At 38.2% G+C, this 71,696-nt stretch overlaps 7 protein-coding genes across 7 annotated transcripts in view; 5 read left to right on the forward strand and 2 right to left on the reverse strand.

The window, feature by feature from the left end:
- Nucleotides 1-1,404, forward strand: part of LOC143877688 (3-ketoacyl-CoA synthase 6-like) — a 2,199-nt gene extending 795 nt beyond the window's left edge. Inside the window, exons 1-2 of the mRNA XM_077379879.1 lie at nt 1-92; nt 473-1,404. The exon at nt 1-92 is cut by the window's left edge and continues 795 nt beyond it. Of these exons, the coding sequence (XP_077235994.1) occupies nt 1-92; nt 473-1,190 (810 nt within the window). The 3' untranslated portion in view covers nt 1,191-1,404. The remainder of the gene's footprint in view (nt 93-472) is intronic.
- An 11,324-nt stretch (nt 1,405-12,728) lies between these two features.
- LOC143877689 (receptor protein kinase TMK1-like) lies at nt 12,729-21,044 on the forward strand. The gene is made up of 2 exons (XM_077379882.1): nt 12,729-15,160; nt 20,314-21,044. Exons 1-2 carry the CDS (start codon nt 12,847-12,849, stop codon nt 20,829-20,831), a joined length of 2,832 nt encoding a protein of 943 aa, XP_077235997.1. The 5' UTR covers nt 12,729-12,846; the 3' UTR covers nt 20,832-21,044.
- Nucleotides 21,045-26,027: 4,983 nt separating this feature from the next.
- Nucleotides 26,028-27,855, forward strand: LOC143876704 (ARM repeat superfamily protein). Its single transcript, XM_077378394.1, has one exon. The coding sequence runs from the start codon at nt 26,218-26,220 to the stop codon at nt 27,541-27,543; it is 1,326 nt and encodes a 441-aa protein (XP_077234509.1). The 5' UTR covers nt 26,028-26,217; the 3' UTR covers nt 27,544-27,855.
- A 7,624-nt stretch (nt 27,856-35,479) lies between these two features.
- Nucleotides 35,480-42,701, reverse strand: LOC143877690 (uncharacterized). Its single transcript, XM_077379883.1, has 4 exons — nt 42,396-42,701; nt 42,208-42,290; nt 35,995-36,050; nt 35,480-35,902 (listed from the first exon to the last, which is right to left on the reverse strand). Exons 1-4 carry the CDS (start codon nt 42,565-42,567, stop codon nt 35,824-35,826), a joined length of 390 nt encoding a protein of 129 aa, XP_077235998.1. The 5' UTR covers nt 42,568-42,701; the 3' UTR covers nt 35,480-35,823.
- Nucleotides 42,702-44,876: 2,175 nt separating this feature from the next.
- Nucleotides 44,877-47,609, forward strand: LOC143876705 (G-type lectin S-receptor-like serine/threonine-protein kinase At5g24080). Its single transcript, XM_077378395.1, has one exon. It carries the CDS (start codon nt 44,914-44,916, stop codon nt 47,293-47,295), a length of 2,382 nt encoding a protein of 793 aa, XP_077234510.1. The 5' UTR covers nt 44,877-44,913; the 3' UTR covers nt 47,296-47,609.
- A 685-nt stretch (nt 47,610-48,294) lies between these two features.
- Nucleotides 48,295-50,124, reverse strand: LOC143876706 (putative clathrin assembly protein At4g32285). Its single transcript, XM_077378396.1, has one exon. The coding sequence runs from the start codon at nt 49,975-49,977 to the stop codon at nt 48,655-48,657; it is 1,323 nt and encodes a 440-aa protein (XP_077234511.1). The 5' UTR covers nt 49,978-50,124; the 3' UTR covers nt 48,295-48,654.
- A 6,663-nt stretch (nt 50,125-56,787) lies between these two features.
- Nucleotides 56,788-71,340, forward strand: LOC143877691 (protein POLLEN DEFECTIVE IN GUIDANCE 1-like). The gene is made up of 11 exons (XM_077379884.1): nt 56,788-57,630; nt 60,587-60,738; nt 63,539-63,642; nt 68,020-68,108; nt 68,255-68,328; nt 68,427-68,577; nt 68,671-68,838; nt 69,345-69,442; nt 69,558-69,680; nt 70,518-70,586; nt 70,729-71,340. The coding sequence occupies exons 1-11, from the start codon at nt 57,015-57,017 to the stop codon at nt 70,933-70,935; spliced, it is 1,851 nt and encodes a 616-aa protein (XP_077235999.1). The 5' UTR covers nt 56,788-57,014; the 3' UTR covers nt 70,936-71,340.
- Nucleotides 71,341-71,696: the final 356 nt, after the last annotated feature.

Consider the following 71,696-nt stretch of genomic DNA (forward strand, 5'->3'; position numbering starts at 1 on the left):
CTTTTATCCATTGACCTGGCCCGGGATCTCCTCCAAGCTCACCCCAATTCGTTCGCTTTGGTGATCAGCACCGAGATCCTCACGCCCAACTGGTACTGTAAAACAACCAATTACTTAGCTTAGAGGGGGTGTTATTTAATCTTTTATACTTTAACACTCTCTTTCACATTTAATTTATAGGGCACGTTTGGCTACCATTAATTTTTTTTCCCATGATCAACTACTGTCTCCAAGTAGTGAGAGAGGAGTAAGATGGGTTAAGTGGCTAAAAATCAGCAAACAAAAATCAAGACGCTAGTGTCTTAAGTAGAGTGTTTTTGTATATTGATTTGTAGCCACTTCTTACCTTAATATTAAGGAGTTATTGGGTTTTGAACCTGTACACATGGCAATAGCTTTGTAGCATGTGAAACAACCAAGTAGTCCAAAAGCTTAAGCTGTTAGAGATGGTTAATTATTTATATTTTAATAGGTACGGAGGAAATCAACGGTCGATGTTGCTTCCCAACTGCCTTTTCCGTATGGGTGCGGCCGCGATCCTCTTATCGAATCGCCGGAAAGATCGTCGGCGGGCAAAATACCGTCTCATGCACCTGGTTCGAACCCACAAAGGCGACAACGACAAGGCCTACCGATGTGTCTACGAGGAGGAAGACGCGCAGGGGCATTCCGGCATATCTCTATCGAAAGATCTCATGGCGATAGCCGGCGAGGCATTGAAATCCAACATCACGACGATCGGACCGTTGATTCTCCCGGCATCAGAGCAGCTCCTCTTCCTCTTCACACTCATCGGACGGAAGATCTTCAACCCCAAGTGGAAACCTTACATTCCCGACTTTAAGATGGCAGTCGAACACTTCTGTATCCACGCCGGGGGTCGAGCTGTGATCGACGAGCTCGAGAAGAACCTCCAACTGTCAGCGGAACACGTAGAGGCGTCTAGGATGACACTCCACCGTTTTGGAAACACATCCTCGTCCTCGTTGTGGTACGAATTAAACTACATAGAGAGCAAGGGAAGGATGAGGAAGGGTGATCGAGTGTGGCAGATCGCGTTCGGGAGCGGGTTTAAATGTAACAGTGCTATATGGAAGTGTAACCGGACCCTCAAGACACCCGTCGACGGGCCATGGGCGGACTGTATCTATAAATACCCAGTCCATATTCCAGACGTTGTCAAGCTCTAGATTGTTACTTCCTTCTTTAATTTCTTCTCTATCCCCCATCGGTTCGGGTTCGGATCCGGTCCTATTCGAATTTATTTCTCTCGTAAAATCATACACCTGCAATTGTAATTTCACCAAATTAAAGAATGGGTTTTATGTATCGTACCTATCAATGTAGAGACAGAGCATGGCAGTAACTCAGTAAGTACGCACCACAGCAGAAGCTTCTTTAATCTTTCTTACTTGTGTCACCTGAATCAAGACTGAGATAGAACGATAGCTAGTTTTGATTGCTTTGTTTTTCTCGTACGATAGCTTGCTTTGATTGCTGCTTTTTTTTTAATAGGTCTCGTGTTAACTGCGTGGAATTAATTTCTTTGGTTGTTGGGTCTTTTCCTGTATAGAAATGTAACGTCTCTATCATTTTAGTTCTCACTGTTGTAATTTCTTCTTTTCTTCTTACAGAAATACACTTCTGTTGGCCGTCCCTTCAGAAAGTTATGAGGGCCGATTTATTCAACTACAAATCTTAACGGAGTGTAGTGGAAGATACCACCATGTTTGGCTTATTATGGTCAAGGGATAGTGATGGTCGTATTAATTTATTACGGCAGTATTAGGGTTGATTGTGTAAGTGGCTTGCGATTTATGATATGGACCATCTATGTGATGGGCCCTACTATGAATGATTCATGCTACAAAAATCATACTAGTCGAGTGATCTTACTGATCAGTGAAATTTTTTTTTTAAAGTGGTTAGATAGAAAAACGATAAATGTGTTTAGCCTTTTATGGTCAAGGACTCAAGAAGCCAATAATAGGTTGATTGCATATGGGTGGCTCTACGATCAGAAGATCAAGGCTTCGATCCCATATGAAGTGTCTCCCTAAGGGTGGACCATGATACAAAAGTAAGTTCTAGGCATAGAGTCACCATGGGGATCAATTGCCAAATAAGTGGGTATTATATTATCTTTAAGTAACATTTTTGGATTAATATTATAATTAGAGGAACCACTAGGCATAGAGTCACGATTTTTTTTTGATGAGTGCTCATTTGTTCAGATCTGATGAATCTAAGATATAGTCATCAGGCATAATCTTGCGGGACATCATCGGGCACCGTCCCACTTGGTATTCTTCCTTTCCAAACAGACATCCCATGTGTAAGATAAAATTCTACAAAAATCAATGGTTTACTCATCCATGGTGGAAATCATAAATGAGGCTTGATGGATTAAGGGCCTAGGATATTCCAATCAAGGTCTTCCGAATATTTTGTTGGAACCCTAAATGCGGGACCAAAACGTTGTTTTTCTTTGATTATTTTGATTTAACTAAAATTAAGTTGATGGAGACCTAGGTCAAATGGTTAGGATTTTGTGTTTAAATGCATTGCCAATGGAGTGAAAGAGGGTAAGGGATGTAATAAGTGTTCAATTGGGGGTATTCCTATCATTTCCATGATGCGAGGAAAGTATAAATTTTTTTTTTTTTTTTGATAGGTTAGCTGGATATGAGCCTATGACCCTCAAGGTTGAGGTACAAAGCTTCAACCACTTGAAGTAGTACACCTCCAACCCCTTAATTTATAAATTATAACAGGGACCAGAGCACACATGAAATATGACCTCCACTTTTATTCTTACAAGTTAAATGTTTTTTCGATACTGTATATAAAGTGAAGCCCCCTCTTACTTTTTAGAGACCTATCTAGAATCGATTTCCCAAGTTTGGGGCTCCCACCTGGCCCTTAATAAAATCCAAAAAATCTCTCCTTTTGTTCAAATTGAAACCAAGTCACATGCTCCATTCTCAATGTTAGGGTTTGAGGGGGAACCCAGGGGCCTTTTATAAGAGAAAATGTATATCGCGCCAGAATTTAGGGGGCGTTTGGATGCCTGGAAAATGACTACCAAACCCTACATTTTTCAGTTTTCAAGGAAAATTGCCAACCTAGACCTTGGAATGTCTTTTTAAGTGTGATGTTAATTTTCATAGAAAAAATCCATAAAATTTCCCCTAGATCGGAGTTTCTCTCCTCTTTTTAAAAAGAGGGCTATGAAATGGCTTTTTTACGAAATTGCCGAAACACTCACCGGTTTTTTTTTTTTTTTTAAAAGGCCTACAGAACTGGTATCAAGCATTAGTAATTGCACTGCGGGAATGATGATGACCCAATTCTTTTCTCATTAGCTTGGATGTCAAGTGAAAAGATATGTTGAAAGCCATATGTAACCAAAAATTAATTCGTATAACAAATTAAATTCTTTAATTAATATGTGCAGACATCACAAGAACAGTTGGCTAGTCAGGCAATTGAGGCTGAGTTGAAGTTGTGAAACTACCAATTACTCCAAAAGCTTAAGCCGTTGAAGTATAAAGGCACGTGTGGCCCCCTTTAACCGAACTAACCGAATGATCAAAATGTCCATTCAATTTCAGTTTTTTCGGTTTTTAGAAATTTCGGTTTCGATTTCGGTTGCTTAATGTAGGTAACCGAAATTGGAACGGTTATTTCGGTTCGGTCGGCTCGTTTATAACCGAATGAACACCTGTACCATGCACAAGGAATTGTTGGGTTTTGAACCCAAGACCTCCCACGAGGAAATGGCTCCGATACCATGTAACAACCAATTACTCCAAAAGCTTAAGCTGGTAGAGTTGGTGTTATTTAATAATTTATACTTCAACAAGAGTACAGTTTTGAGAGAGAACATGGTCAGTCATTGGCGATAGTCATGCTGGGGGAATTATTTTACAGCTAGATGTTAATTGAGCCTTAAAAAACCCTGTTCCTCTTATAGACTCTATGAACCAATATTACTTTAAAAAACAATGGAGATACTGCTATAATATTCTAAAGAGAATACACTTTGAAAGTGATCAGGAACTTTAAATTTCACTCTCTTAATCAAAGAAATGATGTATGAAATACCCATAATGAATTCGTTGTGGGAGTGGTATTCCAGTCCCACAAATTTTAATTTTTGGGGGTTTCCTAGTTAAGATATTATATTAGGGCTCTCCAATACTTACTAATCTTGGACCGGATCTCGGTTTAGGGGGTGACAATGTAAGAATATGACAAAGATATCTAGTCAGATTTGTCATTGTTATGACCCGGGTAGAACTCACCCTTAAAAAGCTAGCCGCTAAGAGGAGGGTGTTCAAGTCCTTATAAGCCCTTCCACATCTGTTACATTTTCAGACATGGTGTCTTTGCTTTTGCATGGAACCCCAACAGCGGTAAGACTAGTTTTCTTGGAAGATTTTGAATATCTTATAAGTTTCTACATATGTTGTGCCCATTTCAAATGGGCACAACTTTTTGCGAGACCAGGAGAAATGTGACTGTTATCGGTGTGATACCAACGAACACAAGTCTTTATTTTGAATTTATTGGGTCGAATGGCCATTCATCATCTTCCCGGCTATTCATCATCTTTCCATAGCTAATCCTATACTAGGATGTTCATTGTGGCTTTCACAAAAAAATAAATCTCATGAATGGATCATATCAATAATGTCCCAACCATTGATCTTCCATCACTCACGAGCGGGGCTAGTCACATATCTGGCTCGTTGCAATCTTATTTCACCATGCCCATGTCTCTGAGTCCCTTCTTTTTAAAATATTTAGGTTACTGATATTGGCACTACCATGTTTTAATAATTGCACAAACTCAGTTTGTCTTTTATTTTAATTGGCTCCCGTGAGCTTTTTTGGAACCATAATAAGCCTCCTTTTTTTTTTGTGAACAGCTGAAAACTAACCTTTGATAGCTGTTTAAATAATAAAAGACAAGATGAGTCAGAGAAGTTGTCAAAACATGGTAGTGCAAACATTTGTAGCCTATATTTATCATACATCTCTATAGTTATTCCCATTGTTAAGGGATCTACAACCATTTCGATCAAAGACAAGTATTCTATACTGGCCCTAATCTTTTTTTTAGACTACAGTAACAAAATAGTGAAGACGAAGATGAGGTCATTTTGGTCTTTTCATTGTACAACGCCACTCCTCAATGCAAACCATATACACTACCAGCCCAATACTAGCCCTAATCTAGATTATATATATATATATATATATATATGTATATATATATAATTTTTTTTTTGGATGAAATAGGGTATCCCCACTCCATTTTAGGGCAGGACAAAAAATATAATTTTAATGAACATGTTCATTGAATGTATCTAAAATTTTCTGATCATAATCTATACATAATGGTCTGCTCTCACTGCTATAAATGTATACACAATAGTTTGCTCCCAACTTTTAGGCATTTTATCAACACTTATTCTCTGTGTTCGATTTCTCAAATATGTGTATTTTGCTCAGCTTTTCCTCTCTAATATGTCCTAGAGATATATCATCTCTAATTTCTAAGCTTAGATAACTCAATTAGTGATGAATTGAGGTGCTACCAAATAGAGATAAGGGAAAAAAGACCAATAATTTGTGTTTTATTTCTGAAATCGCAGTCGAATGGCGACATAACTTGATTTCATGTCAGATTGGCGTCATACGAGAGATGACAAAAATGCCCTTTGAGGCAATTTTACCTCCTTTCTCATTTCTCACATTTTCGAAGAGTTGGTGAAATGTGGGGTTGTGTCGACCCCCCAGTTTTCCTGACTCGACCCCACTTTACCTAACACGACCTAACATTTACACAACATGACCACACTCTTTTCGACACGACCTGACATTTTACTAACAAGACCCAAAATTTCACCATTTTTACACGACCTCAATTTTTCTGATCCAAGCTGATATTTTCCAACTTTTGCCGACTCGACCTGAACTTTTCCTTCTTTTTTCTTCATATTTTCTTATGCCTTCCATTTTTTTTCTTCTTTCTCTTGTTTTCCATTTTTCATGTGTCTTCCATTTTTGCCGGTATCAATTCTTCTTTTTCCTTTTCTATTCTCCTCTTTTCTTCCTCGTCCTCTTATTTTCCATTTTTTCTATTGTAGATTATTTTTTCCTTCTTCTATCTCCTCTTTTCTTCCTCTTCCTCTCCATCTTCTACTTCCTCTTCCTCTTCCTCCTCTTCTGAGTTATAGAGATGGTCATCAGCGGTGATGGAGGTCATTTTGGTTTTTCAGCGTACAACGCCACTCCTCAATGCAAACCATATACACTACGAGCCCATCGATATTTCATAAATATAATGCAATTTCTACGTAAATTTCCCTAGGGATAATAACTAGAAATGGTCATATTAACAAAGCATTAAGAAGCAAGAATTATATAAATAGTAGTTTGACCGGCTGCAAGTGTGTAAAAGTTACACAATAATTTCCAAAAATCATAATCCTTATACTATATATAAAGCGTGAATAAGGGGTTAAAGTCATCCTCACTTTCTCGTTATTTCCGTTCATGTCCCACAGCTTTTGCATTGACATTTAATAAGGGGTTAAAGTCATCCTCACTTTTTCATTATTTCCATTCATGTCCCACAACCTAGCACACATTTCTGATTTTCTTTAGGGGTATTCTCGGCATTTATGTTGGGCAATAAATACGCAAACGTCCAAAAATAATGCCATTAACTTTTTCTTTTACCATTTACTTGCTGATATCTAACATCTACATATATGAGAAATTATTTGAAGGTAAAAACGTAATCTACATACAAAAAGTACCGACACATGGTACCTGTCTATGACAATTAAGGCAAAAACTACCAAGAAGAAGTAAAGTCATATGATAATGACGAAAGAACTACTTTTTATTACTCATGAAGGACACTTGCAAAATATTGACGGATTCCGGGCACCTAAAGAGGAACAACAATTGTGGAAACCTCTATCGATTGGAGGGCTAAGATCAGCCTCGATTGGAGGGCTACGATCAACAAATGGAAATGATTTTACGGGCACAACCAATTGATGTTGTGTTCCATCCATGGTTCAAAATTTTGGTATCGGTAACCGTTTCGGACCTCACCGAAAACCGAAATTTCGGCGAAATCTGAAATTCAGTCCGAAATTTCGACGAAATCCGAAATTTGGTAATTTGGTTAGAAATTTCGGACCGACTTTTCGAAATTTCAAACCAAACCGAAATTCTGAAATTTCGGCCGAAATTTTATAATACTTTTTTTTAATAAATAATGGCATTTAATCGAAATTTCGGACCGAAATTTCAGAACTAAATTTAAAAACATGGTTCCATCACATGGACCATTTGGATCAACCTATAACCCTCTATAGATCGGAGGGTTCGGATCAACCTATGAAAATTATTTTTGGGGCACAACCTATGTAGGCAGTGGCCCATTTAATGGACGGTTTGGATCATCCTATGGTACGGGCCATACCGTACATTTGTCTCCCCCTGCTAAATTTTGCAGGGGTATATTTGTCATCCCGGTCACTTACTTTGCCCCTAGAAAACATCCAAAAGTTATCGCTTTCGTTCCCAACTTTTGCTTAAATTCCTTTTACATCAGGAAAAGTTCCCTGTGTATCCAATTTCTGATGGTTATTTTTGTCAATTCCAATGCCAATGACCCTTACACGTCCGTCCAAAGACTCCAAACGAAACCCTATTAACTGCCCGTTTGGCATTCGCTGGATTCCCTTCCTGAAAACTCCACTGCTCTCAACCGCCTCCTTCTCACCGCCTCTCCTCTCAAAGTCTCGTCACATGCTTTTATTTTTGCTTCTCTTCTATGTCCTGCTCTGGGTATCGTTTTCTCTTTGAACATAAATATATTTTATTTTTATTTTTCATTCATTAATGAAGGAGACTGGTAAGAACTATATATGGATTCCGAACCGGGCTATTCTCCCTCCGGCAAACGAACCAAAAATGAGTTTTCTTGCTTCTTTTTGTTTTCCATTTTTTCCCTTTAAATGGATGGATTTTAATTAGGGATCCTGAGTTTTGTTTTGGTTTTTAGAATGACCAAATTTTAGGGGATATCTTTAAACATGGATTATTAATTCTTTTTTTGTATGAGGATTTTGATTGTGCGTTTTTCTCTTCTAAAAGAGGATTTTGATTTTTCGGTTCTTTTTTGCTTTTTCCTATCACAAATTTTGGTTCTGGATGTTCTTTTCTTCAGTTTCTCCGAACGGGGTCTTTTATTTAAATAGATCTCTAGAGTCTTTCATCAATTTCTTCGTTATGCCCTTCCAGTTGTCACCAAGCAAAACCTAAAAAAACATACTGCAACCCTTCATCTCCTTCCCAAACCCATTTCAAGGTAATGTGAGTTAATGTTTTATAAAATCCCTCATCGGATGCCTGTCAGTGTTTTATGTGAGTTAGTGTTTTAAACACTTGGACAACGATGATTTCAGGTTATACACCGAATCCACAGGTTGATTTTCACGAAAGCTCATTGTTGGGGCTTTTGGATTATTGGAAATTTTTTGAAAATGAAAAATATTTATAAAAGTTAAGACTTCTTTGTATGTATAGAAAGATAACTCGAACCGATCCTGATTTTTAATTAGAAAGAGTTTCAATGTATGATGATTTCCTCTAGATCAACTATAAGCATATCATTTTCCTAAAAATTGTGGGAAGAAAAAGGTTCTTAAAAAAAAAAAAATCTCATCGACAATGTCTTTCTTGTAATCCAAACAGGGCCAAAATTCTCTAAGATTGACCAACCGCTAAACATTATGCATGCGTGCTGATATGCTTGGCCCCCATTGTTTGGGTGATCCAAGCCATCCATTTTAAAATACAGTGGGGGCCCACATTGTTTGGTTGATCCAAGCCATCCATTTTAAAGGCCCTCACATAGATAGGGTGTCTACAAAAAATCAGATCCATAGGATCATCCCAACCCTACGATTTGTGGAGGTAAAATGGATGTCTTTAAACCTTCACAAATTAGTCCATTTTTTGCCTCCACAGTTCGAATGGTTAGGATGATCCTATGGATCTGATTTTTTGTGGACACCCTATCTATGTGAGGGCCTTAAATATGAATGGTTTGGATCACCCAAATAATGTGGCCCCCAATGTATTTTAAGCTAGTGTGTAGATAACTTATCTACACATATGTGTAGGAACCGTTTTCTCATATTCTATTACTATAGTCATTTTCTTTATTCATTCATCCAAAAGTTTTTGTCCGTGGCTAATGAATATATTTGCACGGGCCCAACAAATGAACGGTTTGGATCTTTGAACAAGGTGTGTGTATTTTTTTTTTTAAATAGAGTGGGGCCCACCTTGTTAAAAGATCTAAATTATTCAATTGTTAGGCCCAAAGTAAATAAGTCGTACCCAAAACTCATCTCCATATGATAATCCTAACCTGCCTATCCTCGTAGATTTCTAATGATATCCTAACTTCCTAACTTCCTGATCTTCGAACAAAGTGGGCCCTAGTGTTTTTTTTTTAATATGTTCACAGGCTCCATATAGTGAGTATTTATTAGGAAATCCATTGCCTTGTTCAAAGATCCAAGCCGTTCCTTTGTTGGGCCCAATGTAAATAGCCTTTCTCCTAAAAAAATCATTTCCACGAGACGAACTTAACTCTTCAATTTGTTGATTTGTTATATGGTGTCTTCCGCGTATACATTAAAGGGTTAGGATGCTCTTATGGAGATGATTTTATGGGCAAGGCCTATTTACAATGGGGTCCAACAAATAAATGGGTTGATCTTCGAATAAGGTGGGCTAAGAGTTTTTTTTTTTTTTTTTTTTCTAATACGTGATAATCCCCCAAGGAGTTTTAAGGATATGTACGGGTTCTGAGAATGAAAATTGTGATGGTGTGTACAGTCAGAGAGAGAGAAAGAGTGAGAGAGAGAGGTATGGGCTTCACAACCGGTTAAATGGGAACAGGGGGTGAATTTATCCAAGACCCAAAAAAAGGGTTTTCCATAAGGCTCTATTCACTTGCGTTCCCGGGAAAGCAAATCCCTGGAAAACAGCCTCTTTTTTCCTGGACAAGACAGAATTCTGGTGTTCACTTGCTTTCCTGATAAAGTAATAACCCTAGGTGGAAAATGTCAAATAATGACACGGAAATTGCCAAAATTGATGTGGAAATATCTCTTTTCTCACAAGTGTGGGAAACCAAATCCCACTATTTTAGTCGGATTTGCTTTCTAAGGAAAACTAGTGAAATAAGGTGGACAAGCAGTTTCTTGAGAAACCTTTTCCTGCACAATTCCTGCGCACGTGAACAAGAGCGGGAAACCTTTTCCTACACAGTTTCCCTGGATTTCTTTTCCTAATGCCACGTCAGATTCCCGGGAAACCTTTTCTTGTCCTTTCCCGGAAAAACAAGTGAACAAAGCCTAAATGGGTGATCAAACATTGAATCACTGTGAGTATCTTGGTGGTCCTGACTTTTGGTGGTGTTTCTTGACTCCTCTTCCTGCTCTATTGATCAGAAGGGTAAATTTATTACGGCCCAGCAAAAAATTCCAAATAGAATCCATAGGTGGAAAGTACCAAAACGTGTGGGTGGCAATACCAATCGGCTTTCTTGCAGTATTCCAATTATACTGGCAATACCAAATTCGCAACACAACTGGCGGGAGTGATGATAAGCCAACCCACTTGGCTTGTTATGGGTCCCATTGATTAAACCAACCGAAACTGTGGGCTAGAATTCCCTGTGACTTCATGTGAAAGGGTGCACATACTAAAACAGGCCTAGAATTTGAAGCTTCAACCCGAAGAAAGAAAACTATACTCTACTAAGACATAAATGTAATGTATGAGCTGTGCTTCTTTTGATTCTTGGATGCAAAGGAAAAGATTCTACATGTAATGAACACATAAGCTAGCTGAATGCGGCCCAATAGCAACCCTACTCTGTTTCTGTCAGTTATATTTCAGCTAAAATAAAGAGAAACAGGCTTCCATTACCAAAATTCCAGGGTGGGGAAAATGGTGTTCTGAAGGATATGCCATTCATTCTCAAGATTTTCGACTGACAAACAAGCGTCTGAAAATGAAAGAGAAGGGACACTGAATATGAGTTCAAAAGTGCCAAGACTTCTCTGTGAAACGCCCACACAGCGACTTTGATAGGTAAAAAAGCTTCCATTCATTTACTTCATTTGTGGTGTGGACTGTGGAGTTCCATGCCGCACTGTCCCAACCCAACTATCATGACACACGTGTACGGTGATTGGGTCATCCATTCATTACCCGATGAATGATCTTTAAAATGGATGGTAGCTATGTAACATGGTTATTGAACTGAAAGGAGTTCTGCAAAATGCTAATTAACAACCGACTAAATGAGATGTAAGGCATGGAAAGAGATGTAGAATAGGAGAAGGAGGTAAAATATAATAATAATAATAACAAGGACAATTTCCGCCATTTCATCTCAGCCGTTTATCTATCCATACGGGCTCATCATTGATACGGGTGTCAATGGACGCCCATAAGATTGTGTCCACCTAGACTTTGGATCCTTTACCGTTTGGTTGCCGGGTTTTTTTCTTTTCCTGGGATTTATGTGGGTAAAGGTAGGAGACAAAAGAGGGGACAAGCATTAATTAGAGAAAGATATTATGATGAGTGGAAAGAGAGGGTAGAGAGAGAAAGAGAAACCACCATTTTCAAGATAAAATTTTGCTGATGTCAACAAGAAAAAGCTGATGTGGCCACTAAATATTCTCCAACTCCTGAATACAACCGTTCATTAGAGTGTCCTAGGTCCTACTTATGTTGTACTACGCTCATTAGCCATATTATATAAGACGCAAACATCAAGACCTATCACTCCCTTATTAATGTTATGAGAATACACCTTATGAATAGAAGTAAATAAATAAAAATATGAAGGATATTTTTGTTGTATTGGCACCCACCCTTTGGTTCTAGGGCGCCCCATCAGATTTTGTGAGATAATTCCGAACCTTAGGACATATATCCAATAGGCACGGTAGGCAACGAGCTGTGCTGCCCAAATCTTGTCCATTCAATATGTTCAGATCCATCCGAATCTGTAATCATCAGACAATTTCAACTATTCAATCTGTGCAATTTTGGGCATTGAATGATTTCTGGAGCCAAAATCACCATACATTTGGCAACCCTGTATATGCTTTGCCCATGTCTTTAATCAGGTGTATCCAACACACGTGCAAATGATCTTGATCATTCATCTCATAGGCCACATTAGAAATTTAGAAGTCTCCATCTTCCCCAGTGGACCCAAAACATTCCATCCAACAGAATACGCTGTTCTCGAGAAAACGACAGCCGTCTTTTATGCCGAGAAAGTATAATGTTTTCGCCCCTTGTAGGATAATGCGCTCCACTGTTAACGTGAATTGTGGGCAGACTTGAAACGCTTTTTGGGGAATGATAAATTCCCACTCCCTGTAGGATAATTCGCACCCCCTTATAACGTGAATTGTGGGTTGTGGCAAGACTTTTAACGCTTTTTGACGTCAAAGTCACGTTACAGTGGGGCTCATTAGAGTGCCAAAAGTTATTACCGCGAATCTGGTAATTGATTCGCTTTCCCTAAAATCCAGTGGGGCCCTTCCACGTGTTCTCTTCGAGTACTGTCCTGGTTCTTTCCCCCCTTTTTCTTCTCTCCTAATTCCTAAAAACCCTCTCTTTCCCGATTTATCTCTACACTACAATGCTGCTCTCAAAACCCTAAAACACCTCTGTTTTTTCATCTTCTCTTTTCTCTCTTTCTAAGTGACAATGAAAATCCACCTCCGGTTTAGGGTTTTAGCCCTTCTCTTAGCAGTTTCTTTCACTTATTTTCTCCCGGCGGCGAGATGTGAGACCGATTCCGGCGACATTTCGGCAATGCTTTCTCTGTCAAAGAACCTGAACGGAGAGAAAAAACTCGGATGGACTGACTCAGACCCGTGCAAATGGCTACTCGTCACGTGCTCGGAAAACCGAATCTCAGCCGTCCAAATCGGAAACAAGCAACTCATTGGAAATCTCCCACCGGACATTATAAACCTAACCTCTCTAACTCGGTTGGAACTTCAAAACAACCAACTCACCGGTCCGATTCCCAAACTCAGTGGGTTGACTCAGTTGCAGATCCTCCTCCTCAACAACAACAGCTTCTCCTCAATCCCGCCGGATCTTTTCTCCGGTCTATCGGAGCTCCAAGCTGTTGCTTTAGACGAAAACCCCTTTTCTGCCTGGGAAATACCAGATAGCTTGAAGGATGCTTTTACCCTAGTAAACTTCTCAGCTAATTCCGCGAATATTACTGGTAAAATCCCTGATTTCTTCGGAGATTTCGCGAGTTTGAATCACTTGGTTTTGTCTTACAATAACCTAGAAGGCGAATTACCAGCTAAATTTGCAGGATCGTCCATTCAATCCCTCTGGTTAAATAATCAGCAAGGAAATAAGCTCTATGGAACCATCCAAGTTATTCAGAACATGACTAGTTTGGTTCAGCTTTGGTTACACGTCAACGCCTTCTCAGGGCCTTTGCCGGATTTCTCTGGATTGAAATCTCTGCAGGATTTGATGATCCGCGATAATCGATTAACTGGTATTGTTCCTGTTTCTTTGATTTCCCTTCCTTCTTTGAAGTCTTTAGCTTTGAAGAATAATCTACTTCAAGGGCGAATGCCTGTGTTTGGGAGTTCAATAAAAATGGATGTTAATCAGACGAGTAATAGGTTCTGTTTGTCGAAACCCGGTGATTGTGATTCTCATGTCAATGCATTGCTTTTGGTTGCGAAATCGTTGAATTATCCTGATAAGCTTGCAGATAGTTGGAGAGGTAATGATCCTTGTTTGAATTGGTTGGGGATCACTTGTAATGCTGCTGGGAATATTACTGTAATTAACTTTCAAAAGAAGGGATTTTCGGGTGTTATTTCTCCTGATTTTTATCTACTTGGATCGTTGAAGAAACTGATGCTTTCTGATAATAATCTCATTGGTTCGATCCCACCGGAGATCACAAAGCTTACGGATCTTGAAATACTAGATGTTAGCAACAATTTACTTTCTGGGGAAGTCCCTGTTTTTCATTCCAATGTTACTGTTCTGACATTTGGGAATCGATTTGGGAAGGATACTGGCAGCCCTCCTTCATCTCGGGGCAGCCCTTCTTCACCTCCGGGTAGCCCTTCTGGTGGCTCAGGCACGAGTAATCAAACAGGCAATAGCGGCAAAAAAACTTCTACTACATGGATACGTACTGTGGGTTCTGTAGTAGGTGGTGTCACTTCGATTCTCTTAGGGGTGGGAGCGTGGTTTTACTGCTGCAAGAGAAAACAACACCGATTTGGTAGAGTACAGGGTTCAAATACAATAGAGATCCACCCTCAGCATTCCGGGTCCGACCCAGGAGGAGTGAAGATCACAGTCACAGGCTCAAGCTTAAATGGGACCGTGAGTGATACCTTCAGCCAGACAAGCAGCGGGCCGAGCGACATGCAACTAGTTGATGCTGGGAATATGGTGATCTCAATTCAAGTACTGAGGACCATGACTAACAATTTCAGCGAAAAGAATATATTGGGCCGTGGAGGGTTCGGGACTGTTTACAAAGGTGAATTGCAGGACGGGACGAAGGTTGCAGTGAAGAGGATGGAATCTGGTGTAATCAGCGGAAAGGGATTGAAAGAATTCACGTCAGAGATAGCGGTTCTTACCAAGGTCCGACATAGGCATTTGGTGGCACTTCTTGGGTATTGTCTGGACGGTAATGAGAGGCTTCTTGTATACGAATACATGCCTCAAGGAACTCTTGGAGACCATCTTTTCAACTGGAAAGAACTAGGGCTGAAGTCATTGGAATGGAAGAAGAGATTGAGTATTGCTTTGGATGTCGCAAGGGGAGTTGAATATCTGCATAGCTTGGCTCGTGAGAGCTTTATTCACCGCGACCTCAAACCCACTAACATTCTCCTTGGAGATGATATAAAGGCTAAGGTTGCTGATTTTGGCCTTGTTCGTCATGCACCCGATGGAAAATGTTCAATTGAAACAAGACTGGCTGGAACTTTTGGGTATCTTGCACCAGAGTATGCTGGTAAGTGTCTTTGCTTCACTCTATCTCTTTAAAGTTCATAGAAATATTATAATGTTTGTTTGTGGTTAGTCTTGTTCATAATCCTTCAATAAGCTTCTAAAACTTGCAATGGGGATCAATTGAGTACAGTCATGCCTTAAGAAATCCAAAATATAAAATGTCTATAGATTTAGAGCATCATTGGATGCCACCAAAATTGGTCCTTGCTAGGAAACAAGTTTATTTTTATTTGAACTTATTTGCAAACAGGACGTTAATGCCTCTTTACAAGCCATTAGCCATATCTTCCTAAAAGTTTTATAAAAATTATTTACAAATAATTATATTTGATTCCAAAACCATTTGCATATAAGATTTTACAGAAACATTTTTTAAGAGGTATTCAGCTCAGGCCTCTTTGGATACCATCAAAATTGGTCCTGATTTGCAAATAAGATTGTTTTAAATTACTCTTGCTTGTTAATGGCTTTTAGTGTCACTTCGAAGCCACTAATTAAGATAGATATAAAAGTGTTTTTTTTTAATGGCTGATAGATATAAAACTATTATGACCATTAGCTGCATATAAAACCTATATGCAAATAAAACCATATGTATATATTCAAATAATTTCAGGGGTATTTAATGAGGCTTCTAAAAATCTAGTTCTAGACAAAGTAGGCAAGCACTTACCAATCCTTGAAAAAAAAGCCCGAAACAACTGGAGCCACAGTTATAAATACCATTTCGGTGGGCATTTCGTTTTGCTCATGGAAATTGAATGTGCTGTTTCTTCCTCCATTTCAGTGTTCCATTCCGAAAAAGGCACTACGACTGGTGAATTTTTTTTTAAAAAGAATTGTTATAATAAAAATTAAGAAATATAAAATATTTAAAATTAAACATTGTTATATCAATTAAATTTAACAAAAAGAGACATTTTATGACTGAAAACACTTACTGTTGGCCAAAAATTTATTTATGGGCCAGGTAATATCAAATTTAGCACAAATCATCAATTAAACACATCATCCATCATACCGAATGCAAACTATAAATACTACAAATATAAATTATGTTTGAAATTGTTCAAAACTCTCATCTCCTATGAGCTTTGTAAGTTGGATCATCATACAAAATTAGATTGTACTCAATTGAACAGGCTTTAGATTTAATTAAAAAAGAAAAGTACAACATAATTCTCCCTAAAACAAGGCTAATAAAAACCTAAATTATGGTATCTTTTACGAATAGACCACTTAGACGAATGCAAAGACTGCACTTCTTAGTGCAGAATGCGTTGGAATGAAATATTGCTTAAAATATTTGAGGAAAAAAACTTTTCTTAAAGCTTTGGGTAGGATTTGGTGACAAAATGGGTTTTGAAAAAGTAAAGAAATGAGGGTATTTGATGTGCTTTAACTCTCTCATTCGTTTGTGAGGGTGAAAGACATCAAATACGTTTCAAAGTTCAAACAACTATAAAACGGCTACTAGATAAGGCTAAATGAGAAAAAGTGAAAAAAAAAAAAAAAAAAAAAAAATTTCTAAACTGGTGTCTGGAATTTTTCAGATTTTATGATCTGTTTTCTTTGGAACAAGGCCTTTTACCCTGTTTCATCCGGTCCGAACAAAACAAATCGGAACTAGATGAAACAGAATAAAATCCTGGCTGAAATGTTTTGTTTTGTTCCTTCGTAACGTTTTGCATAACAGTAAGATACATTTTGTCCGGTCCTAACAAAACAGAACGGAATCCATAGGCACAATATTAGTATAATTGAACATTACTATGACTTTTTCTAATATTGCTTTTGGAGCAGACTTTAAAATCAACCATATATAAGAGAATTATTAAGATACAAAATGCCAACGTTTGTGGTCGAATGTCAAACCTTCTTTTCATTAAGTATTTATTTGGTTGATAGAATTAGTCATTTTTTTCTTGAAATGGTGAGATTTTATTAGAAAGGCACGATCATGACAGACAATTGTGAGAACATAGAGTACACGAAAAAGAGAAAAAGACAAACCGAAAAAAATCCATTTGGGTCAGGGGTCCAATTATATGGTCAGGGCATTAGGTGACAGTAGCATGCATAAAGGCGGGGTAAAAGGATTGAAAGGGTGGCAATCTCCACTCTTTTAGATCACTCCTAAGTTTAAGTGTCCATACCACTCCCCCATCCACCCTCATCTCCAAATAGTCACACACCCTTGCCCCCTCGTATGTTGCTAGAAGGTAAAGGCTCGGGAATGCATGGCATAACAAGGACTCTTCTAACCAAAGATCTACCCAAAACCTCCCCTCCCCTCCCCACTCTAAATCTCACCCATGGGTCATACAAAGATCTAGACATGCAAATGGACTTCCATGCACCCGAGCCTTTTCCTATAGATGGGAACCCCCACCCAAAACCCTTCCCATATTTGTCCCCAATTATTTTGTTCCTCAACTTTAGATTCCCAATGCCAAGCCTACCATCTTTCTTTGGCCTGCACACTTTCTACCATTTCATCGAGTGTTTTAGCTTCCTATTGCTTTCTTCGCCTTCCCATAGGAAGTCTCTCTGCAACTTTTCCATTCTCTTTGCCTCTTTGCTTGGAATTTTATAAAGTGACATGAAATACACTGGGAAGTTTGATAATGCTTCCTTGATCAGGGTAATTCTGCCTCGAAAGGATACATATCTTTTCTTCCAAGCCGCAAGCTTCCTTTCCATCCTTTCAATCACCAGTCCCATAAGGCTGCGTTTGGAACTCCATATCCTAGTTGTAGTCCAAGATAAGAGATCAGCAATTCCACCTCTTTGCACCTAAGATGTGATAGTACCCATCAAAACCATTCAATGTTCATCTGATGGCTGTCAAAATGTCCAATAGTAGCAACATCTTTTTTTGAGTTGATAATTTCGTACAACTTATAAAGACCATGCCTTCATATGTTATAAACATGCACGGATGCCGCCCCCTCCTGCTCATTATGTATAGGCCATTTGATATAAATCATTGTACCTCACTGTCCTTAGATTTATTTTGGAGATCAGCAATTCCACCTCTTCTCCTCTACCTTGGGCATATTAATACCTTCTATTGAGCTTTTGGAGAAATTAATTCTTAGCCCAGACATCAACTCAAACCAAGTAAAGATACTTTTAGTGCTCCTTAGGACTTTCTTCTCCAAAAATATGCGGGTATCATTTGCGAACCGAAGATGAGAGATTTGTTGTCTACTCCGGCTTGTTTTTTCCTTCAACTTTTGATAAGTGTAGGCTCAAGGCCTCGGTTACCATCATGAAGAGGTAAGGGGATATAGGGTCCCCGTGTTGCGAACCTCTTGAGCTGCCGAAGAAGCCCACAGGGGTTCCATTTACCAGAATAGAAAAAAGAAGTCGTGGAGATACATTTCTTGATCCAGCCCCTCCAGGTTTTGATAAAACCCATCTTCTCTTGGATTAACTCTAGAAAGGCCCAATCCACATGGTCATATGCTTTTTCCATGTCGATTTTGCAGAGAAGACCACCCCGCCCCCCCCCACAAAAAAAAAAAAAATCTCTTCTACTAGAATCAAGGACCTTGTTAGCAGTAAGAATGCCATCTAGAATCAGTCTTCCATCAACAAAATCCCCTTGCAAGCAAGGAGTATCATGTCTAAAACCCATCAACAAAAGCTCCCACTATTTTGTAGATGCTGTGAATGAGACTAATAGGTTGGAGATCCTTCAACTCGTTAGCTCCTTCCTTCTTTGGTATAAGGGTGATGAATGTGGTATTGATTTCCTTTCTTAGTCTACCTCTTTGGTGGAATTCCTTCACAAGAGCCATAATGTTTTGTTTAATAAGTAGGGTTCAATGGAAACGCCATAGACAAAAAGTCAAGATCATACAAGATTTTCAGGGTTTGTCACTTTGTGTGACTTACCTACAGGCGAAGTTGACCCAAGAGCTTGTATAGGAGATTCATAAGTACAAAATACCCAAATATTCTACCCCCCAGTCCTTATTTAAAATCCCAATCGTGATCCGAGTGCAATAGTTTCACCTAACACGGAAATTGTACAATTTCCTCATAACAAAACACATGTATGTTGCGGTCGAGGGCACTATCTCTTATCTCCCTCCCCTCTCTCACACACTCAGGGTTGAACTTGTCTAGTGGCCATTCGGGCCCTATTGTGATTGTAGAAATTGCTCAATTTTGACATGACAAATACCTGTATTTGATGTTCAAGGGCGCTATCCACTCTCTCTCCCTTTATTCTCCCAAACACCCGGGGTTACCTTTTTCAGGGGCCATTAAGGTCTCCATTGTGATTGAAGAAATTATATGATTTCTGCATGACAAAAATACCCATATTTTGTGTTTGAGTGTGCTATCCCCCACACACTTGCATGGTTTTAAATTTCCACCGAAACCAAAACAAAATGATCGAAATGTTTTCATTTCCATCCGTGCTGGAATTTTCATCTCTATCACTGTGTATTACACTACTACGTTTATATAAATTACATGCGAAATGTGGTGCATGTATTGTGTATAATTATTTATATGAATTGCATGTGCTTATTCTAGCATTTCATGAAATTTCATCTTTAAGTTCTATCATTTGCACATGTTTCCATATGTTTTTGTGATTTCACAAGATTTTCACCGAAATTTTCAACCAAAACTGAAATGTTTCCGTTTCCATGGCGACCAAAACTGAAATTTCAAAACTTGCACACTTTGGGTGACCTTTTTTTGGGGCATTTGGGCTCATTGTGATTGCTGGAGGTCATAGGAACATACATGAGATAGAATTCGAGGCATAACCATTAAAATAATTTACTTCAATAAGTTTGTAGAGTAAAGAATTCCCCACAATGACTACAACCTAGACTGGGCATGGCATTGGAACTGGGACAGGGAGTAGTTGGGTAAGATCTGCCCACAATTTTCATGATTGCTGGATGCCCATGAGTATGAGCAAATCTTCATTTTCACTTGTAATTTTTTTGCTCTTCATCTGCACTTGTAATTTTTTGCTATGATTCATGAATTTCTGAATATATGTTTCTGTGTATGCAACTGATGCCCCTAGCACATGTTAACGAAACAATGCATGGGGAGAGTAGAATCCAATTCAGGCACTAACATGACCCTATGGTGTTTGTTAACCATGTTGATGGACAGTAACTGGGCGCGTGACAACAAAATCCGATGTATTCAGCTTCGGTGTGATTCTGATGGAGCTGATAACAGGTCGAAGAGCACTCGACGAGAGCCAACCAGATGAGAGTGTCCATTTAGTGACATGGTTTCGAAGGATGCAGATTAACAAAGAGACCTTTGAGAAGGCAATCGACCCCACCATAGACATCATCGAAGAAACACTAAGCAGCATCAACAAGGTTGCGGAGCTTGCAGGGCACTGCTGTGCTAGGGAGCCCTCTCAGAGGCCCGACATGGGTCACTCTGTCAATGTCCTTTCATCGCTCGTGGATGTGTGGAAGCCCACGGATCCTGACTCAGAGGACATCTATGGGATAGACCTGGATATGACCCTACCTCAAGCCCTCAAGAAGTGGCAGGCATTCGAGGACAACAGTGCAACTTCATCGTTCGTTGGAAGCACAAACAACACCCAAACCAGCATACCTACCCGACCGTCTGGATTTGCTGATTCCTTCACTTCAGCCGATGGGAGGTGAGAATCGAGAAAGTTTCATGAAAGGTTTGTTTCAAATCCTTCTTTCTCTGTTTTTGTCTTGTTTGATTTATAGTTAGTAAGGCCGCCTTCTCTCTTCTGTTCTCTGTGGATGTATGCTTGTTTTGATATTTGTATTGGTACTCTTTTTAGCTTTATTTTTGTTTCTTGGGGTTTTGGAAATAGTAAATAGATCATGGTAAAATGTTGTCTTGCATGGTGGTGTGACTAGTTCTTGCTCTTTTCGTTTTTGAATCTGATTTTCAACAGGTTTTTTTAGTGTTATAAACTTGGATCAAAATTACCATTCAAAAAAAAGAAAAAGTTGGATCAAAATTGAAAATTCAATGACATAATACTAGATTGGGAGTGCAGTTCCCTATGGCACCCCAGGAAATTGAGCTTTAAGCATCCTAATTCCTTAATGCAACTGATATTCCCACTACCATGTTTTGATAATGAGACGAACCCACCTTGTCTTTTATTATTTAAGCAGCTGTCCGAAGCTATGATAAGGGTGTGTTTTGATTGCCCAAATCATGGGTTGGAATTGACTTATTCCAATTCTATCCGGTTCTGGCATTTGATTAAAAAAATGAATGGTGGAGAGGGAAGAGGAAATCACACCGGAGCAGAATTAATGAAGAAATGCAAATATCTCTTTTTGCGTCAAGAGGTTGTATTTTGATTTTGCCTGGGGAATGAAATTTTTACTACAACTGTTTGAATTATTATTTTTTTCAATTGTTTTTGTCGTATTCTATTTGTAAGGGAGCTAAAGTAGCAATTTGAAAATGATGCCTATTCTGATTCTTACTTCACGACCAGGTAGGGCTTTTGTTCCCTTTTCCAACTGGGTACAAGACCGACTAATTGTGATGCCCACAGATTAACACAGTTGGGAATCAGTCGTAATAGCTTGGAGATTCTTTATTTTCTAGCTACTTGTCTCTTTCTTTTTTTTCTTTTTTTCTTTTATTGACCATCTCGGTCCTCGGGTTCTCCCATATTTTCTCTTTAATATAATCAACAATTTTCAAAAAAATAAAATAAAAATAAAAATTGTATTTAAGAATCTCATGCTACTTCGCCCCACCCCTCCAACCATCTGAAATGCAACTAAGAGGATGACGTGTTCAACGTGTACGTGCCGATTACACGGACTTACCAATTCTTTTGTTAGGTCAGTCTTTTAGGGCCCACCAAGCGGAGACTCGTGGGTCCTCAATGTCATTAACATTCCTGGTTCCCACTTGCTTTGGTCCTTTTATGTTTTTATCTCGCCTCAATTGAAGCATCTGCTGGTCCACATTCGTCATTTGGTGGGCCCCACCGTGGATGAAATAAGGGTGTTGGAGACTTACATTTAGGCGTGACAAAATTGGCCGAACCGAGTTTCGGTGGTTTGGTTAGACCAATCCGATTCAAATCTAGGTTCGGTTTCGGTTCGGTAGAACCAAACCGATTCAAATTTCGGTTCGGTTCAGTTTGGGGGCGAAACCGAACCATTGCCACCCCTACTTACATTGATGAACTAGTCTTTCCCTGCCAAGGGGCTGTTCACTACCCGTATAGAAATTCTTGGATAGGCTGGTCCTAGGATTGGCTATCCTGTTTGGATATCACTAGTTTTGTTGTAATAATATATTATCCAAGAACATTGGTCCAAGTAAACAGATGATATAAAGTCTATCAAAGCCAAGGATTACATAAACTCACACTGGCTATCCCAAATGTTTATGTCAATAGTAAACTGTGATCAGATAGTTACATCATTCAATCAATTCAAAATCTAGGGTATCAGCTCTATCATCTACAGTGTGGCATGTTCAACAAACGGTCCAGATCTCATATACATGGCTCATGCACAGTTGTTATAATAACCATCTTTTTTATTGGACGGTCAGGATCATCCCTTATGGGTTATTTGGGTCTGGTCTTGAAGGAGTCTGAATGGATGTGGGGTGATTCTCTTCACAGCAGAGGTTTTGATTTCCCTTTTCTTTTTTAGTCTTTATTCGGAGCAGATGGAGGGCAGATGAAGCTTGGATTTATTCTTTCAACACCGCGACCAACATTAGTTGTACAACCCTGCCTATGTAGCCACGATGGTCAGAATTCCACACATCAATTTCTACGTGTGAAAAGAAGCTGAGGGAGGTAATAAGAAACTAAGACGTTAGAGATGAAATGAAAGTGATTGTGGCAAGCACTTGCAAAGCTTCTAAACTTGGTTGAGTACTTATTGCTGGGTAGAAATCCCACATTTTCTCTATACAAAGAATCTTTTTCACACCCATTGGAGCGTTGCATGTATGAAATGGGACACCCCTTTGGTATTTTATTCTACCAAGGTCAATGTCAGTTTCCTTCAAGATATTGGATGAATCGTTTAAATGTATTATGCTTCCACCAAGCTGACAACGACACAAAATGTTTGTGACCAAACAAAAATGAGTTGTAATCCATTTTGAGGACCTCCGTGAGCATATCCTACAAAGGTGTTGTATGTGTTGTTTAAGGTTCGAGCATGCATCACTGAAGGATAGTGTGTAGGGGTGCAACTTGGGTCGGGCTCAACCCGATGGGTTCAACCGATTTTGGCTCGGGTTGGGTTGGGTTGGGTTAGGGTAGGGAAAAGCCAACCCGATTTAATTTCAGGTTGGGTTAGTGTTGTGGCCTTGCCGACCCGAACCCGACCTTTGTCCTCTAAAGTTTTCATGATTTTCTTAGGATTATATTTTTTTTTCCATGTATTTTTCTATTTAGCCCAAGATGAACCCAAACAAGAGCCGAACCCAACATGACTCAACGCAAACCCAACCCGACCTGATTTGGAGGCGGGTTGGGTTAGGGTTGGCCTCAACACATCCCAACCCAACCCAACCCAAGTTGCACCTCTAAGTGTGTGCCTAGTTCTTTTGAATAAGTGGAGAATGATGCGTGGCGTGAAACAAGTTTCATATTTCTTAAACATTTATTTTTGTCATTTTATTTGTAGCCTAATTTTCAGGCATCAAATCTTGCTTGTTTGACTTGATTTGGGTCTCATTAGAAAGGTTTTTTAATTACCTATCTAACGAGCCCAAAATCACACAATTTGGACTTAATTTGAGGAAGTTATAGGCAATTTAAGGATGAAGTGCATATATATATATATATATATATATATATATATATATATTATGGGATATCTATTTTTAAGGATATTTTAGCCATGTTTTTAATTTTTATTTAAGTTACTTTAGATGAACGACTCGGATTAGTTGCTTAGACCTTAAGGCTCTGTTCACTTCTTTTCCCCGGAAAGGAAAGGAAAGGATTTCGTTTTCCTTTCCTTTTCAGGTGACATGGCAGAAGGAAAAGTAATCCAGGGAAACTGTCAAGGAAAAGGCTTCGTTTTCCTTGGAAAATCTCTTTCTGATATATTTAATCGGAAACCAAATCTCAAGCAACAAGGAAAAAGTCAATTTCCACGTCATTTTCAGCTTTTAAATAAGAAATTCTACATCTGATAATATTTTTCCCTGGAAAAGAAGTGAACACAGAAATTCTGTCTTGTCACGGTCTTGTCAGGGAAAAAAAATGTTGTTTTCCAGGAAAAACAACACCACGGAAAAGAAGTGAACAGAGAGTTAGCTCTTAGGGTTTCTTTTCTTATAAATAAATATTTTGAAAGCTTTTTTTTTATTAGTATTTTGAAAGTATTGTAAGGGACTTCTTTGATTATTGAATGAAATTTTGCCTTTGAGTTTTCAAGTTCTTTGAGAACTTTTGAGTATTTTCCAATTTCGCTATGAGAAACTCAACTTCGATGGGAACAAAGTAAATGCCTAAAAATTAGGATACAGATAAATTGACGAAAATAAAAATTTAGGAATATGAAACTTGTTTCACGCCACACGTTCTTGATTGTTTTCGTCCGTATGAAAAACCTCAAATCATATGACATCTAGGAGTTGTCATCCAGACCTACATTTTTTAATCCGATAATGTTTATTCAAGATCATGTCTATAAACTTCTAGGGCAGCAAGCATGTTATTTCATGGCGGTGCATCTATATTTATCTATATTTAAAGGATACCTTATTTATAATGCTCAGACGATAAGCTTCCAACGACGAGAATTAATTCATTTTCAAGATAATGTGAGTTGCTTACCACATTATTTTTAGTGCAGGTATCTAAGAAATTCACTCTCAGGTATATTATATTGTTTATAGCATTAGCAGATGACAAATTATCCGGTGTAATAGTGTGGCTTAGTGATCCAAACCATTTAACTGTTGGGCCCTGCAATTGATGGGTCATAAACCACAATCTCTAGAGCATCAGGCAATCCCACTACTCTAATTTGTAGAGTTTCTTGTTCTACCAGTTCTTAAATTTCTTTGCCTTCCAGCTTAGAATGGCTCATGTATTGTGAGGCAAACAAAATGAAAGGCTAACTGCAATATTAATGGGTCTCACCTTTGATTGATTCAGCCCGTCCATTTTATAGCCCTAGCTTTGGACCTCCAATTTCTAGAAAGTATAGATCAATCAAGTCTAATATCCAAAATTTTCAATTTTCTGACCATCCATGTTCAGTGGCAAGTTATTATTGTATGATTAGTTTATTGTTACACTATAAGTGATACAAAGGAATACTTATAAAATGGACGGCTAGGATCAATCAATGGTGTGACCCGCCAATGAGATCCAAAGGAAAAGCTATCAAATGGACATCTCAGATCAATCGAAGGTGGGACCCGCCATTCTGTAATTTGATCTGGATCTCATTTCTTCATTGGATTGGTGGCCCCACTAAAAGGAGTACAGATACACACCAGATCAAAATGTATTATAATATAATGCATGTCCGAGTAAACAGAAATACAAGAGCATATAATGTAGATATGTGTCCAAGTAGGAGCTACCGGTAAAGCGCGTTAGGTTTGCCTAGACCCGTATTAAAAAATTTAGAGAGGTGAAAAAGAAGACCGGCCATAGGCATAGGAGGACGGAGTGAGCGACCCGCTCAAATACGCAGGTCTTTCCACCGACTTTAGTGGCTCATTCTTTGGTCAACCCGTCAGACATTCAAACACACGTACTGGCTCTCCTTGTTAAAACTTAAAAATTTCCCCCTCCCCCTCATCATGCACCCTTCCCCTCCGGAAGTTTACACGTTCAAATTTTCAACGGTCAAATATTCAAACCCAAAACCCTCTCTCTCCCCCTCTCTTCTTTGAATTCTTCTAGACCAGACCATCCTCTTATTTTAAACTCCTTATGAACTCTATGATCTATATATGGGCACAAACATCCTCCCCCTTCTCAAGTCTTCAAGCACACAAAATTAACAAACATCCTTTGCATTCGTCTTTATTTTCATCTCATTCTCAACAATGATGGAAGCATTGAGAATCCGGCGGAGAAACCCGATCGGCGGGAGGAAGCTTTCTGGCAATCCGAACATCGAAGTAACGATCCCGACCCATTTTCGATGCCCCATATCGCTCGACCTAATGAAAGATCCCGTCACATTATGCACCGGGATCACGTACGACCGACAGAGCATCGATACGTGGCTCGATGAGGGAAATCTGACGTGTCCGGTGACTAATCAGGTATTAAAAAGCTTTGAACAAATCCCAAATCATACAATTCGGAGGATGATACAAGATTGGTGTGTCCAGAATAGTTCTTTTGGTATTGAAAGGATCCCGACGCCTCGAATTCCCATAACATCGGTCAAGGTTTCGGAAATTCTCCTACGCATTTCCAATGCAAGCCAACACAAGGATTATGATGGCTGTAGGGAATTGGTGAAGAAGATCAATATCTTGAGCAAGGAGAGCGAGCGTAACAAGCGATGTATCATAGCAAATGGGGCCGGCTGTGTACTATCGTTCGCATTTGATGCGTTTGCCACTGCCTCGTTGGAGAATTACACAGTGGGGTTGGAGGAGATCTTGTCGATTTTGACTTTGATGTTCCCACTCGACGAAGAAGCTCGGTTATACCTCGGATCGGATGCATCTTTACGTGGCATGTTGTGGATTTTATCATGGGGGAATTTGGTGGGAAGGCGAAACGCGGTAATGGTAGTGAAAGAACTAGTCTCTTCGGATCAACATCATGTAGATGCCTTGGTGGAGATCCAAGGATTTGTTGAAGCTTTAGTCAAGGTAATTAAAGAACCCATTTGTCCTAAAACTACAAAATCATCTTTGGTGGCTATTTTCTTCATGGTTTCAACGGCGCGAGCTAATACTTCGAATGAGAAGATTCGAACGCGATGTGTGGAGATGGGTTTGGTTTCTTTGTTGTTGGAGATGATCGTCGATTCGGAAAAGAGCATATGTGAGAAGGCCTTAGGTGTTTTGGATGGGATTTGTAGTTGTGAGGAAGGGAGAGAAAAGGCGTATAGTCACGCATTAACCATACCAGTATTGGTGAAGAAGATTTTCCGAGTATCGGATTTGGCGACCGAATTTGCTGTCTCTATTCTTTGGAAGCTCTGCAAGAATTACAACGGGGAGGATGGAGGGATTTTGGTGGAGGGTCTACAAGTTGGGGCTTTTCAGAAGGTCTTGTTGCTATTGCAGATGGGTTGTGATGAGAGAACAAAGGAGAAGGCAACAGATCTGTTGAAATTGCTGAACAATTACAGAGGGAGGGGAGATTGTATTGATTCCATGGATTTCAAGCATCTGAAAAGGCCTTTTTGATGAATGGGTATCTCTATTTATTAGTATGGTGATGAGGAAAATTTATGGGTTTGGTTTGAGTTAATTATTAATTTAATGTACAAATTGCAAAGCATATCATTTCTATGCTATTTGAAATTATTCATGCATCATAGGAAAGGAAATGGTCTACGTTGGGGTTTTTAAGATTTGTTACTATGATAATTTGATTGTTGTTTTAAGAATTTTGTGGGTCTTGTTCTCCACTCTCCTCACGACATTGGCCTTTTCATGTTTGGAGAATATATGGATGAAGATACAAAGGTTGTATTAATGATATATTATTATTTGATATGTGTTGGAAGCTCTAAGGTTTGTTGCTATGATAATTTGCTTGTTGTTTTAAGAATTTTATGGGTCTTATTCTCCACTCTGTTGCTATTTTCTAAATAAAAAGATATTTGAAAATGATTTTTGAAAATAAAAAGGTTTTATTTTGGGAAAACAAGTGTTTTTAAAGAGGTGTAGAAAAGGCTTGTGGAAAACTAAAAGTTTAGTACTACATTGGAAAGTGAGAAAAGTGGTTAATGCTTGATCGGGTGCGATCTGGAGCGTAAGATCACGTGGTAACAATCAAAGGCCGATCGGATGCGATCTGAGCTGTAGATTAGTAATCGGTCGTGATCAAATGGTTATTGGGGGAGGACGGGAGTTTTACTAAACCCAACAGGCACTCTAGAATCAATATGGACGGTAGAACCGCCATTTGACACGATCTAATGCTCAAATAAAAATAAGCAGCCCATATTGATAAGATACCATGACAGGGTGCATTTCTACATGAAAAGACACTACAAGGTCTATAAATCGACTAGAAACTCATCATTTGTGGTAGAATCCGAGATTCTATTGTGAGAATCAAATGTTAGTGATTTCCAAAGCCTCTTCTCCCTCTTTACAGTTTATCAAATTCTCTTTCATTCCATTTTCTTTTTCTTTCTTTCTGGTTATCTATTTTTCGCGAAAACAGAAGCTGATGATGACATCTCAAAGACTTGCAAAATCCGAGGGCGTTTTGGGTTTGTTTCCGCTAGCACAAAAGCGTCAACAAACATCAATAGGTCTTGCACATCATTCAAATGATGGGGGCGAATATCGTCTTAAGGAAAGTGACATTGCAACGCGCCTTGAAGCATCGTTTTCTGCTACTTCTCCACCAAGGTTAATCACCCACAACACATTTTCTCCAACACACTCTCCTCACAACATTGGCCTTTTCATGTTTGGAGAATATATGGATGGAGATACAAAGGTATTATTAATGATATATTATTAGAGGAATGATAGAATGAAGGGCGCCCTTAATTGCTAAAATCAGCTACAAGGGCGCTCCTGTTGGTTGGTTCCAGCAAAGTGCATTCATGGCAAAACCGTTTCCTTAATTATTTTTCTTCTCCATCACAAACACGCTTTGCTGAACCGACCGATAGGAGTGCTCCTGTAGCTGATTTTTGTAAAGGCGCCCTTCATTCTATCATTCCTTACATTATTATCTGATATGTGTTGGAAGCTTTTGCATTTTTACTCTTCTCTGTACGTTTCTGTGATCCAATGTATCCTCTCATGAAAGGTCTTATAGGGGCAACTCCCCCTTTCATTTCCATGTCATTCTATTTATTTCCATGGAAGAAGTATAGGAAAATGATACCCGTACTACCATGCTTTGATAGTAGCACTCATCACTTTATTAACACACTTAAATTGGCTACTAATGACTTTTTTGGGAATAACAACTACCTTTAATAGGTAACCAAAAAAGTATACCGAGTGTCATTGTTAATTGGGGTGCAACTTGGGTCGGGTTGAACCCGAACCCTACGGGTTGAACCCGATTTTTGGGCGGGTTGGGTTGACCAAATTCGCGTTGGGTTTGGGTCCGGGTTGGGATTTGGCAACCCGACCAAAATTCGGGTTGGGTTGGGTTGGGTATCAGGCAACCCGTAACCCGACAAAGAGTAATACACGTTTTTTACTTTTTGTACTTTGTAGCTTCTGAAGTTTTGTTGTTTCTTTCCATCATTTGCAAATATAATCCTTTGCAAATATAATAATATATACTTATCAAAAACAAAAAGTAAAGGGCTAAAGTCACTAAAGTAAAAACCCTAACCTAGAAGAGATCTCAACCGCAAGATTGAAGCATGCAAAAATCGATTGATTGGATGATCTCAACCTTCTTTTTTCTACACTAAACACCCGCATATCCTTGTGATTGTGATTGTCATGTTTTCCTCGCATAATTTGTAGTTATTTAATATGTGCATGCGTTCTAGTAGTGTTTTACTGTTTTTTTTCCTTTGGTTTTAAACTTGGGTGCCATTTCCCTTACTAAATATCTCATCTGAAATGTCTAAACCCAGGGTTGGGTTAGGTTCGGGTTAGGGAAAAACCAATTTGGGTTGGGTTGGGTCAGCCATCCCGGGTTGAAAGTTGGGTTGGGTTGGGTTAAGGTTGGAGGTCAAGTTCCTCGGGTTGGGTTGGGTTGGCCTCAACCCGACCCAACCTGACCCGAGTTGCACCCGTAATTGTTAAAACAAGGTAGTGCGCATATCATTTCCCAATTTTATCAACCATTCACGGAAAAATAACTTGGTAAAATGCTTGGCCTTACTCATAAAAATTGCTCCTTGTCATATGACAATTAACCATTTTTACAATTTCAATTAGAGAGACTCACAGAAAATCACTGCTACAATCAACTGTAAAAGATTTTTTGGGGGGTCTTATTCTAGGGCACACGGGTGCATGTATGTGCATGTTGTGTAAAATTGACAATTGATCGACTAGAACATCATGAAGCGATTCACATGGTCTTAGCTCCATCCTAGGGTTGCATAAAAAACCGGCCAAACCGATAAACCGAACCGGACCTTTCGGTTTGGTTCGGTTCGGTTTTGCTCGGCATTGGTTCAGTCATGGTTTAGAATTTTACCAAACCGATTATATCAGTTCGGTTCACAGTTTTAGAGTTTTCATCCGAAAATTAACCGAACCGAACCGAGAAAGAGAAAAAGACAAACTGATTTTGTGTCATTATCAAATCTAAGGTGAGTTAATATCATTTGCAAAGAGAAGAGGGGTTTTTTAAAGAAGGAAAGTGTGTCTATATCAATTCCCTGTATTCAAAAGTAAAGAATACATTGACCTTTAGACTACCCCTTAGAAGTGTAAAAAGAATAGTCCTAAATACTTAGAGGGGCTGTAAAAGAGACGAGGGGGTGCGCACGAATATATCATCCCCTTTATAAGGCCCTCGATTAGGGATAAAGAGGGAGGGGTCTCTTCAATTTTTGTTTCATGAGAAACACACACACAGAGCTTGGCGGTCTCATTGCACGTTGTTTTATACCCATGTTCATGTTTTGCCTTTCCTTTATTCTTCTTCTTCTCTCTCTTTGATTTTTTTAAGGTTTTTGCACCTTCAAAAAAATTGAGTTCATTTTCTTCTGTTAATTTTGTATTTGTGACGAATAGATTTTGATTAGGTTAATTGTTGAGAGGTTTGACTCATAGACTATCAGTTCAGCGATCACAGTATAAAATCATGAAATCAAGTTTATTAGGTTGATTTTTGTTGATGATTAATTGATTGCCTGAACGTAGTCTTATTGGTGGTAAGCATATATCGATGCAATTTGGCTCTAGAAATGCATATGTTTTCCCCAACACAAACGAAATTATAATGGATTTCTAGTTTTTCCTTCTCACAAACGTATTTAACTACTTAGTTTGGATTTGTACCGGATAAACCGTGAACCGAACCGGTCAAAATCGGTTCGGTTTGGTTCGGTTATACCCCCTGATCGGTTTGGTTACGGTTTGGATTTTCTCCAAACCAATGTGATTGGTTCAGTTTAAAAAAACTCACTAAACTGAACCAGACTGAACCGTGTGCAGCCCTACTCCATCCCGTGCGTAATAAAAGGACTACAAAAAATCAGTGTTTAGCATTTCTTGGCCAAACCCAAAATGGGGTTTAATGGATCAAGGGCATAGGATCACCAATCAAAGTGTTCTCAACGGCATTTGACTAGGCTTATGGTTGCCATTCGAATTAACGGATTTGTGAAGGAGCGTAAAACTGACTTTCTTTTAGCATTTAAAAGGTATATTTATCAGCAACAAAAAAGTTACATAATGGCAGGCCTTGTGTAGAAATAGGTTATAAAATTAGGGGCACACAAGTTTTTCCATTATATAAAATTTAAATCTAGATGTGATAAATACCAAGAAGGATCCACCATGGTCTATTATATATTACTGGCAGGAATTTCAAGATCTTCTTCTAGGTATTAAGCCAAGGATATCTCATCAATATAGAGAGGCTAACCAGGTAGCCGACTCCCTTGCAAATTTCGCTTGTGACAATAAAGGTAATAGCATGTTCTATCAATGGAGAGACCTCCCTAGATTGGCTAGGGGTGCTATGAGGTGTGATTTTCTAGGTATTCCTAGCATTCGAATTATGTAGGTTTTTTCTGTTTATAGTGTTTGAGGTAAGGTGCTATGTCCCCTCATGTATTTTTTTTTCATTCATCAATAAATGTAAGGTGCTGGCCCGGGTTCCTAGATAAATTCCAGGTAAAAAAATCGAAAAAAAAAAAAGTAAAATTAATGTTTATAAGGTTTTAAATAGCCTAAAGGGCACCCAAGTTTGCCCATTTAGTCACGATTCATTTTGAAAGAGAATATATAAATAAAATCTTGATTTTATTCATTAATTCATTATGGAGTGTACAAGCATAAATATAATGTATGAGTGCTTAGATTGATAATTACACCAATAAATGATATTTTGTGTGCAAAGATAGAAATTGAAGGAATTAAATATATCAATAAACTATTCAAAAAAAAAAAACAAATATATAAATAAATCAGATCAATTTAGAGGTTATTTAGAATCAAATATGAGTATAATTATTTAATAAAAAATAATATAAAGCAGTGATCAAAGAAAAATAGATATTTAAATTAATGAGTTTAATAATATTTAGTTGTTTTGCCCCTACGTAGATAGACTGCCCCAAAAATCATCTCCATAGGTTGATCCTAACCCACCAATCAGTAGACAAACTACACCGTATAGAAATCTTTACAACTGGGAAGAGTAGAATCATCCTAAGAAGATGTTTTTCGAGTTACAACCTAATAACGTGGGCCCCACAACTGAGTGGCTTGAATCTTTGAACAAGGTGGATCCTCCTTTCTTTCTTTTTTTTTAAGAAAGGAAAACAGATGCACCCACATACCGAAACCATATAAAAAATATGAATTTTTCCCAACTACTTTTTGAACATATATGCCGACCAATTTCTTTCTTTCTTTCTTTCTTTCTTTCTTTCTTTCTTTCATTTCAGCTTCTGTACCTTCTCCTTTTGCAGTATCATTCTTAGTTTCCTGCACTCCTTCTTTGAATTTTGATGGGCCTTTTATACTTTTATTTTTCTTAATTTTACCATCAAATATCAAAGGAGGATTCGAATCATGTGCTGAGCGAGCTCTTTAAGCAGTAACAACATCCTAATTGGTTTTTTTTTGGCATTACAGAAGTCAAAAGGAGGCCAAGGGTGAAGTCGTTACCCAATTTTTCTTCAATTATTTTGAGTCCAATAGATAAAAAGCCAAGGAAGAGAGGAAATTTATTATTGAACCCATGAAACAGATGTAAACCCATGAAAGTCTATCTAGTAAAGAAGGTAATAGATGTAAATATCTTTGAATTAGGTAATTATGACACTGCAGTTTCTTTGATTTTTTTCTACTCATCCAAGTTTCTAAAGGTGACTGATATGACTGCCATAATAAACTTACATATTAAGGAAAGATGACCAGTCTCTTTTTATTGGAAATGAAAGCTTCTATAATTGAGTAGAGGCTGGAAAATCAAATCTTACTGATGAAAAGCTTATTCTTCATTGAATAGAGTGCACAAGCAAACAAAAGAAGCGACAGTGTTAGGCAAATGGTATGACCATTAGCCACGTTAATCACCACTTTAACAAATCATCTCTGTTCAGAGCAAGATATTTTCGAATGTTGACTAACTTCACTCTATATTAGCAAACGACTATAATAAAGCATTAAAGCCCAGATGCCTGTAAAGTTGAAAAGACATGGGATTAATCAACTTCATCTCGGACTTTAGTAGAAAGGGTTCCAATTCCATGGAGGCAGTTTGGTTAGCCCATGGGCCATGGGATTCTCAGCTTGTTTTGGGTTCCTATTCGAGTTCTTCTGTTTCTATGCCGGTTTAGTCTTCTAGAAGCAAGAGGTCTGGGCGGGTGATGGCTCACCTCAAGCATTTGAGTTTCCTTTAGCGGCCGTTTGGATACATGGATTTTAGAATCCGGGATTTCTTCAAAATTGTAGCTAAATGACAAGAGAAGAAGCGGACCAGCCGTCGTTTTTTATTCGTTTTTTACTTCTTGCCCTTCTTTCCGACAGCAATAGAGTAGCAGATCCTCCCATATTTTCAGGTTTTAGAAATCTCAGGATGCAGGAGAGATTTTTAAAACCTGAATTTCTCACTTAAAATCCAAGAAACGCTGTCAGGACAGCATACAAGCTTGATCATAACCCTCTTTTACACTGTTTTCAAACTAAAAACCTGGATTCTAATATCTGAGTATCCAAACGGCCCCTTAGGGTTCTTCCCCTGTTTTGTTATTGGGGATTTGCTAGCGTCCATCGCAGAAGGGATTTCGTGGATGGACTGTTGCATGTGAGATCAGCCACCTCTTTAATGAAGACAAAATCTGATGAAAAGTGAGCTTGTGTGGCTGCTCTCACATGCAACAGCCCATCCGCGAAATGCCTTCTGCGATGGACGCTAGCAAATCCCTTGTTTTCGAGGCTAGTCAGTTAGTCCTCTTGTTTTTCTAGCAGTATCTATTTAATTTAAAGCACAAGAGGGGATTCAAAATTGGGAGGAGAATCCAGATTCCTTCATTTAACTAGAAAAAAGTACAGTGAGGCCTGTGTACTTGGATGAACTCAACAATTCATTCTAATAATTCATTTGGTTTCTGATTAGATTGATTTTGTTTCACTTTCGATTGTTTTGGACTCTTGGGTTGTTTTTTATCTTTTATCCACAACGCTGGAACTTATGCTCTCTCACTTTCGATTATTTTGGACTCTTGGGTTGTTTCACTTCCATTGTCAGCTCCTTTTGTAGGTTTACCCATGGCTATTATACTGCTTGCAATAAATCCAAGCTCGGTTAGACTGCAAGAGCACTCCTGGCTTAGGCTTTCCTCTCTTCTCCTTTCATTAGATCACAACAGGCAGCATCATAGGAAATCAGCTTTCATTATTTTGATATCTATAAATGCGGAAGGCCCACAAGGCAACAACAGTGACTAGTGCATTGAGCATGAACTTTGTAGGAAAAATGGATCAGAAATAGGAGCCCAATCCCAGTTTGAACTTTGAAGCAGTGTGCTATGTGTTGAAATAGGATTGGCCAGTTTACTGATTTTCAAGGGAAGAAATACAGGATACAAGACAAATCTCTTGCTTGAAAAATAATCCATATAGTAGAACTGCCTATCAATCACTCAGCACCACGACACACAGAAAGGGTTGCCAAAACAAGTATCAATTGAGAGGATGTCAAAAGTACTTTGGTTAATCTTAGATATACAGATCCAATTTGACCAAACGTTCAATCTCAATTGGGTTTAATTTAAATCGATACATCCTATTCCTATAACATTTTTTTTTGAATGGCAAAAAAATTAATATGAACACATAATAGATGTAAAAAAGTAAATTGTCCAATATTTTTGTTATAACTCCATATCATCCGCAATATGTGAACCGTCTGTTTTTTTTTTTTCGAATGGCAACATGTGAACCATCGTTTTCATATCATGTGCAATATGTGAACCGTAGTTGGGAAACCATTTCACTACTATTTTACCAAAATACTGCAAAATAAGTCATATCATGCCATAAACATGTCTTACAATCCAATATTAAGCCAAAAAAAGGGTTTATGCAGCATCCATGTCATATCGACAATATATCTGGGTACCATAGTATCACATCATCAGAAAATGCAACAAAGAAACTTAAAGCTCTGCGTAATGGCTCTGTCTGCTATCGAGAAGTTTCCAACATATGTAAACACACAGCAAGCTCAACGGGCATGATCGCAAAAGCAGATGAAGTTCGATAAACTACACTTTTGCTAACTGTATTGGACTTGTTAACCTCTACCTCGTAAAGAGAAAAACATACCCTGTCCCCCTAAAAAGCCTACATATCCTTGTACCTCTTCTCAACTGCTTCTAAGTCATGAATCTCCCTGTAATATCTACAAACTCGATGGTCACACCTGCAACCACAATGACAAGTACACTTTTAAGCAAGTAAATTTGATTGTCACATTCCCACCAAATCAAGATGGTAAGAGTATTCACTGCCTACCAATAGAGAAGGCAAGCGGCAACACACAGAATGATGTTCCTCTGAGCTTTATAAATCTGCAAAGCATCTCAATATCATTAAGTACTGCGCAGTTATGAAAGAGATTCAAGGGGAAAGGGTAACGTATATCCGAGAAACCAGAAACAAATCTGTTCAAACAAAACCGAGATAATAAACTAGCTAAATATCGAGATAACAGCCGATTTATATCGCCACGAAAATGTTTGTGTTTATTCTAAATACTAATCTCCATGAGAACAATGATAATAAGTGTGCATGAATCTTGCATAAGCATAACATAACTAGCAGCATTGGGGGATTCATATCACAGCTTGCAGCATTGAGAAATTTATAATCACAATGCAGAATTGAGTTGGGAGCGAAAACAACTGCTGTGGTTTCCCCGGAGAAAAATATAAAGAGGTCCAGATAAGGAGAATGGTTCTGGTTTTCTATGAACTGAGACAAACAACGTCAAAATAAATGAGCATTCAATAATCACCGATAAATTAGGGGATACTAAACTATCTTAGAATCAATAGTTTGAAACTGTCTATTTTGCCAACACAATTATCAACTTGTGCGCACGCGCACACACACATATATATTTGAAATGAACACATAAATATGAATTAAAAACAAATGATATAAGGGATTAATTGAGCCTTTAGCTCAATGATCAAGACTTTGTTCTTCAACCTCGAGGTCGGAGGTTCAATCCCAGCTTATGTATCAAAACATAAAATAAAATAAATGTTACAAAAGAACTCATTAGAGAAAACCTTTTCGTAAGTAAGCTAGCAACTGAAATATAGATCACTCCATGTCATTAGAGAACTTATTCTGTGTTTTTATCAAACAAATCCTTTTCTTTGTAACTGACATGTATATTCATTTAAAAATTGAAAAACTGTCTAGGCCAACTCAGAACAACAACAATCTATGTTCTCAATGTCCTTCTAAAAGAGCAAACCTTTTCTTTTGTAACTGTCATGCATATTAACGGGCCGTTTGGACACGCGGATTTTAGAATCCGGGATTTCTTCAAAATTGTAGATGAGAAACAAGAGAAGAAGCAGACCAGCCGTCGTTTTCTGATTTCTCGCCCTTCTTTCCGTCAGCAAGACCGTAGCAGATGATCCCATGTTTCCACATTTTAGAAATCTCAGGATGTGGGAGAGATTTCTAAAACCTGGTTTTCTTACTTAAAATCCAAGAAATGCTGTCATGACATCACACAGCAGCTTGATCATGAACCATCTTTTACACTGTTTTCAAACTAAAAACCTGGATTCTAAAATCCGTGTATCCAAACGGCCCCTAAGTCAATTCAAAAGTACGCCTACTGAATACTGATGATCCCCATACATGTGGATTAGGACAAGGATATCATGAATGGTAATAAGACCATCCTAACCGGATGTCCTCATACAAAAGTTGCATAAAACACTACCTTTATATCCCTTATATTTCAAGGCTTAGCAGAACATGTCAAACCATGCTCGTTGAGCTCGTGTTTCAAGCCATACATGGCATTCTTGAGCTTACAAAATGACAACCATCTGATGTTTGGAACATGGTTGATCCATGTAAATTTTTAAATGAAATGCGGAAACACCAACTGATGAGATGCCTAGTCATAGGAGTTCACAAGAGCTGGAACAGAATGAAATATACTAGCCATTTTTGTCACTTCCGTTCCGATGGGCATTGTGTTTTCTTCTATCATTTCAGTGTTCTGTTTCGAAAAAAGATGAGACGAAAAATTTAAGTTAAAACATTAAAACTAGAAAAAACTAAACCAAAGCAATTGCATACTTTATTTTTCTTTTGAATGGCAGCATATTTTATTAAAACAAGAAAAGACCTAAATGGTCAATACAAAGCAATAAAGCGAATAGGAAGAGTAAAAATACAGACAAGGGAGCACACCCAGAGCTGATCAAACTCAAGAGAGAAGGATATCTCGAGGGGGGAGAAAGTCAACAACTCAAGTGCTTCCTTGGATACCCCTTCTCTAACTAGTTTATCAGCCACTTCATTTGCCAACCTTCTCACATCCTGGAAAGAGATAAAGGAGCTGCCCACCCGATCCTGAATCTTGACAAAAAAGGAACAAACCGCAAAGGATATGAATGGGATCCCCTAAGCTATCTAATGACATCGAGGGAATCGCCTTCCACCACTACATTATCCATGGATTCCCTCTAATAATTTTATGCCCTGATGACTGCTCGCCCTTCCGCCTCATTAGAATCAGCGACTCCAATGGGGCCCGCGAAAGCCCACGCCATAGACCCTGTCTCATCTCTACTCACAGCCTCAATTCCGACCGACCAAGGTTCCCCAAGCTAGACCATCAAAATTAAGCACCACTAGGGCAAGGGCTAGAGGAGCCCACTCTTGCACTGTCAATGGCCTTGCCTCAACAGTAAAACATATATCCTTCCAAACCGTCCATAAGTCATAGGCAGAAACAAATCTGAAACATGGAAGGATCTTCACCCAGATCTTCAAAATTAAGCAACTGCATACTTTATTCGACTACCAGATATTAATTTCATGCTAAAAATTATCTAAAATCACATATTATAAGTACCACGTATGCAATCCATTAAAAGAGAGGGTTTTTTATTACTTAACTCCCCCACCCCTCATTTTTTTATTGGAGATGGTTTTCAACCGCATAGGCACTTAAAGGGCAAATTGGAACAACTGAAATGACCGGAATGATCGAAAGAGTCCAGAATATCCAGAATTGACCAGAAGATAGGCCTTCAATCCACCATGCATTCATCTCAACTTCATTGAAAAATTTAGTTCAGAAATTTTCTGAAGCTCTATAGGAAAACTTGATTACTTCTTTGCCATCTCAAAACGCAATACTGGTCTAAGGTTGAGGAAGATCTGTAGAGGCTGTCCTAGTAGTTACCGATCTGTCAATACTCAATACCACTTTATGATTGTTGTCGTTGTCTGCGATCTTCATTTCCAGCAAGCTGGCTTTCTACATGTTGCAAATCATCAACAAATTGACTTTGAAAATTCTGGTAGTTGCTAAAAGTTATTATATAACCAACAATAGAGGGAACGATGTCTGAGTATGGATGCACTGCACCTTATTGTCATGAAGGGCATATTCTGCTCCATTGTCATGGGCACGTCAGGAGGAAGATCATATAAAATAAAATTATCAAATGAGACATGCCTAGAGATTAAGAGAATGCTAGATTTAACAGAATAACACATATATACCTTATGATCCTCTGCTATATCCGAACATTATTCAAGTAACAAACTTTGGAAAAAGTTTCTTTCGTGTCGACGAGGGAAAGTTCAAATAACACATCAAAAAGAACAGAACTGAAAACAAACTGGAATCCTACCAATAACCAGCTATATGGAGAAGCAAAATTAAAAACAGGGTTGACGAGGATAGTTGCCAAGGAGTGAATTCTCCCCCTGCATCACTTGTAAATGTCTCGGGCGTAGTAGTGATGTTGAATAAAAGCGGAAAAGATGCAAGAAATATCGAATACTTCTTATTTGTGCTTAATAAAATAAATCTGTGTGGTGTGTGAAATTATCATGAAAATAAGATAGTTCCAGAACTCGACAAAGGCAATAGTAAAGCAGGCCCCTGAACATCACAATGAAGTAAATCTAAGTAAATTGAGAGATTTGATTTATAAATCCAAAAGGTAATAGTATATGCTTTGGGAGCTTTACCTTTCAAAAAAGAGAAAAAAGGGAACTTAGCTGAGGTGATAATGGAAAATTGACCTAACTGCTGATGCCACAGAAACTGGGACTTGTAGTGACAGAGCATGAACTTGTGAACTGTAACGACGGTCCAAATTTCCATGCCGAAGACATTCAGCAAGTGTTCTCCCCAAAGGCAAATACTTAATAAATATAGTGGAAGGTGAGAAAATAAAACAATAGTGATCTTTATCAGTAAACTAAGAAAAATAAAGCATCTTCTATTGTATGCTTGAAACTACAAAAACATCAAAAAATAGAAAGGTAAAAAAAATAAATGCAGATCACAACTGAGAAATTGAAAGAGAAATTCCATCCCCCATGAAGACATACAAAGACCCAATATTGAAACCATATCCCTGTCATAGCACATGTATAAGTCAAAAACATTTAAGATATTTGAAGTCTTCATGTCCTTTGGCAAGTCAATCACAGAAGCATTGTTTCTAATCTTCAATGCGGCAAATGGTCAAACCTTTTTGTTGCTGAGATTGTTGAATGTACCCAATGGAAACTGTTCCAAATAAACCATAACAAGATCACCTTCCTAAAACTCTTGATGTCTTCTGCACTTGTCAGGTTGACACCAATAATTTTGAATTGCTCTACTCTATCTTCTTGAGCAGCTGGTCATGGATTCCCCTGATGGGTACCACTATCTTTTCTATAATCAGTGATCTTTCCCACAACTGGTAACAATAAAAGATCAAGAAGATTGTTGGTATTCCTCACATAGACTACTTGAATGAACTCTTACTTGTAGCTCTATTGTGCAAAGAGTTGTACGTGAACTCTGTGTGAGGTAGTGCTAAATATACCAAGGCTACGACTCAACATGAAGTTTTAAAAGGAGTGTCTCCAAGCTTGATAATGGAACAAACTTGATGGAGATTACAATGGATCTATACAATCATACACTTCTTAGTGACAACTTGAAATTGGCATAGTTGAGTCCTTCCAAAGCGTGCAAGTGACTCATCAAGCTACCATAGGCAATTTAGACTGCTATGACAATTTGTTCCCCGGCAATTTGCATCCTTTGCAAGTGGAGTTGTATCAAAATTCATGTAAAATACAGTCCTTGAAACCTAATTCAGCAAGGTCTTTCTACTCTAGAGCATAAGGAACTTTCTATATTCATGATGCATTCATGCACCACTAGAGTGTACAGACTACATAAGTGCATGGGAATGAATATGTGCATACATTCTTTAGATTCTTTAAGACTCATGCATTTCTTTAGATTCTTTAAGAACTGGAAGCTTGCATGTGATATTGTTCTTCTCTTGAGCCTCTCTGTCTTCAAGTAAATAGATGAGGTTCATGAGGCTAAGCGAGATTACAAATTTGCAAGTGAGGATCTCCCTTTCAAGAATTCCAAATGGCTAATTACCCCTAGTTCTAGTGGTTTTGAGAATTCATTCTTGAGTTTAGGTGACTTGAGAAACCATAGAACTTCTTAACATGCCCATTGTTTTTTAATGGACTTAACATGCTCACATAGAACTTCTTAACATGCCCATTGTTTTTAAATGGACTTAACATGCTCATTATTGGTTGGCTCAAGTCAAGATCATCTTTGCCCATATTGATCAAAGGAAGACTGCACATTGGATAGATCTCCTTGATGATTAAATGCCCATCCTAGGTAGAGTTGAATCTTGCTCCAAGAGCTGGAAATGTGACAACAAAATCTTCCACACAATGTCTCCGACTTCCAACTTTTCAGTCTGACTTTCAAACCATATATACTCATGAAAGAGCATGGTAAACTATAATCTCTAAATACTAGTGTGGGCCTTGGTACCATGTTTGATACAATATGTTGATAATTCTCATAACAAATAGTGCATGATTACCTTCAAGGTTTTAAATATTGGTTTTGGTTTTGGTTTCGATTTCGACGGCCACATAAACGGAAACATTTTGGTTTTTGTTGGAAATTTCGGTGGAAATTCTTTAAAAATCCCAGAAATGTATGCAAAATATAACCAAATGACAGAATTTTAAGATGAAAATTCAGGAAATGGTAGAATAAACACAGATTATAGACTGAGCACCATAGATAGTCACAATCTAAATCGAAAGTAGAGAAACCACACCCCAAGAAACAAAATATCCCACGGAATCCCAATAAAACTAGAAATGTTCTTCCTTACTATCTTATGGTGGAACTTAGATAGTCACAATCTCCCTTTCAGAGTTTCATATGATTATGAGGGGTAAAAATTCCTCAAAAGGTCAGTTATGAGAAACTAGTAGAAATTTCGTATAACCTAATTTCTAAAGCAGGATGACATCACCTGCTGATGAAATTATAACGGCAGCACTTCAAGGCCTTGATTAGTTCCAAGCCTAATCCAGATATAATCACGGATTCTTCACAGAAATCGAAATAAGCAAAGTAGTAGGATAAAAGAACCAAACGAAGAGGTAAAAAAGACGACTCACGGTTTTCTCAGATCGGTCTCTTTCAGCTGCAGTGCAGATCTCAGACGTACACGTCAAGCGGTGCTCATTTTTCCAATAGATATCTAAGAAGAAGAAAATAGGGAGAGAAATCAAAGATATGCACAAATCATTCCAAACCCTAGAAAATCAAATTGAACGTGAGATTTTTTATTTTTTTATTTTTTTACCCATGATTTGGAAGACCGCGAAGGGGACTATGCTGATTGCGGGTCGGAGGATGAGGGAGATGAGAGAGACGAGCCGAGATTTGATGGGTTTGGGCAATGGAATCGTCAGGAGAAGAGCGCTTGCAGCCTCCGCCGCAACAACGTAGGCCAAGACCAACCATTGAAATGCCATTTTTCCTTCTTTTCTTCGTGGTGTTGTTCAAAGAAAAGTTTGGGTTGGGGTGGAATCGTACAGTTTATGGCCACCGACGTTTGGGTTTTGGGAATGGAACTTGTCTCATTAATTTACACTTATATTAGGGGTTAGAAGCTGCTACCGTTCCCGCAGGAAAGTACTTCCTAATTGCAGTTGTAGTGTTGTAATATCGCTCTCATTCAAGGGCATTACTGTCTTGTAATATGTCTCCTCTTCCTTTCCAATTGGTTTACCATGACATGATTTCCATTCTTCTAATGCACAGGGTAAACTAAGAATCACATACTGTAGACAAAAGGGACCGTTTGGATAAGCAGATTTTAGAATCCAGGATTTAGTTTGAAAACAGTGTCAAGAGGGTGAATGATCAAGCTGTTGTATGTTGTCCTCACAGCGTTTCTTGGATTTTAAGTCAAAAATCCAGGTTTTAGAAATCTCTCCCCGTCATGAGATTTCTAAGACCTGGAAGTATGGGACGATCTTTTGCTCTTTTGCCGTCAGAAAGAAGGGCGAGAAATCAAAAAACGACAGCCGGTCTCTTTCTTCTCTCGTCTCCCATCTACAATTTTGAGGAAATCCAAGATTCTAAAATCTGCGAATGGCCCCTAATTGTATAAAGTTTTCTCAACAATCCATAGTACGTAACCATCATCCTTTTGAGGTGATTTTTCTATCACGACCTATCTAGGGCAAGGAGGATTGAATTAATTTTTTGCAGCATTGTCATAAAGAAACCAACTTACTATCTCTAGTTCATCAGATAAAAAATCATTCAAAAGCTCCTCTATTTTGTAAAGACAACCTAGTCGTAGATGCTTTCTGACACAAAACTCTCTCTTCCCTTCAAACACACCCTTCTCCCTTCATCTTGTGGCATAGCAACTATCTGCCCTTGGATGAAAGATCAACAGTCCTTTTCGTTTCGTACAAAAATGCATGCGCACACACACATCAGAAAAATAGATGGTTTCTATTAATCTTGTATGATTTACCCCGACACCAATGAGTGTTTATATAGAACACTCAAAGGGCTTAACTTGTATGATTTACCCTGGACACTAATGAGCATTTATATAGAACACTGAAATGTTTACCTTTTCTCCATAGAACCGTAATTGAGATTTGATGGATCAAGGGCCTAGATGACTGGATCAAATCGACGGATATGATCAAACAATCAATGGATTTAGTCCATTCATATCAGCATTTTCTTCTCTCATGCCCTGTTTGGATTGCAAGAAAAATATTTCTTTGTAAAAGTCTTAGTATTTGTCATTTAGTGTTAGGAGTTTAGGCAGGTTTAGATAATTGTGTTAAAATAGAGTTAAAAGGGTGAATTCAACAATTCATTTCCCTTTTATAAATGGAACATTAACAAAAATAAAAAGTTTAAAAAATAAAAAGAAATTACTGTCATTAACCGTTGTGATCCAAACCATTGGTTTTTCTTCAAGATCTCTTATTGATGCATTTTTGACTTATCAAGATGATCGACAACATAGGATTATCTGAATTTGATCGGACAACAAGCAATGAGCTCTACTAATAGTAGCCCACCAGATCAATGCTGCCAATCATCAAGAAGTTACACATGGATTGCACGAATTTTTTAGAAAAGTACTAAAAAGAAAAACTTTTCCGAAATTTCAGGCTTTTCCATTGTATGATTACAATTTTTTTACATGAGATTTGCTAGCGTCCATCACATACGGCATTTCGAGGATGGGCTGTTGCATGTGAGAGCAAACACACAGGTCACTTTTCAGCAGATTTTGTCTTCATTCACAAGGTAGCTGTTCTCGTGAAACAGCCCATCTGCATACGCTAGCAAATCCCTTTCTACGTATGAAAAAATTTGTCATTTCCCTCTAAATTGTGCACATAAACAAATTGGGCAATGCCAGATTCACAGGCGCCGTACCAAATAAAGGGCGCCCTTCTTTTTTTCAAGGGGGGCTCGAAGTCTAGGCGTCTAGCGTTCCTCAAACAAATTTCCCTAGGAAACAAATATCGTTACGAAAAGTTATAAATCCACCCCCAAATATCTTAAATCGACCCGCTCTGTGTCTTTCATAAACGTCAAGACAGCCGATTGTAGTATGGAACCGCCCCTAATAAAATATCATTAAATAAACAGTTAATACCATTAAAACGTAGTGAAGTGTACGACACGCATGACCCACTAATATTCCAGACAAGACTACGAACTTACGAAGTCAGAGCATCTTTCTCATCCTAACTAATAAAATTCTAGAGAAGACTATAAAGTCAATGGCAGAGTATCCTTCTAATCCTTCACCACTCCCCGCAAAATCCTCTGCCATGGCTTCCTCCTCCCTCTTCATCTTCAGCTTTTCCTTCCTCCTCTCCCATTTCTCTTCAGCATCTGTCCCCCAACGACTCTCCAAATTCTCCATCTCCAATTCCCCATGGCGTCCAGACCAGAACCAAATACTCATATCCCCAAATTCCATTTTCGCAGCTGGCTTTCACCCTCTCCCCTCTTCCCCCCAACTCTACATCTTTGCAATTTGGTACCAACACACCTCGGACACAACCATTGTCTGGTCTGCAAATCCCAATAACCCCATCAATCGATCTACACTTCTCACCATCTCCCTCTCAGGAACCCTCTCTCTCAACGACTCCAGCAAAAATCTATGGCCCGACACTCCCATCAGAAAATCCAACGGTTCAGAGCTCGTCTTAAATGATGACGGTAGTCTAGTTTTCGACACTTGGACCAGCTTCAGTTACCCTACTGATACCTTCCTCCCCAACCAGCCTTTCAATCGAATCCGAACAAAGCTCCTCTCACATGGAGGTCCGAATGGGGTGTTTGAGTTTAGGAACTTAAGAAGTCTGGTTTTCAATTCCACTGACAGTTACTGGAACGCAGGCAGTAGCTTCAAGAACTTCACGGTTGATGGCGTGATCTTCAAGGAAAGCGGCAGCCAACTGTTATCGGCCGATCGTGGGGCTTCTTGGCTTCGGAGATTAACTCTAGATGTTGATGGGAACCTGAGGATTTACAGTCTCAACCCGAATTCTGGTACTTGGGTGATTGTTTGGCAGGCGACAGAAAACTTATGCACAATTCATGGTTCCTGTGGTCCCAATTATGTATGTTTGTTCAATGGATCCAATACTACTAGCTGCATCTGCCCTGTCGGGTTTCGAAGGAAGGAAGAGAATCGTCAATGTGAAAGGAAAATACCCTTATCGTCCAACTCGTTTGACAGCAAATTTCTTCGGCTGGATTTCGTCAATTTCGACAGCAGTTTGAACCCGAAACCAATCAATTTCTCAATTTGCCAAGCAACATGCCTTGCCAAGCCCAATTGCCTTGGCTTCTCCTATAAGTACAAGGGAAATCAGTACTGTGTCCACCATATGGACCACCTCCTCAATGGGTTCTGGTCTCCGGGGCCCGGAGTTTCTTTCTTCCTACGTGTAGACCGGTCGGAAACCGACGTCTCCAATTTCACCGGCATGACTTCATTGCTTGACACTGTCTGCCCGGCAAGAATTAGCCTCCCTCTCCCCCCAAAACAATCCAAAACCACGAGTAGGAATCTCGCCATTATCTGCACTCTCTTTGCTATCGAGCTCATCGTCGGGTTCTTATCTTTCTGGGCTTTCCTCCGAAGATACTCCAAGTACAGAGACATGGCTGGAACATTTGGTCTTGGATTCCTCCCCGCAGGTGGCCCGAAACGTTTCACCTACACCCAATTAAAATCTGCCACTAATGATTTTTCAAACGCCATTGGCCATGGTGGCAACTGTATGGTCTACAAAGGTGAGCTTCCTGATCACCGAATCATCGCAGTAAAACACCTGAAAAATGTAGCTGGTGGGGAAGCCCAATTCTGGGCCGAAGTGATGATAATTGCTCAAATGCATCACCTCAATCTAGTCCGATTGTGGGGTTTTTGTGCCGAGAAAGGTCAGCTAATGCTTGTCTATGAATACATTCCTAATGGCTCTCTAGACAAATTCCTCTTCCCTATTGGAAGCAATGAGGAATCAAATTCAAATAGCCAACAACAATTGGATCGGCCTCTTCTGGACTGGAACATCCGGTACAGAATTGCGGTGGGAGTCTCAAGGGCAATTGCTTACTTGCACGAAGAATGTCTAGAATGGGTTCTTCACTGTGACATCAAGCCAGAAAATATCCTCTTAGAAGATGATTTCTGCCCAAAAGTTTCTGATTTCGGACTAGCTAAACTATCCAAGAGAGAAGACATTGTGAGCATGTCGAGAATCCGTGGGACTAGGGGTTACTTGGCCCCTGAATGGGTGAAGATTGAAGAGCCGATCACAGCCAAGGCAGACGTTTACAGTTTTGGGATGGTGTTGTTGGAGATAGTGAGTGGGATCCGAAATTTTGAGTTTTGTCGTTCTTCGCTTGGGAGTGAGGATTGGTATTTTCCTAGATGGGCTTTTGATGTGGTATGCAAGGAGAAGAGGGTGGAGGAGATTCTGGACCGTCGGATTCTTAATCAATATAATGATCAGCTGCACTTTGCAATGGTGGATCGGATGGTGAAGACTGCGATGTGGTGCTTGCAAGATCGACCAGAGATGAGGCCTTCGATGGGGAAGGTAGTGAAGATGTTGGAAGGGACGGTGGAGATCATGGAACCTGAGAAGCCGACAATTTTCTACTTGGCAGATGCCGGAGATGACCCACTTTGAGAAGATCTAGATATTAGTCTAGACTCTTTATATATGATAAACGGGATTTGCTAGGGTCCATCCAAGGCATGTCACAGCTGGTCTGTCGCATGTCAGACCAGCCACCATTCACGGATGACCAGCCGCGAAATGCCTTTTGCGATGGACCCTAGCAATTCCCTAAATAAACAATCTCCATGTCTGTATGAATTTTTGGAGATGGTGGTTTTAGAGATGTTAGCATTGAAAATTGTAGACAATACATATATGATGTACCTTCACCTTCTTTGTTAGAACCGTAAGTGATTGAATAAATGTACAAATATTATTTATTAGGTTCATTTTTAAAGGAATATGTCCATGGGAATAGTCAATGTTCAAACAGCAGAAAAATCTCACATTGACTTGGAAGTGAGCCAGACTTTTGCCAACTTGATGGACTCATTCGAGAGACTCGAGACTCGAGACTCAATCGAAGCCCAAAGGAAATTCATTCCATCTACTCTAATGGCAAAATTCAATAGAGAAACTAAAATGAAAGTGTACTATTGTTATTCTTCATCTAGACATAAACCACCACATGACTCGAGACTCAATCGAAGCCCAAAGGAAATTCATTCCATCTACTCTAATGTCAAAATTCAATAGAGAAACTAAAATGAAAGTGTACTATTGTTATTCTTCATCTAGACATAAACCACCACATGACTCGAGACTCAATCGAAGCCCAAAGGAAATTCATTCCTTCTACTCTAATGGCAAAATTCAATAGAGAAACTAAAATGAAAGTGTACTATTGTTATTCTTCATCTAGACATAAACCACCACATGACTATTCTTCTTCTTCCATCGAGATCGAGATAGAGACTGCCACATCAATAGAAGCACTTTTCTTGTCCAAAATCTAGTTAAAAACCCATAAAACTCAACTCTAGTTACAAGTTAATAAATGAGTAGAGGACTTGCATTAAAGGACTTGAAGTAAAGTATTATGAAAGAGAGCCGCTAGCAGTTTGGGGTACCCTGATACGTATAACAATTAAGTGGACTATTACACTTGTTTATTCCTGTATCTTCTTCCTCTCAAGCTCATTTCATACTCTTTTGGCGGAAAAAGAAACAATGCAATCCCTTAGAACTCATAAAAAATTCATACACACAAGGAAAAGACTCACACGTGAAGACCAACAAAAAAAAAAACTGGTACTACACCCATTGTTTTGATATTAGCAACCCAATTGTCTGTCATGGCTCCCACTACATCCTTAGCATCCAATAAGAGAATTTTCAATTTTAAAGAGGGCTGCCAATATAAACAGCAGGGTGCAAATATTAGCTCCTCTAAAGAATTACTGAAGATGATTAATTCTAAACCGTAGATTAAATCCAAGATGGAGGCAAATAGGCATAGTTATTTGGCATACCATATCCACTGTAGAAGGGGTTAAAAGTGTAAGGATTATACACTTGCACTTCCCAACCATTTGTCTCATTTGGTCGTATGTCTTCCGTATATCCGTACATATACCCGTATCCGTATTCGTATCCTGTTTGACGTAACACCATACTTCGAGGAACCCGCTGAATGCCAGTAGAAGCTTCTAGAAGAACCTCCCAACTGACATCGCTCGTTTCCAACTGAATTAACGGCTCATGATTTTCCTCCTCGAACTTCTCCCACTCCGTACTAATCAACGGCTCAACTTTTGCTAGCTGTCGATCGACCCCATCTTCAGTTGACGGAGAATCTGACGGCGACATCGTTCCTGACGTCGAGGAAGAAGATTCCGTTAACTCCCACCTCTCGTTAAGAAAAGCTTCAAGTGCTCGCACGTGTATGTGAGGGATCTTTTGGATAAGAGGATACTCGTAGGACCCACACAGCCCCCTACTCTTACATGACTCGTAAAACTCGCTGAGTTGACTCAGCTGCAGCGCTGCTTTTTTGTAGATCCTCACGGTGGAAATTGAGCTACGGTACTGCATTTGAAATAGATTGTCGAGCAAAAACATTATGTGTTTCTGAAAGGCTGAATAACAGACAAAACTGTCTCGGATTATCAGTTTCATTGCCGGCCGGATTACGTAACTCCGGGATGCGGCGCCGATCGGATGGGAGTCCATGACTCGGTCCATGAGGCTCTGGAGTTGAGGAACTCGGTCGAGAACTCGTCCGATTTCCTTCATTGTTTCCGACACATTTCCGGGCGATTCTTGGAGTTTTTCTTCACCAAAAGAGATGCAATCTAGTTCCTCATCGAGGAGGCGAGCATAGGATCGGATAAAGAGAGTAAAATCTTCTGAAGCGGAGGACGAGTTATCGCGGAAATGGCAAGGGTGGAAAGAGAGCAAGCCGTTGGATCGGGACCATAAGAGATGGGATCGGAACGAGTGCGACTCCGGGAGGGATCGGAGAAGCCGGTGGAGGAGGATAAGGCATTTGAGTGCGACTCGCCAGCACTGAGTCCTTCCGAATCGGCGAGTGAAGCTGAGTGCGAACACGCGTGAGGCAGTAGGGGAGAAAGCAAAGATTTTGATGAGCTCGTGGATGTATTTTTCGGGGAGAGGGACATCGTCCGGTGCGGTGGCTTTGATGACGATGAGTTCGAGATCACAAAAGCCGGTGATTGTTGCGATCTTGGCATATCCGACGGCTGTGTGCTCCCGAAGAACAGTGCACGCTTGTCGAAACCGCCTCTGCATGGTGGAGGACGCAAGGTGGTGCAGAGGAAGACGATCAAGAACGTGCGGCGTGAAACAAGTTTCTTATTCTTCAACTTCTATTCCTAGCAAATCAACAAAGGATCCTATGCATCAGAAGGGAAAGGAAGGGAAGATGTTTGCCGATGGGGTTTGATAAGGAGAGATATAGAAAGAGACCAAGGTGGAGTACGAGAGGAAAGATTATTTTAAAATGTATCTCTAAACATTAACTAAGATAGATATAAAAGTAAAGTAATCAGTCATATAATATTTTAGGAGTATACAAAGTGAGCTTTAATGTCTCATTTGTACATAAGATTAGATTGAAATAATATTATTTACAACTAAGACCAATTTTGGTGTATCCAAAGAGGCGCTAAAATATAAACACCGCGCCTTAAACCGAACGATCGGAGGGAAGGAAATTTTGTAGTTTTGGGAATTTTTTGTCCTTGGCGCTGTTTGTGTTGTCATCGATTTTTCCGCGGAATCGAGAGAGTACGGAAGTTTTGTTTGGTATTGGGGTTACACGAGAAACAGCCGTGATTGATTTAGTACAGTTCATTGGCAGGTCGATGTTTTTGGAGGACATAGGAAGTGAGTCCCTAAATTTTTGTACCGTGGACCAACTACAAAGAATGACAGCTAGCTTGTTTATTAGTTTGCTATGGAGTCTCACATTAGTATGATCCTGGTGGCGTTTTCTTCTTCTCGTTTCCCATCTCATCATTCCCAATTTGGGGCTGCATAAAAATTTATTCTAAGAGACTGTTTGAATTGTAGGGAAAACAATTGTGACAGAGCAAATTTCTAGGATTTTTCTTCTTCACAATTTATAGAGAAATGATATGGTAATGGCTTATTTGAGCCATGTTTGGCAATCATCTATTTTTCTCGGTTCATCAGTTTATCAAGTACCTAGTTAGTAGTAGTTAGAGAGAAATAGGGAGAGTAGAAGGAGAGGCTTGAGCTAGAGGTAAGGAGAGGATGAGAAGTGCCTTTGAGTGGAGTTTTTTTTTCCCCTTGTTTTCAGCATTTTCTCACCCTCTCCTCATTCACTCCCTCTCAGTTCTCCCTCTCCGCCCTCTCTCACCATTGGGTGACCTAATATTTTATGGGGAAAAATCATGGTTGCCAAACATGCCTTTAGAAGGATGTCATCATAAATTGAAATCCCTCTAGCTTTGTTTTGTGTAAATCAAACTTCAAGCACTAGCTTTTCTTCTTCTTCCTTTTTTCATGTGTAAATCAAGCAATGGAAATGCAGATATTTTGGAAAAAGTTTTTCCTTTCCGAACTTCTCTTAAATATTCCTGTAATCCAAACAAGTCCTTCATTCACAGCTTCAGGAAATGATTATCATGCGTCTAGTAATCCTTCTCCACCAGCCATTCGACAAACAGCGCATGGATATGCTGATCGAGACCGCTAATCTTGTGGGAATTATAATATTAATGTGACATAAACCGTACATGACAAATAGAGATCTCGTCCACTTGATCAAGGCTTTTAAATATTCATGATGAATCCCTTCAAAATAGGTACAAAGTCCCTCTATGATCATGGAGGTGGATTGCCATTTCAGGATGACACATCTTGTGGTGGCCCACAAAATCACATGTGTTGATCATCAAGCCCACATGTCATATGTGCAAGGGCCACAAGAGAAGGATACTTGGATGAATGGTTTTAGCATTACACTCACAGCTAAAGAATTATTATAGTTGTAAGCTTAATAGGCATTTAACCTTATTTAGTTTGGGAAAGTACAGTACATGACACAATATATGCGATGTTAGCAATTCACAAGACATGGTAACTCCTAATGTGGGTCTCTAAGTTCATACATGCATGCAGGTTTATAATAATTATGTCTTTGGAATTACGGAACAAGAGGTGAAGCCATTTGATATACCATACAAAGTACTTTGCTTAACGTCCATTGCTGAAGGCATTTCGGGGATGGTCTGATGCATCTGGCAGCCACAGTGGCTCGCTTTTCAGCAGATTTTGTCTTTATTCACAAGGTGGCTGCGAAGCTCACTTTTCAGCAGATTTTGTCTTTATTCACAATGTGGGGACCATCCGCGAAATGCCTTCTGCGATGGATGCTAGCAAATCCCTAATATAAAGCCTAGTGTCATCTTTCAAGCTTAGCCATTGCACCACTGAAGGCATCCTTGCTTACAAGGTTTTTACATCTGGTCTTTCTTCGTTGAGACTTGAAGGAGGACCCCATAAACCCTCAGAATTTTACTAGTGACGGCATTGGTGATCGATAGGCCTAAGACCTAAAGTTGATTCAGTAGACACCAGTCTACATTCTCAAATGGGCTCGTGGTCAGTTTACGGGACTGATAGGTGTTAGGCATTTGGCCCCGCCTGATTCAATAAATCAGTTTCTACTAGAATATATGAGGTTTCTTTATTAAATCTATAATTAAAAACGATTTACTCATATTCAAAATACTACCATGCATCATAAGATATGACAGTATAAAATCACATGTATCACAATTAGACTGATCGGCTATCTTTCGGGATCACACTGCTATTTGCAGTCACAAGAACCTCAAATCTCACAATCGCATGCACTCTTGTGGTTGCCAGAAAGATCACACATATTTGTGGTCAAAGGTAATACACAATTTGTGATCTCTAATCTCATGACATCAGGTACATCAGATCAGATATGACTATTTGTGCTGGTGTGGTTCTGATCATTTGAGATTGCAGATTAGTTAGATGTGAAAAAACAAGTCTACCAATATTTCAAATAAAAGGATATGTAGGAAATTAAATGAAGAACTAGATTAGTTAGATGTGAAAAAATAAGTCTACCAATATTTCAAACAAAAGGATATGTAGGAAATTAAATGAAGAACCATAGATCTTGGATTACGTATTGCATTATGATCGCTACTTTTTTAATTTCAGATATGAGTCTATTTGCATATACTGAGCTCCTAGATTTCTGAAATTTATGGTCCAATGAACAAATATCTAGATCTGTGAAAAATACCTTAATCTAACTATTTACTAGATCAAATCAAGTGAAATTAATCTATGGAACAATAATTCAAATAAAATGATGATAATTTATTTTACTTGTTTGAATTAAATCTGAATTTCCTAGTTCTGAGATTTTATTTTGAAGATGAAAAGCCACAAAATTTCTAATGACCTTCGACCAACCTCCCTACACGGAATCACAGCTGAAACATAATTTACTGCTAGCTTTCCTCCAAATCAATGGACAGCGACAAAATTTTCAATGACCACTATACACAACTAATGAAGAATTTGCCCCTACAAATGAGTTATAAGCTCCTTTCTTATAAAACTATATATATGGGAATGTATTTTTCTGCAACGGCTCACACATTTCCAGGAAAATTCATATCAATGGGTTTCCATAGGCATCCAAATGCACCAAAAACAACTTTAAACAATGTTCCATTGAGTACTTTTACATATCCATGTAAGCATCCAAATGCACCATAAACAACTTTAAAATATGATGTACTGAGTAATTTTACAATGGAGCAAAATTCCCCAATTATCTTCAACTAGTTTCTATCATCTTATAATAAATTTTCCCTTGAAGTGAGCGTATCTAAATGCCCTTGGGAAAAAAAAGACTTTCATGAGGTCAACATACCACCTTCAAATCTCATGAACTTGTGATATAAGAATAAATTGGTTCAAATATTCCACCACTGCTTTTGACTGAGATGGGGAGTGGTGGAATATTTATTTTTTTTCGTTACCATTTCAAAAATATATATATATATATATATATATATATTCCACCACTCCACACCTCAGTCAAAAGCAGTTGTCCCCTTTTTTCCTGGTCTTTTCCTACTACCCATTTTTTTAATTCTGAATTGGCATCCATACTATGAATTGAATCACTTGGAGTTTAGTGGGATTTTTTTTTCGTACTTGAGTTGCATAGATAAAAACTTGACCCTTACTCTTATATTAAATTTTGGAAAAGATATAACAAAAAAGAGTACTATGCCCACCAAAACATAAAACAGTCAAGAGTGATGATGGATATTTTGAGTGAAACCTGTGCCCTATCAGAGAACATTCAAAGATAATTTCGTAAATCTTTGAACTCCTATCCCAGACTCAATCCTTATTGTTGTGCCATCAGTCTTAGAAAAGTTTGACAAATAGATCTTCACGAGTGTTTCTTCTGTTAGCGGAGGAAAGGATCGATCCTATGCTGTTAGCGGAGGAATGGATCAATACTAAGTTGGGTATAAAAAATCTCTCAAAACTCACAATATGAGACTTAACTTATGCCAGTACTCACACTATAGGGTTCTCTCCAAAACAACACAAAAACCAAATTTGATAACTAGAAATTACAACTACTTCCCCCAATTCTTCATGCAGACAAATTTGAATAATTCTCTACAAGCATCTTCCAAGGGGTCTAAACAGGGCAAGCATCTTAAGAATTTATCACTTGGCATCCATATTTACACCCAATTAGATTTATAGATGAGAGCATGTGTTCTAGAGTTTTTTGGGTATAGAAAATCTATATACTATATCACAAGTACACAAGTAGTCACTACAAAATAGAAAATTCAAAAACTTTAAAAACAATATCAAGTGAAATGCTAAAGTTCAACCTAGTGTTCAACCAAGTGCAACAGAGAACTTAGTGTTTGCTGCTCATTTGTTTTGAGCTTTGGTTCTCCCTTCCTCGTTGCTTCCGAGTTACGGTTGGTTTTGAGCTTTTATTGTGTCATCTTCATTTATGAAATAAATCGGTAGGGATCACCGCTAAACCCCAGCTTACCCATCAAAAAAAAATGCAACAGAGAAGAAGATGGCAGGCAATATGACAGGAACTAATTCGGAAATGTAAAGAGCACAAGAACTCAAATTTGAAATGGAATGGAAATTAGACCACTGTATAGAAAAGGAGTATTGTTATATTAATAGAACTTTCCATTCTTAAATTTCTGCTAGAAGAGTCATCTCATCTCCTTCCATCTTGCTTGCTGAAATTTTTGTTATTATTTTTTCGGTAGTCTGTCGGCTGGGGAATCCACTCTTCTAATTAAGATTCAGCCCCTCCTTCAATTGAGAGTGGCTTCCTAAATGTAAATTTTAATACCAATTCTTTCAAACTAGATCAGCTCATGAGTTTATCTCAGGACTGAAATCTTATGAGCAAGAGAGCTTCCCAATCCAATACAATTTAATACCACCATAAGTCAAAGTATCATTCCAGGTTCCAAACCAAGATCAAGAGTAAGGTATTCTAACACAATTCAATTTCATCTTATGAAACAGATTTAAAATGTACAGACAGGCTATAAAGCATTATCAATTGATCATGAATTCAAATCAAGGCAGAAGTCAAATGATCTGTCCAAGAGTTATTGACCTACATGGAATCAGTCTCCTTGTGCTTGTTGTAATGATAAGCACTAAGGAGTAGCCTAACAATAGAGAAATTCAAACCAAGGGAATGCACCCCTGTTATGTAGTCTTGATTACTAGCCTCTGCAAAAATGTTCGAAACATACAGAATTTCTGAAGTGTCACATGATCTTGAAGGAAATGACTGCATTTCAGTGTGCAAAACGTCAAGAAATCTGTGCTTAGGTTGCTAATTCAAACTCAGAGAAAATAATGAAATTACTCCAGATTAGGATAGCTTCGAGAGATGACAGTTAAGGCACTGTCTTTGTAACAAAATCACAAGATTGTTAATTACAGAGGAGATGACTGATCTGTCCATGCAGAGACATTTTTTTAATTTTAAGTTTTTAACTAAAGAAACTGACATGAAGAAAATGCATCAATTCTCAGAAAACTCAATGTATTATTTTAATAAACAATGAGAGAATATTTAAAATTTAAATTCTTACTGTAGACTCAGTAATAATCTGATCTCCCAAACTTCACCCATTTTCTAATTAAGAAAGAAAAACAGCAATTTACGGGTCAAAATTGAGATTTCCACCTAATAATCTCTATCTACTAAAACTAGGAAGACAAGGTAATGAGTTTTGCAAAAACAGAGAGAGAGAGAGAGAGAGAGAGAGAGAGAGAGAGAGAGAGAGAGAAGAGAAGACAAATACTTAGGGGCGTTTCGAGGCATGGAGAAGGATGAGAAGAAAAATACCAGCAATTTTCCAAGAAAAACAGCACCAGGAAAAGAAGTGAACAGAGCCTCAAATAAAATGCCATGAAAAAAATAGTGTAAAATACACTTTGTATTTGTAGTAGAGGAGAAAAAGGTATAGTAGAAAGCTTGTATTTGTAGAGAAGTGAGCCAAAGGGAGCTTTTCTTTGGGGAGAGAGCTCCCTTTTGTCGTCTTTAGATTAAGAAGAGAATAAGAGGGAGAGGGAGACGTTGGGAAGTCTAAAAATTTGGCCAAGTTGGCGACATTGAAGCTTTCTAAATCAGTTTTGGACCCAGGTTGTCTAAGTCCAAAACAACCACAACCTAAGCATAATTTTGAGTCCAATAATCAGTTTTGGACTTGCAATTGGTTCTCAAAATCCAAAACAAAGAGGCTTAACGGATCTTGCTTGACGGATCAAGGATCTAGGATGACCTGATCAAGGTGTTCTAAACGGCATCTGGCTGGCCTTATAGTGGCCGTTGAGATCAACGGATCTGATCATATGGATGAAGCCAAAAGTGGAGCCCAATAGTGTATTTTAAGGAGGAGTGTAAAAGTGACTTTCTTTTTTGCGCTTTATAAATCACCTGAATCAGAACTTCAGAAGTTCAGTATCGTCGTGGAAATGTTAAACCTTGCTAATAGACGACAGTGGGCCCCATTCACACCTAGGCCACGTAAACTGACGTGGCTCTGCATCGCGTTCTCGTTGCGTTGTGCATTCCAGATTCTCTTCCTCTGCTTCCTTCCTTTTCCTCCCACCTTCTTCTCTAAACTTCCCCCTCAAAACCTAGAAAAACCCTTCCATCTAAAACCCTAGGGATTTCCCCTTCCTATTTACTCCTCCTCGTTTTATCGCACTTTTATCAATCCATGGCATTGAGATCGGGTGGGAGAAATCTCTCATTCGATCTCCTCTCCGGCCATAGCTCTGATGAAGACGAAATCCTCTCCAACCTATCGATCTACAATCCGATTCAAGAAAATGATCTTTCGGCACTAGAAAACAAACAAAATCGCAGAAGAAGAAGAAAAAAGCGATCCAAAAATAAGACAATAGACCTTTCGGAATCAATTGAAGAACATCCAGTCATTTTACAGAGCGTAATTTCAGAATTCGATGGTGAAGATTCGATCCGCCATGAAAATGGTTATTGTACGAACGGATTGGATTCGGATCTCCACAATTCAAGCATCGAAACTAGCATTTTCAAGCCTTTGGTTTCGGAAAATGGAGGGAGTGTTACAGCGGTGCTGGAACATGTGGAGCCGGATTTTGGTAATTCAATTGCGAGTTTTCTTCCTTCTATTGAGTTACGGCAGAGGAATGTGGATGTGAGCGTGTCTGATGAGTCAATGAAGGAGGAGATTGGAACGAGTTTGCCGAGTTCGTTAGGGCAAGAGAAGCCTGGATCTAATGGAACATTGACTAAGTTAGAAACTGCTCCATCGTTGGATTGGAAGCGTATAATGGCGGAAAATTCTAATTGTAAGTTTATTTTGGCCAAATTGTCTATATTTTGTGTTGGAATAGCCTCAAGAAGAATAGAAGAATAATTAAAGAAGAAGATGGTTTTTCATTGCTTATGAAAATAAGAATTACAAGCTAATAAAATATCCCTCTCCTAAGCCACATTTCTAAGCAGAAAAAAATCCGAATAAAGCCAAATAAAGCCAATAGCCAATATGATTTAAGAATCCTACTAAATCTCTAAACAACAGGTAATTATTAGAGAATAGCTCAGAGAAATTGAGAGATAATATCTGCCATGTTCGCTTCATATTGTTATTAGATAGTGCTCTCTCTTGAAAAAATCACAAATTTAGCTCCATTGGCATGTGATTTGTAAAACCATGGCATGCCTTACAGAAACATTGTCAGAATTTTATGTCCAGCAAACAAGTGTAAACATTTTCAGCATCAAATTCAGCTCTATTGTTTTTGAGTTGAAATCACAGACCTCAGCATCAAGTGTTGAAAATTTAGCTCTATTGTTTTTTATTCAAAATTCAGCTCCATTGTTTTGAGTTGAGTTGTCAAGCTATTAAACATTTTCTAATTTTGTAATGTTAGAAATTGAGATTGATTGATGGGGGCATCCGGGCATTATATTTTTAATTTTAGTTTTCTTGAATTTTATAAAATAAGAATGTAATTAGTGTCAATCATGGTTTAAAATTTCGGTTTCGATAACCGTTTCGGACCCCACCTAAAACCAAAATTTCGGTCCAAAATTTGGTAATTTGGTTCGAAATTTTGTAACACTTTTTTTTTAATAAATGTAAATGGCGAAAAATGAAATTTCGGAAAATTTCGGTTTCGTTCCCCACCGAAATCTGAAATTTCGGATTTCGGTCGAAATTTAAAACCATAGTGTCAATAGCTCTACACCTTGATTTATCGGACATTCTCTTTATGCTGGGATCCATTTTCATTCTGTCTATACGCTTCCTTATTATGCTACATCTCATTATCATGCACTAGCTTCGTGTTTTGAATTTCAATTCGTCAATTTTATTTTGTCAATGCATCTTAGTTAGACTATGTGGTTACCTCTAAAGTTTGAGCGAGGAAAAAAAGAAAAGAGCTAGGTTTTGTGAATATCATTGTTAGTGTTTTTCCCAGTAATGAACTCTCTTCGTAAGGCCTCACGCTTCTCTCCAAATCTCCAAAGGCACTTACTAAGGAAGTCCTTGTTCTTTGTCACTATGTTACCCATATCTAAATGATATAGTGCAACCTCTTGTTGAGGTTGAAGATTAAATGGATTAGCATGTGCGAATGATTGAGCATCCAAAGGTTGTTAAAACTCATGCAACAATAGCCAAGATGGGGACTGTTCGTGATCCATTTGTGTTTTCCCACAATGAACTCTCTTCATAAAGCTTCTCACTCCCTTCCCACAAGAAATCTCTTTGGAGATTCTCAATTCTCTTTGCAATTGCTTTTAGATAGAAAATAGAACATGTGGGTAAGTTTCAGAGGACAGACTTAATCAGGGTAAGACGACCTCCAAAATACAGAAAATTCTGTTTTTGCTTCTTCCCCACCCTGTCAAGACACAGAGATTTAAGCTCATTCTGATGAGGATTCGAAAAAAAATTCTGGCATCTCTACCATTTGAAAAAAATGGAAGATCCGTTAGGTTGAAGGAAGCATCTCCACTCTGCATCCAAACCAAACGCTGACACGTCCACTTCCCTTCTTGTGGCTTTATACTTTATACCAACCATCACACAGTTACTATGTTCACTCTCAAACCCAACACCTCCTCAAACCATCTTGACATGAATTTCAAGTTATCTGCTGTTTGAATAGAGTATCTGCAAAAAATAAAGGAGTGCCATGTGCAAAATTTAAGTGTGAGATACTCCTCAACCTACCCCCACCCTTGTCCATTTGCTTGTTATTGGTTAAACCTGAACATGGAACTTATTATGCAGCATAACTTTTAAAATTTCATAGTGATTTAGCTCTTTACCTATTCTGAAAGCAGAAAACCAATGTGAATAATTTTGATGAAAATAGTTGGAAGAACCACATATTTCTTGGTATTGTGAAAACCTATTGGCCAGCACTTATATTGAGGTTTAAAATTTTGGAGCATGCACCGTTTTCTGGTGAGGTAAATTTAGCCAATTGGAGCTTTAGGATAGCAATGGATGCTTCATTAGTTGCACTTGCACCTTAGTATGATTCTAGTTGTTTATTAGCCTAAAGATGATCCATGATGTCCATGGTTTCATCTTATGTAGCCATTTAGCTTTTTTTGGTAGGTAAGCTGGGATTGAACCTACCCTACTACCTCAAGGTTGAGAAAGTAAGCTGGGATTGAACCTATGACCTCAAGGTTGAGAAACAAAGCCTCATCCTATTGAGCTACAGGCCCAAACCCCGAAATGTAACTTTTCTTGTGCTACAAAAGTTCACTTTAAACAAATAGTGAGTTAGAGTCTTGATGCTATTGTGGGGGGCTTATTGAAGGGCATTGAGTTTCTAGTAGTATGCTAGGACATGAACTTAAAGCTCTCAACTTCTGGTGCTTGCTTTCTGAACAGCAAGGGATCTCCGCTTTATAATTATTAGGAAAAAAATCCTTTGGTCTACCTTGAAGTGGCAGTAAATTGTGGTAACCTGTTTGCAAGTTCTTATGGTCTAGGTGTTAATTGTTTGAATTTCTATACTTTGCAATTTATTGACCACACTACAAGTCTACAAGCCTTGAACTAGCTGTATATTTAGACATGTTTTTCAATATAGTTCTGGCATGGTGTTTAGGTAACTTCAAGTGTTTTCCTGCACCTTTGGAGGTTTTTATGTGTGCCCAGAAATATCTCTAACAGCCAGAGCTAAAAATGAATGGCTTTGATGCAGTCTGTTTTATTTTTACTGCTTATACACATGACTTCTGAATTGGTTTCACATTTATTGGGCTTCTATGCAGCTCTCTTATCCATGGAGAAGTTGCCATTGAAATATTTTATGGAAGAGATCTATGCCGGCAATTCATTGCGCAGCACAACATCTGTTGGAAATGAGAAGAAACGACAAAGAGTCTACAATACTATGTTCCACGTGCCATGGAGATGTGAACTGGTACTTTTTTAATCTCTTTCCTCAAGTATCTTAGAGGGAGTGAATGATTATCTTGAGGCTTTTTGTGTAGCCAATTATAATTCTTACAATCTAACTCGTCAGCTCCATTCCCAGACCGAGATGCATAGAATGGTTTATTTATGTGTATGTGATTTATGTTCATTGCATTATTTGGAACTTGCTCATGATTGTATGCATTAGGAGAATCTAGGGTTGAATATCATGACTTAAAGAGGTGACGATGACAACCATACGTTCCAATAAACCCTACTTAGGCCATTGTATTGTACTCTCCGACATGATACATGGTAAGATATACGGCAATACATTTCTGATATAAACGGCGAACATGTTTCTTGATTCCCGGAACTGCATTTTCTGAAAAGGCAGGATTTTTTCTTATTTTTTGAAGCCTTTTCATTTTCAATTTCAGAGAACTTTCCATTAAGTATTTCTTTCTTTTAAAAAAAAAAAATAGAAGTGTAGTAAAAAATTTACTTACCAAAATATATATGAACTTCGTAATATATTTATGAACCTAAATAGAAAATCTAAGCTGTGAATTTGAGAAGAGAAGCCAAGGGGTAACGGCTGCAAATTGCAGGTAGGTTTCATCCCAGTGGGCTGATGGGAACTTCTTCAGTCAGCCTTTCTCTTTTTTCATTTTCTTTGTAGGTTGGGTTACAGGAAGAGACTTATGGCAGCTTGTAGGGGTTCATCTTGGCCCAATTACAAGCAAGAGTAACTGCAGAAGACTGCCGAAATATCTTTTTAGCAACCCCTTTTGTTTTGTTTTTTGATTTTTTTGCAGTGCTTCTAAAAGATATTTTAGATAGCCATTTGGGGTTCGTGCTGGCGGGGGTTTCTTTTGTGTCTCTCCTAATTTTAGTTTTCTTTTCTTTTGTATGTCTCCCAATTTTAGTTTTCTTAACTTCCTGTATGTATTCCTACATCCTATCTGGGGCACGACTAGCCAAGAAACCTCAACTCAAATGGCTGGGGGCTGTTAAAAAACTCTTTAGGAAGCTCTTTTCTTTCTTTGGTTGCAATCTATTTTTTTTCATTTGGAGATTTTGATGGTTATGGAAGCACGGCTGATGGGATGCTGAGAATGTGAATAAATATGACTGGATGATATACCGTTTTTTTTTGGTGATGACTATTGCACTAGTACTTATTGTGTACTGTATTATGATAAGTTGTGACTCATCTGACGTGTGTTTCCGAAACTAATATTCATTATGAACTTCAATTTGGTAAGTATCCAAGTTCCATATTTTACTTTGCAATCCAAATTATCAGAGTAATTCGTTACAATTGTATGTAAACAGTGTTACTGAGAGTATATTCCATTTCAAGTTACAGAATGCAAACTAAGAAACTAGAAATACTGCTATATACATTCTCATTCTAACTAGCAAGGACATGAGAGTGATTTTTTATGCCTACTCCCTGGCGGCTGCTCTGATGCCTTTTGTGACGATAACAATCACATCGTTGCTGTTGTTGAATTCAGTCATTAAATCTGAGCTATTCATCAAACCTTGCATAAGCAAGGTGCCTAGGCAAATACACTACAGAGAAAGATGTTTGATTCTCAGCTTTTCGTTGTATCTTGGGGACCCTCTCGGTATCATTTTCATTAATGAAATCCTTCCATCATTCAAAAAAAAAAAAAACAATGTTTGATTCAGTTGGAAATTTTGCATAAACCAGATAGTAAAAAAAATCCAAGTATTTAAAAAAAAGGAGATGAACACTATGTCTGCAAGTTATAGTAGTCAAGTTATGCATGTTGTTCATGAACTTTGTGAATTATTTATAGTAATTATGCTTTTCTTGTTTAAAAAATAAAAACGTGCACTTGTACCTGATTGTTCTTCCCGTTCATGGTAAATATGATCGTAATGTTGATGTCATGAGTTCCCTCCCTGTTTATCAACCAAAAATTGGAGGAATGCCTCTGTAGTTGCTACCTCATTTGATCTAATGGCCCAAAAATCACAGCATTCAGACAATCCTAGCATCCAATTAAATGTACTTTTGGTTGTGGAATGTGGATGGTCAAAAGCTATCTATATGCAGCGATCCATATTCAACAGCCAAAAATATTTATTACTTGATAGGATTTTTTATCAGTGTGATTTTTGTGCCATTTGGCATCCAAATACTCGTGCTCTGTGGTCCAGATCGCATGATCCCATTCATGAATCGTTGTCGTTCCTCATCGCCAAAAAATGCCTTTCCCAAAAGATATTCATTAACACTCTTTTTTCCTTCCTCTTTTATGTGAAATGCATCATGTTTCAATTTACAAGCATGCAGGTATATTATAATATATAAATAATTCTACATGTATAATTGCACAGTTATTAATATATAATGGAGGGATCTGAATAATGCTTCCCTAACGTACCTCATACAGAAATAGTGGCCCAAATAATACTTTCCTAATGTACGTGTAATAGAATAGAGACCCAAAAAACCCCTACCGTACCATGTACCAAGTATTGTACTGCATCCTCTTTCTAGTACCACGTCACCTTCCAAGTAACATTGCATTGTATTACAATGAGATCGCAACCTAGCGAAGCATTCATCCCAAAAAGTGAATATATAGGTTCATCTATGGGATATGGAATTTCCAAATTATCAGAGTGGCTATAAATGATGTCTATATGGAAATACGGATGGAAAAATTGCTGTTGATCTATTGAACTTTCGTTTTTGTGTACCAGGTTTATCCATTGCATATTATTTCTTCACGATAAGTTATCTGATATGAATGATGGTGTTGCAGCTTATTGATGTGGGCTTCTTCGTCTGTTTGGATTCGTTTCTGTCATTACTAGCTATCATGCCAACTAGGATTGTGATGACAACTTGGAGGTTTTTGACAAACAAGTGAGATTCCAAACTTTAATCCTACTTGTTTTATTTTCTTTTTGGAGCAAAGTATTTGTTAATGAAGTTGGTATGTTAAGATATTATTAATTGAATCATTTTCTGTCATTTTACTTATTTTTTAAAATTTAATGGAATTCAAATGCATTATCATTTACCACTTCATTCTTGTGTAAATTCCATTTAGTGGCTGTGTAAGTAATTTTAGTGCTATCATGCATTGTACTCGAGCTTTCACTGGCAAAGCAAAGAGAAACGTGTTTGCCTGTATTTGGGTCAGATTCTTTTATCTCACCTAGAAGTATAACTTGTGTACAGTGCCTGTGGGGTTTCACCAAACCTCTTTAATAGGCTAGTACATGCTTGAGCTCCTATGATCTTTGTAACTTCTCAACAAGTCTGAATCTTCTGTTTGGCATGGGCTCATTTAGGGCGTGTTCAGCAAGGCTTCTCATTCTCGCCTAATTATCAGGGCGAGAAACGGATTCATGAGAATCTGGGAAGCGACAATTAGTCGCTTCGTAGAATCGTGGCTTTAAATTTAAAAAAACGCAAAATTTTAGAAACAGACCTTAGCGGGTCAGATTACCGAACAAAATTTTTGAGATTTTTTAGGGATTCTCATTCCACACACCTAAAAAGGACGAGAATCATGCAAAAAGATAGTTGCCGAACACACCCTTAGCATATGTGTCAATTCTGAATCAATTCCTCTATTATAAAAGACTCATGTGTAGCTTTAAAATGATTTTATTCCTTAATAAAGGGCTGAAATTCTCTAATCTTGTCAATATGATTGAGCCATGTTTGGTTACTGATAGTGATCAATGAGAAAATCACTTGCATTTTAGGAATTGCAATAGAATATCGATAATGAGGAAAAGTATTGATAATGAAATGGCTGATCACAATGTGAATGGATGCGAAAAGGATAAAAAGCCTAAAATGTTGATATACTCCTTTGATAGATATGGAAGATATTCAACAGGCTTCTAAATGAGTTATTTCAACTTGATTTATTGGGCGGTAAGGACTTGAAAATAACCTTTTCTTTTAAGCTTCCATAATTTGGCATGGTGACTAAAGAAGAAACAGAAGTTGATGGGAAGTTTGATAGGAGCTTTTCAATTAAACAACACAATCTAACATTCAAAAGAAAAACTACTAAATAGGGAGGAGTTCTTGGATAGGTGAACAGATCAATTTTCCTATAGAAAAGAATAGATGCAGAAGCAAGAGGTTGGTAAAACACGCAAATGCAAAATAAATTCTGAAGTTAAAAAGAAAAACATGTGGAAGTCTTTATGCAGTGGGTCAATGAACTTTTGAAGCATGCGATATAAAGGATTTTAGAAGTACAACCACAATGACTTGGGATTAGGATCTACATAATAAATAATATAAGGTGATAGAGAATAAATAATAGAGATGATGAAGACCATGAATAATCTCTCGTGTAGATGATGAAGGTAGCCAAGCAATGCATAGATAGAGAGTAACAAAGGAAAGATGTAAGGGGATGTGGCTGCTCCTTACAACATAGTTACCATAAAATTTGTAGTTGGATGGGAAGCTCACTTGGGAAGCCAAGTTCTCGCTTCCCAAATTTAATGCTTCCCATACGCTTCCCATGTGTTTCCTGTGTAGGTGATTTTTTATGCTAAAAGAGTGATTTTTTCCCTTTTGATAATGCCGAATGAGGGTATTTAAAAATAATGTATTAGAAAAATCACCTTAAGTTTCATACACTTCCCATGTGTTTCCTATTTAGGTTCTTCTTTTATACTAAAAGAGTGTTTTTTCTCCTTTTGATAATGCCGAATGAGCATATTTATAATAGTATATTTGAAAAATCATCTCGTATGCATTTCTTTCTTTCTTTTTCAAAAACTTAAATTTATTTCTATATTTTTTCAAAATCTTATTAAATCTACATGAATAAAGTATGTGAAATTACAAATCCCCAAAACTTGTAATTCTAATCAGTCACGAGGTATTCTTTGCTACTTGTAATCCTTACCTGCATTGACCCTTCTTGCCTAACCTGTTATAACCCTATTCTTTCCATACACTTCTTGCTCTCTTCTAATGAGAGTTATTGCATGCTTCATGGTGACTTCCATTGATGCTACCTGCACGTTTCCTCCTTATTTTCATTCGGGCTTTTCACTTCCTGCATTTTCTATTCTCTAAACCCTTGCTTTTCGCTTTTGCTTATCGCATCACTTCTCGTACTCATTTGCTACTCTGGCAACTATAGTTCTTAGTACGCAGGGATTTCCTACCCTCGGTACATCTCTTACTCTAAAACCTTTTTCTTCAACTCATGCTCCAGCTTGTCCCAACATCAGCTCCTGCTGCCATCACTGCACTTGGTCTGTCTTCACTTAGATCGGCTTTAGCGCATCTTTCCAAAAGGAAAGCCAAACTGTCTCGAGAGATGAAACTTCTGGATGACTCCACAAATCAGAAGAGTGTGTTGCTTGAGTGAGCTTACCAAATGATCATAGTTTGGGATTTTTTTCGTCCAAACGGTAACACCATGTCGATATAGAAAATTTATCAATAAAAAACTATCTTTAGGGTGGAGAATACATTCCCTTAGACTCTGTCTGGTTCTAACACTTGGTAGAAGAGACAAGAGAAGTGTTGTCGTAGGGAAGTTGTATTGAATATTGAATTAGAACTGTGGTTGATTGGAAGTAAACTTCGCTGGGGTGCTTGGTCGTCAAAAAGTGAATTGCCATGACATTGGGTATTACAATCAAAACATGGGCATAAGTGGGTGCCAATGCCGAACCTCTAAGCAGAAAAAGTGGAAAAAGAAATTAAGTGCAACTTCACCTGATTTTTACTTCAAAGTCTCCTTCATTTCAAAGGTCTTTTGAGAAGCTACTTTTTGCTGCCACATCAGCGGACAACAAGGGGACATGAAAAGTAAAGCTTTATTTGGGAAGCATACAACATAATGCTGATGTGGCATGGGTAAAACCTGATTCTTCACCTGGGTTTCATCTTGAAGTGTTACAACCAAATGAAACCTTGGGCATCAGTATGAACCTTGGTTTCAAATTTTGCTTTCGGAATGCATTTCGGTCCTCACCGAACTGAAATTTCGGTTGAAATCCAATGAAATCAAATAAACAGATATTTTTTCTCATACCAAATTTCAGCCGAAATTTCGGGAAAATATTAAATAATTATCAAAAAAGAGAGATTTTTGGGTGAAATCCCTTAAATTTCGGATGGAATTTTGGGGTAAACAAAATTTCGACCGAAATTTCTAAATTTCGGACGAAATAAATGACCGTTTCGTGTATACGCAATTTCGGTTTCGTTCTCGACTGAAACCCGAAATTTCAGACCGACCGAAATTTCGGATTTTGGTCGAAATTTAAAACCATGGTATGAACCAAGTAAAACCATGGCGAATCAGACTTGTTGAAGAGACTCAAAAAGTTTGGATTCAGTGAAAATGTAGGAGAACAACTGCAATACTTAGATCGAATAGCTCCTTTAGAGAACAGGTTTCTTACCAGCTCTTGTACGATCTTAATTTGAAAGAAAAAGATTTAGAGATAAACATTTTACTTGTCATTCTTATTAATATCAATATCAAATTACAAGAATTCTCTCACTTGTGAAACTTGCGTGAGGGTAACTTAAGTCAATCAAAGAAAATAAAGCACCCCTCACATATGCATAAATTCACAAGTACCCAAACTACCACTACTAACACCTAATTCAACAAAATATCGTTAAATTGTATCCTATTGACTCGTACTGAATCCTGTGTGTGTTTTGGTATCATATGGATACTGGGTACCCTAAGCATATCCAGTAAACTTGGTACCCTTGGATATTTAGCTCCTTGAATTCTACTATATAACAAAGGATGATGGATTCATCTTTCTTCTTCAGCTTAGGACCAATCAATGCATAACATGTCTCTAGGCTGCATGGTTTCCCATAGGACATGCACCTTCTTTCCGGATATCATCAACCAATCCCTGAATATTGTTACTACTTGGTGGTTGATAGGTAAAAGCTGAGGAATATAACTGTCCATTGTATACCAAAATTATTTTTCTGTTAATTTTCCGTATTGCTTGTATTCAATTTTGTTTGAATCTTACACGCCTGACTGGATCCACACTATTGATCTGCAATTTATGTTCCTTTATTTATTGCTTTTTCACTGTTCTTCTATACTCCAGCTATGGTGACTTGCGGCATTTACACATTAACTGGGCTCCACGCAAGTGATCTGAGATTCATGTTCTTTTATTCATTTTTCACTATTTTTCTATTCATACTCCTCCTGTGGTGACTTGCAAGCTCCAACATTTACACATTGAACGAACAATTTTCTGACAGGCAGTTCCAGAGGCCTTGTGCAACAGAATTGTCTGATTTTGGCTGTTTGGTCATATTGGCGTGTGGAATCACTATTTTGGAGGCAACAGGTGGACTTTGTGATGCTCTATCGTCCTTACACTGAATTAAATTCGAAATATCCCTTCCATTTTCTCTTATCCTCTTAATATCCATTTTCTGTTTATGTTGATTGGGGAAGTCTTTTTTTAAGTACAATTCTATTTTATTACATCAGATATCAGCCTAATATACCACTTTATTCGTGGACAAGGAACAATCAAACTCTATGTGGTGTACAATGTATTAGAGGTGAAAAAAATGGATTGACTTATTCAACTTCCGTGCTCAACTTTTGGATTTAGTAACGGAAACATTTTTTTTGAAATGATGCTCATTCGTGCATGCAGATATTTGATAAGCTCTGTCAATCTTTTGGTGGAGACGTTTTACAAGTTTTGTTCAATTCAGCAGAGGGAGTTGCCAGTTGTTCGTCAGAAAACATGGCATTTGAGCTGATGAGATTCATTCTTGACCAAACTATAGCTGTTGTTGCATTTAATATCCTTTTATGGAAAATGATGACATTCTTTATCTATTGTTTTGGACATTTATGATTTATTCGACTTCAGATATTTCCTTAGCTTGTCATACTTGTGCATTCATTCGTCTTATTAGCTCAGGCAATCACTTTATCTACCTGCATTGTTGCACACAATAATGCTCTGCTGGCTCTGCTCGTGTCAAATAATTTTGGTGAGATCAAAAGCAATGTTTTTAAACGTCTTAGCAAGGAAAACCTTCACAATCTGGTTTACCATGGTGAGTTACCTTCTATCTACAGTTTCTTGATTTTCAGTATGTCAATCTGGTATTTTCCATGAAATATTGTTGCTGTTGCAAATTGTGCACTTGTTGAGTGGTTTACAAATTCCAAATTTGTCTTTTCCTTCCTAGGTCGATTGGTCTTAGATGTACTCATGTACTATTTTCCCTTGGATGGTTCGCAAGATAATTCTTTACATCATTATATTATTTTATACATGCATGACCTCAAACTTTCCAAATTTTAATCGGAAACTTGCTGGTTCTGAAGAAATTAATTATGACGGATGCCTTTTTTGTTATTTCTGTATTTACATTCAAATATTCTGATTCTCTACAAGTCTAGCATTCTAGCATTTTGAATCTGTAGCTCTCTCTCTCTCTCTCTCTCTCTCTCTCTCTCTCTCTCTCTCTCTCTCTCTCTCTCTCTCTCTTTTAGGTTTGGTTTAGTTATACTGTTTAGCTCTGTTTCACTATTCCTTTTATGTTACTTTAATGATCAGACACGATAGAGAGGTTCCACATTACAGCATTTGTCTTATTCGTATTAGCTCAGAATATTTTGGAGGCTGAGGGACCCTGGTTTGGGAGTTTCCTTACTGTAAGTTTTTACATGCATTTCTGAGCATGGTTTCCTTTAAGAATTAAAAATAAATCCAGCACTTTTCTTGCATACCACATATTGATTGCTTATGTTGTTTGTTTGGAGATCTCAGAACGCTCTCATGGTTTTCTTATGTGAAATGTTCATTGATGTAATCAAGCATTCATTCCTTGCAAAATTCAATGAAATAAAGCCTGTTGTCTATTCTGAGTTTCTGGAACACCTCTGCAAACAGGTATTCTACCTCCCTAGTTCCATTAATATTTCCTACCTCTTGCTTGCATGTCTATGTCGATGGTTTTTTTCCTTAGTGCATTGGTGGATGTGTTATAGGTTTTTCACCGTCACCACATTTTAAATAGAGAACTGATCTTGAGATTGAGCCTCTATTATGATCTTATATGCACCTCAGTTTTTCCTGAAGCTTAATTTCCCTCTGGATTGTTATTATTATTATTTTGAATAGTGAAAATTTCATTAATAATGACCGAGATATTATTTTTTTATTTTATTTTATTAATTATTATTATTATTATTATTATATTTACGCAAGTAGATGGAATGCTCTATCAATTTAGTATGGTTTCTTATTTGCTGGAGTAATGGTGAAAAACAGCCAGTTTACTTGCTACTGGCAAGATTATTGTCTGCCCGGTCAAGTTAATTTCAAAGTCCCAATGTTCTACCATTTCAGATATCTTTTCATATGTTCATACCTGTAATTCTCTGGGATTGCAATGTCCATTTCCTGGAAAAAATTGAGTGTCCACCACAAAATAATGTTCATATATTTTTTCTTTGATATGTAAGGATGAAGTTTAAAACCTTTTAATCAAGGAAATTCATGGACACACACACACACACAAAGTTCTGCATGGTTTATTATCCTTTATTTGTGGGTCTTTTGTTTTCAGTAACACCTCATAATCATAAGGACGTTCTTGTTTCTAGTTCTTTAAAGATTTGTTGCAAACAGCCCTTTTCAATTGTCTAATACAAGCATATGTCCGTCCAGGAATATATATTTATAGTTTACCCTACTGACCGTTTCCCATTCTTTTTCCTTCTTCAGACTCTTAACATCGAGTCAGAGGACGGACGAAGCAACCTAACTTTTGTCCCTCTAGCACCAGCTTGTGTGGTAGGCATCAATTACCAATACAAATCTTATTTTTTGTTTTTTTTTAATGGTACCAATTCAAATCTTCTAAATTCTTTAAATGAAGAGTATTCATGTGGAGATTTGTTAGTTAATTAGCCAACTTTATGCTATCTTTGTACAGGTAATTCGGGTGCTAACGCCAGTGTACGCGGCTCATCTACCGATTGGCCCACTTCCATGGAGGCTTTCCTGGATATTTTTCTTATCAGCTTTGACCTACATAATGCTTGTGACACTCAAGATAATGGTGGGTATGGGCCTAAAAGTTCTTGCCACATGGTATGTCAACAGGTGCCTAAAGCGAAAACAGCACCTTCACTTGGATTAGACCAGTGGCTTCTTTGGTGGGTCTAAATTTAGTCATCGTGGGATTTTTAGCACGTTCAACTCCGACGTGCACACACACAAGATCTTCCCAGCCGCATTGCGGAGTGGATCAAAATTTTTGTAAAACCTTCATATGAGCGGCGAAACATTTTCTCCAAAATTAGCCTCTTGGGGTGCGCGTGCAAGAATGGCTTGCACAGGCATTGAATGATATTGAGGTTGAGTTTATACATATTCCCATTACAAGAAGATTTCTGCTTTTTCGGCATTTCAATGTATAAGATGAGGTCATATATACAGAAGCCCAGGTGTAGTTATGTGCTACATTTGTGTGACGGCATGCTTTCTGCTCTCTACCAATAAAAAAGTTTCCATGCCCTTCAGCTGGGCTTTTCCTATCAGAAAATTTTCTCCAAGTTTCCATACCCTGGCAATTGATCAACAGTTTGAAGTGTTTTTCTGCATATTCTTGATGAACCAGCGTTTATATACAGATGTAGTGGGATTTGCTTGGAAAGTAATAAGCGCTTTTAACATCTCTCCATCTGCAAAGAATTCTCGATGTGAAAACACAACGACCACTAACTCACAAGAACTTGAGCACTTTTTTATACATAGTAGGCGAGTGATATCCAAACTAACATATTTTGATAATGGCACTACTCATTTTGTTTTGCAATGTTTGAGTAGCTTTTCACAGCTGTTACAATACTCAATATGCTGTCAACATCCAATGCCAGTGTAAAAGGCATTAGTGTCCCA

This window comes from Tasmannia lanceolata, unplaced genomic scaffold (genome assembly GCF_043159265.1).
Source record: "Tasmannia lanceolata isolate RefF3 unplaced genomic scaffold, GAP_Taslan_0.1 ptg000005l, whole genome shotgun sequence".
In the NCBI taxonomy this organism is placed as follows: domain Eukaryota; kingdom Viridiplantae; phylum Streptophyta; class Magnoliopsida; order Canellales; family Winteraceae; genus Tasmannia; species Tasmannia lanceolata.

Coding starts and splice junctions, on each gene's coding strand:
- LOC143877689 (XM_077379882.1), top strand. CDS start 12,847: ATGAAAATCCACCTCCGGTTTAGGGTTTTAGCCCTTCTCTTAGCAGTT. Junction 15,161..20,313: donor TCTTGCACCAGAGTATGCTG/GTAAGTGTCTTT, acceptor GTTGATGGACAG/TAACTGGGCGCGTGACAACA.
- LOC143876706 (XM_077378396.1), bottom strand. CDS start 49,977: ATGCAGAGGCGGTTTCGACAAGCGTGCACTGTTCTTCGGGAGCACACA.
- LOC143876705 (XM_077378395.1), top strand. CDS start 44,914: ATGGCTTCCTCCTCCCTCTTCATCTTCAGCTTTTCCTTCCTCCTCTCC.
- LOC143877690 (XM_077379883.1), bottom strand. CDS start 42,567: ATGGCATTTCAATGGTTGGTCTTGGCCTACGTTGTTGCGGCGGAGGCT. Junction 42,291..42,395: donor CGCGGTCTTCCAAATCATGG/GTAAAAAAATAA, acceptor TCTTCTTCTTAG/ATATCTATTGGAAAAATGAG. Junction 35,903..35,994: donor GCCGCTTGCCTTCTCTATTG/GTAGGCAGTGAA, acceptor TTGTGGTTGCAG/GTGTGACCATCGAGTTTGTA.
- LOC143877691 (XM_077379884.1), top strand. CDS start 57,015: ATGGCATTGAGATCGGGTGGGAGAAATCTCTCATTCGATCTCCTCTCC. Junction 60,739..63,538: donor TGCCATGGAGATGTGAACTG/GTACTTTTTTAA, acceptor ATGGTGTTGCAG/CTTATTGATGTGGGCTTCTT. Junction 69,681..70,517: donor TGGAACACCTCTGCAAACAG/GTATTCTACCTC, acceptor TTCCTTCTTCAG/ACTCTTAACATCGAGTCAGA.
- LOC143876704 (XM_077378394.1), top strand. CDS start 26,218: ATGATGGAAGCATTGAGAATCCGGCGGAGAAACCCGATCGGCGGGAGG.